Consider the following 72,089-nt stretch of genomic DNA (forward strand, 5'->3'; position numbering starts at 1 on the left):
GAGTCGGCTGTATTGCCGGCTCCATTGAATTCAATGGGCTAACATCGTTCTGCCGGGACCAGGTAAGTATATATATATTTTTTATTTTTACACATTTCTGGATGAATTGTAGGGAAGGGCTTATATATTTAAAGGGGTTGTCCCGCGGCAGCAAGTGGGTCTATACACTTCTGTATGGCCATATTAATGCACTTTGTAATGTACATTGTGCATTAATTATGAGCCGTACAGAAGTTATAAGAAGTTTTTCACTTACCTGCTCCGTTGCTAGCGTCCTCGTTTCCATGGAGCCGCCTAATTTTCGGCGTCTAATGGCCAAATTAGCCGCGCTTGCGCAGTCCGGGTCTTCTTCTTTTCTCAATGGGGCCGCTCGTGCAGGATGCCGGCTCCGTGTAGCTCCGCCCCGTCACGTGCCGATTCCAGCCAATCAGGAGGCTGGAATCGGCAATGGACCGCACAGAAGCCCTGCGGTCCACCAAGGGAGATGATCCCGGTGGCCATCTTCAACCGGTAAGTAAGAAGTCACCGGAGCGCGGGGATTAAGGTAAGCGCTGTGCGTTTTTTTTTTTAAGTCCCTGCATCGGGGTTGTCTCGCGCCGAACGGGGGGGGGGGGGGGGGGGTGAAAAAAAAAAACAGTTTCGGCGCGGGACAACCCCTTTAAGCCCTTCCCGACAATTCATCCCGCGTACGCCGGCAACCCATTGCTTTCAATAGAGCCGGCTGTATTGCCGGCTCCATTGAATTCAATGGGCTAACATCGTTCTTCTCTGCCACAGCTGTTACAGCTGTGGCAGAGGAGAACGATCTTTACGCTGACAGTGGGGGGGGGGGGGTCTTACTCTTGCCGCTATTGTGGCTTAATAGTGGGACCTGGGAACTTGAGATGCAGCCCAAAATGTAGCTCCTCGCCTGCCCTATTCGTTTCTGTGTCGTTTCCATCACTTTCTTGTGTTTTGCAGATTTTCACAAATGAAAACCTTAGCGAGCATCGGCGATATACAAAAATGCTCGAGTCACCCATTCACTTCAATGGGGTTCGTTACTCGAAACGAACTCTCGAGCATCACTGAAAGTTCGACTCGAGTAACGAGCACCCGAGCATTTTGGTGCTCGCTCATCTCTAATAATTACACATGTACAGTAATTATTTTGTATGCTAATGATATATATATATATATTTTTTTTTTTTTACATTTGTAGATAAATTGGTGATTATTTGAATCAAGTATGGCATCAAGAGGTTGTAAATATCCTGAAGATGATTTCTGTTATGTATGCAAAGAGTTCATCAAAACACAGGCAAAGAAGCGCTCTTTGGCAACAACAGCAAAACTGAATGCAGCCTATAAAGCATATTTTGGGATGGCAGCTGGTGATCAAGATAAGTCATGGGCACTTCACTTCAGCTGCGATAATTGCAAGAAAACTCTTGAAAGTTGGTTCAGAGGTGAAAATAGAGCCATGAAGTTTGCGATACCAAGAATTTGGCAGGAGCCAACTGATTATTTCACCAACTGATATTTCTGCATGGTAGAGCCCTCCAAACATTGAAGTGGAAAAAATGCAGTTGCTGTGACACATCCAAACATTCCTTCATCAATGGCCCTGGGATTACATTGCTGTGATCTCCCCATTCCAACACCTCCAAAGAGCATACATAGCGTGCAGACATGTTCAGAAAACATCAGCTCAGACAGATGCAACTGATACTTCCCATGCCAGCAAAGATGACAGAAGACCAAACTACCCAAATCAGAGGCATGTTAATGATTTTGTAAGAGATCTTAGTCTTACAGAGGCCAAAGCAGAAATTCTGACATCCAGGCTGAAACAGTGGACCTTGCTGGATGATAGCGTGCAAGTTAAAAGTAAAAGAAAACGTCATTACCCTTCGAGATGGACTCTGTTACTGCCATGACGTGACAGGTCTATTCAGTGAAATGCACAGGATTAGCGCCTTTCCAGTTCTTCAAAGAGCCTGAAAGCAGTTCTGCTCTACAATGGAAATCAACTTCCATCCCTTCCAGTGGCTCACTCTGCACATCTCAAGGAGGAGTACAGTAGTGTAAATTTCTTGTTGCAAGTTCTGAAGTATGATCAGTATGGTTGGGAGGTAATAGGAAAGCCACCATCTTGAAGTCTCCAAATGGGTCTTCAAGGTGGTTTCACAATGTTTCCTTGCTATCTTTGTCTTTGGGATAGCAGAGCCAAAACTAAACACTACCATCGATGAGATTGGCCTGAAAGTATTGACTTCACTGTCGGATGAAGCAACATCAAGTGGGAACTCCTAGTAAACCCTAAGATGATTCTGATGCCACCTCTTCACATAAAACACGGGCTTATGAAACAGTTTGTCACAGCTCTAGATAAAGAATCTACAGTAATGAAGCATCTACTAAACCTCTGCTGACTGAGGCCAAAGTAAAACCTGGCATCTTTGTGGGACCACAAATCAAGAGGATCACAGAATATCTGAAATTTCCTGATTTGCTCCAGAAGTACAGAAAGCAGCTTGGAACAGTTTTGTTGCGGTTGTTATGGGGTGCTTGGAAAATCACAAAGCAGACAACAATGTGGAGTTGGTGGAAACGATGGTGAAGAAATACCATGCTATGGGCTACAGGATGTCGCTGAAGGTGCATATCCCGGATTCTCATCTACATAAATTCTAGCAGAACATGAGAGCATACTCTGAGGAACAAGGAGAAAGGTTCCACCAAGATATGCAGCTGCTTGAGCGTCGCTATCAAGGACAATACAGCGAGAATATGATGGGCGACTACATCTCTGAGCTGGTACGTGAAAGTGACCAAGTTCACAATCCTCAATCGAAAAGAACCAGACATTTTCATTAATTTTGAACTGTATGGACAGAAATTTCTTTTTTCACTGTGTATGTTCTTGAAACATTCAAAATTCAAAACCATATATTTTTAATTATTGATCTCCTGACCACATAAACAAACTATTTTCGAAATGAAAGTTATTTTCTATTATATTTTACAATTAGCTAACAGGAACAAATAAACTTTTCCTAGACACAAAAATCATGTGGCCTATAAGCGTTCAGTCTAAATGAAAGCCAATGACTGAACGACAAACGAGAATCATTCGCTTTTCGTTCGTCGCTCGTTTTATGACTCATTTATCTATTCAGTTTAAATCACTGCCATTTAGTCCTTCTATTAGCTTAAACAGGGACTAAGCAATTCTCATTTGAATGATCCAATGATGCATTTTCAAGTTCAAACAGGCTGCCTGAGTACGGACAAGTTAGCGGTGACATTACTTGCTCATTCAAATGGGAATTGGCTCATCCAAAAGGACCCTAAGCAAAGAGAATTTTTAACATTTTCACATTATCACTGGAACAGATATCTATCACATAGCATTAGTCTTAGAAAAAAATTTTTAAACCTCGAAAAAGTAACATTAAATGCACATCTCTGTTTGCCTGGGGTGATTTTTCATTCTTTAGACATAAAACATTAGCAAGTTGAATGCAATCTTAAAATAGAGTATAAATAACTAGGCTTCTGTTTGTTTCTGTAGTCATTGTACAGTAGGCATTTATTAGGCTTTTGTAAAAGTAATGTGAATCTTTATGAACTTGTTCCTATCTTTTGATATGTCATAAGAAAAGGCAGCGAATAGCATTGACGATACAGCAGGAGAAATCCTGCTGATCATAACAACTCAAAAGACAGAAGAGGATATAATTGATAGTGTGCTGTCAAATGAATAAAAATGCTTCAATTCTCACAAACCTTTCCTCATCCATTGTCAACATAGAAAATCAAGTTAGTGCACATTTTATGTATAGTTGCAGGATTCCAAAAACACATTCCCTACTCTCACAAGTTGGGGCGTATCTAGAGGCTCAGGGGCCCGGGTGCAAAAGCTCAGCTCTGGGTTCCTGGAGAACTGGGCTGACTTTGCTGTCGGCTACAGGCTCTACTGTAGGGATGGGCTGCATCTCAATGGAGAGGGTGCAACTGTGCTGGGGGAAAAGATGGCTAGTAGGTTGGAGAAGTGTTTAAACTAGGGACTCAGGGGAGGGCAAAAAGAGCAACATGGGGGGATAGACAGTGTAGATAGTGACCTGGAACCAAGAAATGGAAATGGGGGTGAAGCAAGTGGTGTGGTTAGTGCAGGTAGAACTGACAGAATAGCTAATAGTACCATCAGTAGCAAAATGAATATAAAGAACAACAACCATATAAATTGTATGGCAACAAATGCAAGAAATCTGATCGGTAAAGTGGGTGAGCTTAAAGCAAGAATGTCTGATGAAAATTACGATATAGTAGGAATTATGGAATTTATAGGGTTATAATCTCTTCAGAAGAAACAGTGGAAACCAGAAGGGAGGAGGAGTATGTATGTATGTTAAATCATACTTAATGCCGAAGCTACGAGAAGATATAGGTGCAGGAGTTGAATGCCTGGAATCTCTGTGGGTAGAAATACAGGGAGAAAAAAATAACATCCTGATAGGGATTTTCTATGGGCCACCAAAAGCAACAGAAGAAACTGAAACCTTATTATTAAGGCAAATAGAAGAGGTGTCAATCCACAATGAAGTAATTATTATGAGGGTCTTTAATTATTCGGATATAATATGGGAAGATAAAACCTGCAAATCTCACAAGGGTGATACGCTCTTGTGAACAATTAAAGATAACTACCTTACCCAACTTGTTAACTAACAAACCAGACAGAATCACGGGGGTCCAGGTGCAGGGACACTTGGGAAATAGTGACTATAATATAGTTAATTTCCAGCTGTCATTTAACAAGAAGCCTTATCATGGAGTGACAAAAAAACTAAACTTTAGCAAAGTAAAATTTGATCAGCTCAGGACTACTATTGGTAAAATTAATTGGGACAATGTCCTCATAAATAACAGTACAGATGTCAAATGGGAGAAGTTAAAAAACTTCTTAATTACCTCATCTGAGCTGTTCATACCCTTGAAAAATAAAAGAACTACAAGCAGAAGGAAACCAATGTGGCTCGACAAGACTGTAAGGGAGGCAATAAATGAAAAAAAGAAAGCGTTTAAACTACTAAAAGAAGAAGGCAGCAAAGAAGCTCTGAAATCATACAGGGAAAAAATCATGTAAAGAAAAGATCAAAATTGCTAAGGAGGAGGCAGAGAGACTGATTGCCGAAGAAAGCAGAAATAATCCTAGCCTATTCTTCAATTATATAAACAGTGAAAGCATTTGCACTGAAAGCAGTGGCCCGCTAACAAATAATGCAAGAGAAACCAAAGAAGACGATAGGGGGAAGGCAAGTCTATTAAATAGTTTTTTTCTAGTGTATTCACGAAAGAAAATGAAATGCCACACGAGATGCAGGGGAATAAAATGAACCCCCCACCAAATATTTGGAAAAATTTCTCAACTCCTTTAAGCCGAAAGAAAGAAGGATTGAGTGCAAGATATTGGAGGAGGCATACGTTTTCTCATAATGTTTATGCATGTTTAATTGTACAAGTCATGTTGTGGCCCTGACAAGGGATAAGAGAATTTCTTCTTTGATTCTTAAGTCATGTCTTTAAAAAAATTTTGAAAGTACCAATAAATCTTGATTTAAAAAAAAAACAAAAAACTGGAAAAGAAAAATAATTGGAAAAATATTCAAGGTGTTTCTGAGAGAGGCCATCCTAGAATACCTCAAGGAAAATAACAGCATAACTCCTATACAGAGATATAGTATAACTCCTCATGAGCATGGGTTCATGAGAGGTTGATCATGTCAGACCAATCTGATCAGCTTCTAAGTTCTAAGCTTAACCTGGGAGAGTCTATTGATCTCATATATCTGGATTTCTGTAAAGAATTTGACACCGTGCCGCATAATAGGTTGATATGTAAAATGAGACAGCTCAGTCTGGGCAAAAACGTGCATATCTGGGTAAGGAACTGGCTCAAAGATAGAAAGCAGAGGGCAGTAATAAATGGTTTGTACTCTGATTGGGCCACAGTTGCTAGTGGGGACAATATGCGACACTCGTCACCGCACATGCATGCTCCCGTGCTCCTGCACGGGAGCTTGTATTGCTGGCTAACAGCAGGGCAGCAGGAGCAGATTTCGTTTCTCGCTATCCCCCGCACCTCTCCATTCAGTTAACATAGTGGCCGTTCAATACTGAACGGCTGCTATTTACACTGCACTGTCATAATTAAACTAATTGCTCATCGTTTATGCAGCATTGAGATCCTCAAATCACAATCGTTAACAATCCCTGAAAGAAGGAAGAATGGGAAGCATTTAAAGAGACCAGGATGGATGAACACAGAACTTGCACTAATCTTAAAAAGGAAGAAAAATATGTTTATCAAATGGAAAGAGGGGGGGGGGGGGATATCTAAACAAGAATGTAATGCGGTCTGCAGAAACTGTAGGGTGTCAGAAAAGCTAACGCTAATAATGAATTGAGGCTTGCAACAGAGGCCAAGAGCAATAAAAAAAACATTTTGGGGGTATGTCAAAAGCAAAAGAAAAGTGTTGAAATAAAGTCTTGACAAATATTTGGCTGGGATTATTTAGCAAATCCTGCGCTGAGTAGAGGGTTGTATCAGATGACCCTGGAGGTCCTTTCCAACTCTAGCATTCTATGAATAAAATTTCCTTTGGACAATGATAGAGAAATTTAGTTTTCTAGAATTCTTCCTCCTCTCAGCTAAACTGTTGTATACAAACCCTGCTCTAACATTTTAGTAAATTAATCCTTATCATGTTCCTTTCCATTGTCTTGTAACAGGGGTGTGGTGCTGTTTACCCGACATCTCGGTGTTGACCCTTCATTGTTGAAAGCATGTTGAGTTTGCTGTTTTTATTATTATCATTGTATTGATCTGTACATAATGCTGATCACTAGTGACTTGCAGTGGTAACAATGTTACATATTTGGTCACCTCTCCTTTATAAAACAGTTATTGTCTGGTCTGGTCACATGTTCCAGGGGAAGTTCCTGCAGTAAGAGAGGAAGAGGTTCTGTTTGGGTTTTGGGTGTGTGTGAGAGAGAAGCTGTGACATAGCCAATTGAGATGAGCAGAGCAATAGACATAAGTGAAAAGTGATAGCTTGTGACTGAGAGCACCGTTTGATGCTATCTTTATGACCGCAGTGTCAAGAATCTTTGCTGAGAGAAATAGACCACAGGAAGTAATAATACGGACTCACAAGGGCTGCAGCTAAAGATACTATGGCTGGGGATGCTATAGAGAGAGACATGATCCTGCAAAGCTTCACATTAATCAAGTCCTTTGGACTTCGAGAGACTTCTTACTGAGTACACCTGGAGAACTGTAAGTTGAGGGTGGTACTTGATAAAAACCCACTTGTGTGCACACCACCAGAATTCAGGGAATAAACAGACCTGCCAATCACAACACATGTGCTCAAGCAAACACTAAAATTACATAAGCATGACTGTAGATGAGCCAGGAACTTATAGACTGTTATTGCAGGAATACACATCTGATAGTTGTTAACTAGTAAGCAGTTAATATTTACTAGTTATTAGTGTTATTATTAGTACTAGTGTTTCTGGTGACGCAATGCACCAATAGTATGGTGAATGACATCATCACATGTAACTCACTGAAGGACCTGTGATGACAGTTGGAGTTGGTCAAAATATTGCATGACCTGTGATGACATCACCATCATGTGATCAGGGGTGGAGCTCAGAGCTCCGGTGATTCAATTGCTCGCTGATGTGAAATTGTAGCTGGAATGAAGGACCCTCTTAAACTCCTCTATCAAATTTTTCCCATCATCACGTCCTCAGGCAGAGAGTTCCACAGTCTCACTGCTCTTACACTAAAGAACCCCCTTCTGTGTTGGTGATTAAATCTTCTTTCTTCTAGACATAGAGGATGCCCTCTTGTTACCATTGCAGTCCTGGATATAAACAGATCATGGGAGAGATCCTGGTATTGTCCCCTGATGTATTTATGCATAGTTGTTTGGTCGCCCCTTAACCGCCTTTTTCCAAGTTGAATAATTCCAATTTGGATAGCCGCTCTGGGTATTCCAGTCCTCTCATTCCATTTATTAATTTAGTTGCCCTTCTTTGTACCCCCTCAAGCACTGTAACATCTTTCCTGAGTACTGAAGTCCAGAACTGTACACAGTATTCCATTTGAGGCCTTAAGGCATTAAGGCACTTGGTCTCTAGACATTCACTTAGGACCAAAGCCTCTTATATAATCTGGTTTGCTCCACCCCTCTTCCTTCCTACTCATCATTTTTATTAGAACCATTTTGTGGTATCTATAACTTATTGATTAACTTTTATTAACTTTTTTGGAAGAGGAAATAGAAAAATAACAGCAATTCCGCCATTGTATTTTGTACTTTCAATTTATTTTGATTCCAAAGATTTATACTTTGCTGCTTTTTAACGGAAATAGAGTTTGACTTGTCTTATTTATTAATGTAATCCAAAGCAGGCATGCCTGTGTGTTTGGGGGGTCCAGCACACGTTTCTTCTGGATTAAAATCTAATCTTTTTCATGTGCTTTTAAAATATACATACTGTTTTGGAACAGGGAAAACTGCACTTAAAAGAGTGAAAAGTGTCATGACTGTGAAAGGGTTAATATTGGTGTCTTAGGTTTACATCATAAAACTCTAGAAGTTTATAAAGCATGTAACTAGACTTTCAGTCGAGCCAAAGAAGGATAGGCCGCTGGCTGATCAAAGTGGCCTGTGATATGATTTGCAGTACAAATTAACCATTACTAAAAAGCCTCTTGCTGGCTCACCACCAAATGTACATATGTGTTCAATTATTTCCATTTCCCAAACTGCTAATCGTCAGTAAGACACATAGTATCAAACTTGGATGAAGAGTAAATACCACTAAATCCAGGTCAAAATTTAATAAAGAATTTATAAATAAAAGCTGACACTATATATCTATAATATGGTAGCTACAGTATACAGCATGTCTTTCTGAAGAAATTGAGCAAGGTTAGAACCATTGTAAAGGGCATACTGTATGTTTTATTTTTAATAAACAGTCCAGATAAACTCATGATTTATTAAATAACCTTTATTTTGTAGGCCAGTTACTAAAATTAAACAGCAGACCTTTATGCATTAAAAATAATGGCTGCAAAACAAAGATCTCAAAAATCATCCAGGTCCGGATAGATAAAGTTGTTCTTGTAGAGTTGATAAGCCAGAATTTGTCCTCCACAAATCATTGAGATCAACCCAATACCTGAATATAGTCAAGAAAAGAAGCATTTGTTTAGGAACAATGGAGACTGCTGTTGGTCAACGTACTAAAGAACATACAGTATAGGCAGAGGCATATGCAAGGGAGGAACTACATGGTTAAAACCGCCCCTTGCAGGCTCTGCTCAACAGTGCTACTGAGTGTGAGAGAACAACCTAGCTGATGGAGCAGAGCTTAAGAGAAAAATGAAAATTAGAGCTGGAGCCTGCAGAGAAGGAAAACTGATTTAAAAAAAAACATACAATATATAGAAGCACATCAGTGAGGCTCTGTTCACATCTTGTTTTTTCCTTGCTTTCAATGGAAAGCTCCAGGTGCATACACCAAATACATCCATGATGCCCAATACACCCAGTATATGCCAAAAAAGTGGCCATTTGACATATACTGGGCTGCTGTGCATTTGTATTCCTTTTTTTCTACTGGTTCATAGTTTCCTATACAGAGATTTAGTATAAAAAAACTAATATTGGAATATTGCAATATGTACCACTCACTCAATGTGCAGGTATACAACCTTCAGTTGGGAATGTTTGCAAGGGAACACACCCAACATCTATTTCCGATGGAGGGATAAAACCAGCTGTGAACAAATCCTGTCATTATCTAAAATACTGTTATTACTGAAGTAAATATACAACAGCTTGTTTTCAAAATGCACCTGGAATGATAGGTATATCTCCTAGACTCTCTTAATTTACTTCTGGAGGATACAAATACAATAAATTCAAGAATGCTGGGATAGTAAAATCATGTACTTACCTATAGCGGTCCACCAGTGTGCCGTAACAGGGAATTCCATATTAACTGCAGGAAAAATAGAAAAATAACGGTTCAGTTTTGGTTTGAATTTATGGTTCAGGCTTTTAATTATCGGGTGCATTCAAGTGTAAAGCCAGCTGTAATGTGGAAATTGGAATTTTAACTTGTGTAAGGCTCTGTTGGCTTGTAGTTAAAACTATCAACTAGAGCATGAAATGTGTTCCCTAGGAACATCTCACCGGTAATATTCAATGAACCTCTGAGCTTCGGCAGATATCATTACAATGTATGTTAGGTTTTCCCTATAGTAATAAATCATTTTGCAATTGTCTTCTGCACTACATATCTGTAATCGCTGCTCATGTTTTAAGGGTATGTTCACATAGGCTGCCTTCACACAGATCATAAATGCTGTGGAATTTCCGCCAGCAAAAATCACTGCAGAAATTCCTCCGCATTTACAGTACTAGGCAAGTGAATGAGATTTCCTTAAAGTATCATTTTCCACTGTGGAAAATCATGAAAATTTTTAAAAAGCTATGGCTTAGAAATCCCCAGCTTGTCTATTTATGTTGAAGAAACTATGCATATCTGCTGCAGATTTCCTCCAATGAGAAACCTAAAAATCGGCACCAAAATTCGCAAAGAGAGTTTTGTTGTGGATAAGAAATCACACTGAATCTGTTTGAAAATCAGAGATTTTTTGATGTTTGAAAATAAGGTTTGCCACTGTGAAATCTGCATATTAAAGCACAAGTACATATACAAATTCTGCTACAAAAACCGTAGCAAATTCTGCATAGCTTGTTAACTCTGGTCATCTGCAGAAATGCAACAAAATTCCGTAAGTAGAATTTTTGCAGCTCAGGCGTTGTGTGTGAAGGTCCCCTTTCCGTACAATTGAATAGTGTGGTTTTTTTGTAGCACATGCATGGAATTCACACAAGCGTGGATGCCTAAGTAATTAGTCTCTTTAGCCATTGTGACAAAGCCCCTGTTAGAACCAGAAAACACAACTGACTCCTGCTTCACTTTTTTGATTGACCATAGTATTCTGTAAATTCCAGTACAATTTACCCAGTGATGCCACTGTGATATGAATCACAGTTACAGTGGTGCCGTAGTCCCAAATCCATTCCTCCACAACCAAAACAAATAGGATGCTGCAAACCAGAAATGTACTTTCCAGGGAGATTACATTTGCTACAGATAAAAAGAAAAACGAGTATATTATATTTGCAATTTTACGATACAGGTCATTATATTAATAAGTGTTCACTGAAGTAATATAACTCACCACATATTGCTAAATCATCTAGCCAGTAGGGCATGTCTGTATTGTTAGGGCACCTAGGGGTAGTGACAGCATCCCATTTACTCTGATTTGTCCTAAATGTCCCTAATCCCCTGTTGCTTTACTTGATGAGATGATAATTCTTCAGTACATCAGATGACAAACTCTTTAACCCTTTATTTTGTATTGATTTCATTTTTTATGTAGATTAACTTTGTTGGTTTTACTGATCCACGATTCAAGGATATGTGATTCAGGTTCCATGGAGTGATTGTTCTCAGTAAGGCCTCCCTCACACAGGCGTTTGCAAAAACGCTGCGTTTACTGCGTTTTCAGCAACGTTGGCATGCGTTTTGACAGTGTTTTAGCTGCGTTTTCAAAACAGCTGACACCGTAGCCAAGGAAGCTGGAAACTTTTTTTTTCAGACTCGCTGGCATAGCAACTTATGTTTAACACTATAAAAACGCAGTACAAAGTTGTGCCGTGTTTTTAGTAGTGCTGAAGACGCAGCCCGTGCATTTCAATGGGAGACTCACAGCTGAAAACGGCCAAGAATAGAACATGCAACGCTTTCAAAACGCAGCACTGCGTTTTCAGCATTGTGTGAGCAGCCCCATTGAAATGAATGGGAGCCTAGTACAGCTTTTTCAGCACTGCTGAAAACGCAGCACAAAACGCTTTCCAAAAACACCTGTGTGAGGGAGGCCTAAGAGAAACCAAGTAATCTTGTAGATATGATACCTTTTACTGGCTAACAAAATTTCAGAAGATGTTTTGGTTCCATCTGTGTACGGTACATTCTAGTGTCCTCTATTAGGTTAAATGAAAAAAAATTTCGGTACCGAGTTAGCCAGTAGAGCAAAATCTGATTGTTCTCAGTAAGAGAAACCAAGTAATGTTGTAGATATGATTATTTTTTGTTAACCATTAAAAGGTATCATATCTACAAGATTACTTGGTTTCTCTTGCTGGGAACAATCACATTTTACTCTACTGGCTAACACAGTACTAAACTTTTTTCAGATTCCATGGGTAGCGCTATGGCATTATGTATTATGATTCAGCTCTAGTGCTAGTACTGTTGCTTGCAGTGCTGAAGTCCTGGGTTCATATTCTGGCCAGGGGCAACATCTGTATCGAGTGTAAGTTCACATGTTTGCACAAGGTTCCTCCAGGGAACTCTCTAAGTTTTCTACCACATGTCAAAAACACACTGACATAATGTATTTGGAATTTAGATTGGCAGCCCCAATGGGAGAAGATACTCTATGAGGGAGTTCAATCTCTGACTAGCATTGCAGTATATGTTTGAGCTATATATGGAAAGAGCATATATATGTATGTGTATATATATATATAAACCATTTGTTAACTTGTAAACCGTACAGTCAGCAAAAGCACCAATTTGACAAGATCTAATACTACATAACTAGACATGATTCGGCTCTCTGTGGCTATAACTGCAGTTTTATAGGACATTTACAATTTTTAAGCAAATCTGGAAAATGGATAAACTAAAAATGATAAAAATACTACCCAGGTACTTTTTATTTGACCATGAAGGGGATGTTTTAAAATCGAAAGGTCCAAGTTCATCAAAACTATCCAATCTGTAAATCGGAAAAAAAACTATACATTAGAATATACCAATTTAAAGGGGTTGTCTCACAGCAAACATCAAAATTTTACATTACCCTATTCCCCCTGTCACCCCCTGGCATAAAATAGCAATTTAAAGCGGTTTTTAAACCGCTTGCTACTCACTGATCCGACGAAATATGGAGTTATAAAAATCTTCTCCCTAAGATGGCCGCCGGTCCTTTCCCAGGGATGCACTGCTGATTTCTCCCATGGAGCACCGCGGGTCTTCTCCCATGGTGCACCATGGGCTCTGTGCGTTCCATTGCCGATTCCAGCCTCCTGATTGGCTGGAATCGGCACACGTGATGGGGCGGAGCTACGATGACGACGCGGTGACCAGCTCTCCGGCACGAGCGGTCCCATTCACCAGCCAGAAGCACGGACTGCGCAAGCACGTCTAAAAACGCCAGAAGACATCAGAATTAAACGGATCCATGGCGACGGGGACGCCAGCAACAGAGCAGGTAAGTGAATAACTTCTGTATGGCTCATATTTAATGCACGATGTACATTACAAAGTGCATTAATATGGCCATACAGAAGTGTATAACCCCACTTGCTGCCGCGAGACAAGTACATTTCCATTTTATTATAAAACAGGCTTTAAAGCAATAGTTTTCTTTTTAATGATGCAATTTTGAGAATAGTGGGTTAGGACAGTGAGATTATGTTTAATTCATACATTTAAAAAGAGAATGCTTCAGGAGGATTATTTATAAGCTAGCCTTTGTTATTTAAAGATGAGGAAAGGAGGAAAATTTAAATGGACCCCGTCATCACTTTTGAGCCTCTCTAACCACTACTTTAGGGTGCAATTACGCAGGTGAGTGCAATACCAGTCCAAGAAACTCGGATCGATATCATATTTGCAGATCTGCAATTTTAATGCACTCATACAGTAGAATGGACGATTCTTCAACAGATTCAGCCAAAACTAGGATATAATGCAATTATCTTTGCAATTGTCATATTGCTTGCGTATCTGTCCTTATTTTTGCACATACATTTTTTGCGTGCGCAAAACGCACAGAAGATAACCCAATGATTTCAGTGGATTCATTAACGTTACCTTTTTTGAGTATACATTTCTTGCGTGCGCAAAGAAATAGAACCTGCTCTCTTTTGTGTACTTTTAAATCAGGGCATGGGATTTGCATGTAAAAAAAAAGTACCGTAAAATGCACAGACATGCGCACAAAAGTGCCCTGTTCATAGTGCAAATACGTAAATCATGAGGGTTCATTTACACCTGATGCTTTGTCGTTTTAACAGGCGAACGATGGCAGAGTTTGCTCTGAAGGCCTGTTTATACAGGCAGATACATTGTTCGCTCGTTCAAACAAGAAATTGCTCAGTTATTCACATTCACTGTATAACGACTGAATGATCGATATCTAAACTGAACAATTAGTGAATGAGCCAACAATGATTTTTATGACTGCATAAAATGAATAATGAAGGAAAAGTGAAGAATGTATTGTTCGGCATTCAATCGTTGGCTGTGTTTACACTGAACAATTATCATTCATTTTTGCTCATTTGAACGATTTTTTTTTAACAAAAATCTTTCCATGTAAAAGGACCTTAAGGCATGTTAGACACGCAGATGTTAGTGCGAATTTCTGCTAAAAATTCCGGTACATGTGGTGGAATCCCTAGGAGATGTATAAAATGTTGCTGTGTTCTATTCAAAGAAGATCACATAGGGTCTAGAGATGAGCGAACACGTTCGGCTCCGCCCCTTTTTCGCCCGAACACCGAACTTTGCGAACACTTCAGTGTTCGGGCGAAAAAGTTCGGGGGCCGCCGTGGCAGCGCGGGGGGGTGCGGCGGGGAGTGGGGGGGAGAGGGAGAGAGAGAGGGCTCCCCCCTGTTCCCCGCTACTGCCGCCCGCGCCGCCGCGCATCTCCCCGCCCCCCGGCGGCACCCGGACACTTACGCGCGAACACTGCAGTGTTCGGCAAAGCCGGTGTCCGGGTGCGGATGTGTCCGTAACGGACACGTTCGCTCATCCCTAATAGGGTCCCTTTAATTTAGTATACATAATAATGTTAAGTGGCTATGTCATCTTAATAGAATGTAGAATTATGAGTTGTTTGATTCTATTTTTTTTATTTTTTTCTAACACACAGACTTTGCTGAATTCAGACTTTCTTTACTTTGTAAAATATTTATTAAGTAGGTTATCTCATAGATTGGTGGGGGTCCAGAAAGTTCATTTTCTCTTTGGCTTTTATCAGCCGTGCTTGGCTTCTCTCTTTAGAGAAGTCAAATGAGCCATCCATTATAGTCAAGGGCTGACCATCAGCATCCAAATATAGCTGATCATAGCTAACATAGGCTGAAGTGGCGGAGTGCTTTCCTAGTGCCACTAGGCTGACTTTGTACTAGATCAGCAAATGTAGAAGTCAGACTCCCACTGATCAGACATTAATGGATATCCTGAGATAACCCCTTGTATGTAGTCATTTCATCATTTAGTCTAATTTTATTTGCTTTCCATTTTTACAAAAAATTAACATATTCCTGCCAAATATAAAGCCATACCACTATCCCTATCAAACCTGATATACTCAATACCATCTATGAACAATACCAAGTGCAAGTGAATTATTATTATTATATTCTTTATTATTATTTTTGTAACCTATGTCTTTTGAAATCCCAACCATGACTCAATTTAAAAAACACAGATAATATATAACAGCAGATAATAGAATTTGATGTTGCATATCTGTGTAGGTGCTGAACTATGCCAGACTGTATTGCGCCTGTCATGCCTTTGCTTAGCAGAAAAGGGTCAGAAACCTTTTGTAAATATGCAGTATGGTGTGTAGAGGCCCATTTACACCAGATGATGATCACTAAAAAATCGCTAATCAGTATTAGTTTGAGTGATAATCGGTGCATCTAAATTGTGCGCCCAGTGTCCGCTTTTCGTGCACTGCTAGCTGATCGTTAAATTCAGTCCGACCTAAAAACCGTCCTTAAGCCTTATCAGCAGTTCTCCACAGGTAGTGATTAACTGCCTTCAGCTAAGGATACGTTCACATGAACGTATATCGGCTCGATTTTCACGCCGAGCCGATATACGTTGTCCTCGTGTGCAGGGGGGGGGGGGGATGGAAGAGCCAGGAGAAGGAACTGAGCTCCCGCCCCCTCTCTGCCTCCTCTCCACCTCTCTGCACTATTTTCAATGGGGAGAGGCGGGGCTAATTCGCAGACCTTAGCCCCTCCCCCGTCCCACCTTTTCTCATTGAAAATAGTGCAGAGGGGTGGAGAGGAGGCAGAGAGGGGGCGGGAGCTCAGTTTCTGCTTCTGGCTCTTCCAGGCTTCCCCCGCTGCAGATGAGGAGGACGTATATCGGCTCGGCGTGAAAACCGAGCCGATATACGTTCGTGTGAATGCACCCTCAGGCTTCATTTAAACACGTAATTGCTGAGTAGCTACTTATTAGTTTATGCAAAATCATTGCTCAAAGCTGTCACTCATACTGTCGTTTGAGCGATCTTTGAGCGATCATCTGCTGGTGTAAATGGGTCTTTACTTCCAACAGTAATCCTTTTTCCTATAACATGTAAAAGGATTATCTGAGACAGAGCATCAGCATTAGGATGCTTTTGGATAGAATGATTAAAAGAAAATTGTCAAATGAGCGAAAGTGAACGATAGTTGATTTGTCTAAATATGAGCCAATGATTGAATGATGAATGCGAATCGCTTACTTTTTGTTCGTCCATTTTATGCAGCCTTAAAAAATCGTTGTTCGCTCATTCGCTTATCGATCTATTTAAACAGCAATTATTCAGACCCTTTATTCGCTTATGCAGGGAATGAATGTTTCTAAACGATTCTGGTTTGAACAAGCCGACGATGCATCTGCCTGTCTAAACAGGCTGCACAAGAACAAAGGAGTTAGCAGTGAAGTCATTCACTCATTGAAATGATAATTTGCTTGTCTAGAAGGACCCTTATGGGTCTTTCCCACAAGCGTAGGCGTTTTTAGGTGTGCCCACCGGCGCCGTAAAAGCATGTGAATGGGTGCACAAATCTACCGTTTGTGCGCCCACACAAACAAACGGGCCCGGCGCATATGCGCCAAGGCTGCAATGCCGTTGCCTCCCCTTCCTGGCTCACCTCCTCTCTCTTTCCCTCCAGCTGTTTGCAATTGGATTGGGTGAGACAGGGAAGGAGCTAAGCACCCACCCCTCCCCGCCCTTTTGTCTCCAATTAAACTCCCTCCCACCTTCCTTCTCCATCCACTGTCATTGGCTCCCATAGGAGTCTATGCAGCAGCCGACGTATTCTGGGCATAAAGATAGTTCCAGGACTATCTTTGCTGCCCGGCGTAAAAGCGCCCGGTGCTATATTTGCCAGATGGGCGCTTTAATGCTGCAGAAATGTGCCCGTGTGATCTGATGCATTGGAATGCATCAGACCGTAGCAGATATTGACTGGCCGTGAAAACTGCGGCCGATATACGCTCATGTGAATAAGCCCTTAGATTGATGGATTTCAAATTCTAAGTGACCCCTGCTGATGAGCTGACTGAAGGGGCCATAGTGCTCCAGTACTGCATTCCTCTTATTATTTGTCATACTTTTGGTTGTTGCTGTACCTGATACTGCAGCTCTATTCCATTCAAGTGAACAAGACTAAGCTGTAATACTAGGCACAACTGCTACTAAATGTATGGAGCTGTCCTTGGTAAATAATTAAAGATCACCCAATTTATGACCTGTAAAGCAGTGCCAACACTAGATATGCATATAAAGGCATACTGAATTATACCATATTTTCCCTTTAAAGTGCAGCCATGATGGAGATATTAGCGTTTTTATGCACCACATGCTGCATGCAAATGAGCTACAAACCATCCAATAAGTAGTCTTCAGCTCATTCTGGTCCTGGCTTTCTCTGTTTAGTTCTCCACAGCCCCTCTGCTTGCCTGTTTAAAGTTAAAGGGAGTAACAGACTTAGGGGTCATTCACATGGACATCTTTTTGATGCAAAGTAGATGCATCACAAAAATCGCATCTAAAGGAACCTATGATGTCCTATTGGCTCTTTCAGGTGAACAATTTTTTGACGCGCCGAAAAAAATTGTCTGTCAAAAAATAGGAGATAGGCCTGACTTTTTGATGCCGAGATTTCTCTCCATCAAAAGATAGGATAAGTCCTATCTTTTCCCGACACAGCATCCTATGGCAAAGAGAGGGGGTGGGAATTTAGCAGTGCCAAACAATGACAGCTGCCCCCGCTGATAAACTCTCTCCCGCTGGCAGAAATGCCCCAATAGCCGCGGAGCATTAAATCGACGCCCGTGTGAAAGAGGCCTTAATTTAGGAAACCTGACACTCACTGAAAATGATTGACTATCCAAAGGAGAGGCCGTTAGTTTTGTAGTCCCGGATAGTCCATTTAAAGTTTGATAAATATGTCATTTAACCAAGGCATTTCAATGCATTTACATTTTGGGATATTTGTGCATATGGTTCAAACTACTTTACAACTAATGCAATCAGCTACTTCAAGCAGTCACATAGAGAAGAAAATTCTTTTCATTTGTATTTAATCTTCAAATCCCGGTCTCCTACGGCTTTCTCATATTATTATTGTTAGTTATACACAGGCACAGCATTTCTTCTTACGATTTTAGAATATATACCAGTATTAAATGATATAGAGGTCATGAATAGTTTAGGTCGTGATCTACATTTTTCAGATGGGAAAGCATTTAGTGAATAAAACCCATTATCCTAATTAATGAAAGATTATCAGCATAATGTCATGCATGCATGACTAATTTATTATTTGTGAACTCAGACCAAACTCATCCACATTTACTAATTACATTTCGCAACCTACTGCGTATGTGACATTTAGAAAATTTATGTTCAAAAGGCCATTCTAATAAAATTCATGCTGCTAATAGCATTAGCAACGTAACTGATAGAAAGAGGTGTTCTTAGTACCTAATGTGTCTAAATAACTTTGTTGAATATTGCAAACTGCTGCTTAAAGGGGTTGTCCAGTTCTAAACTATTGATTGCCTATTCTTAGGGTAGGCCATCAATAGTAGCATTTTTTAGGTTCACAATTGGTTTGTGGGGCACAGATGGGCTACTACTACTTGAAGTGCTCAGAGGGGGCACTATTGGTCTTCGGGCTTAACAATTAAGCATTATTTGGATGCACAGAGGTACTTTTTAGGAGCACAAAGTGGGCATTATTGCCTTCTGAGGGGGCACAAAGGGGAATTACTGTGTGAAGGAGGGCATTTACTGTGGGGCACAAAGGAGGGATTTTTTTCTGTAATGCACAGTGAGGAAATTACTGCTATGTGGAGGCACTATTATGTGGTGGAGCACAAAAGAGGGGCACTATTACTATAGCGAAACACTGAAAGGAGGGAGTAACAGCAGGATGGAAAGAGTGTGCAGAAACAAGCTGTAGCTGAAAGAAATAGTCAAGGCTATCTGGGCCCAATCAGAGAAGGCAAAGCATTACCAGTTACTACTGGTCATAACTGCACTGTAGTTACCGTGTTTCCCCGAAAATAAGACAGTGTCTTATATTAATTTTTGTTCAAAAAGGTTTAACTTTGTTACATGTACAGCTGCCTGTACATGTAAATGAATGATTGAATGATTTAGACACATATTATCAGATATAAGGCTGAACCCTTCTATCTGAGCCACTGGGTTATAAATGTTGTCTTATAGATATTCTATGTATATGATTTTTTCTTTTGGGGTGAAGGGATGGGCTGGGACAGCAAAGCATGCAGATGTAGCAGATGTTAACGTTTCTGTGTAACTTGTCACAGAAAGTTATATTAAGACATGACAAAGCTATTGTTCTCTTATCTTAACACAACAAAACATTTTTATCATAACTTGTTATAAGTCACTTTAAACTTTGCTTCTTCTACATGTCTTGGGGCTTGTGCTCCTAATCTATTAAAAAACACAACACTCCTGATTGCTAGTGGTATAGCAGTAGTTCACTGGTATTTGATCCCAGGTTGTATGGCTAAATTGGTCCCTGGTTATTCTTCTAACGGCTTTTGGGGATGTCAGGTGCCCAGGGATATTCAACACATCTGATGGCTCTGTCCTAAGGTGCGGAGACTGTGGATATGAGCATATTTTTTCATTCTTAGTTATAAATTAAAAACCCACAGGAAGCCCTTCTTAAAGAAAAAAAAATTCTTCTGTGCCCCATCACACTTGTGTCCTAATTAGAGATGAGCGAACGTACTCATCCGAGCTTAATGCTCGTTCGAGTATTAGCGTGTTCGAGATGCTCGTTACTCGAGACGAGTACCACGCGGTGTTCGGGTTACTTTCACTTTCATCTCTGAGACGTTAGCGCGCTTTTCTGGCCAATAGAAAGACAGGGTAGGCATTACAACTTCCCCCTGCGACGTTCAAGCCCTATACCACCCCCCTGCAGTAAGTGGCTGGCGAGATCAGGTGTCACCCGAGTATTTAAATCGGCCCCTCCCGCGGCTCGCCACAGATGCATTCTGACATAGATTAGGAAAAGTGCTGCTGATGCTGGAGCTGCTATAGGGAGAGCGTTAGGAGTTATTTTAGGCTTCAAGAACCCCAGCGGTCCTTCTTAGGGCCACATCTGACCGTGTGCAGTACTGTTGAGGCTGCTGGGAGCTGTGTTGCACTTTTTTTTTTTTGTATATCGGCCGTGCAGAGCATTGCGTCCTCAGTCTGCAGTCATTGTACATAGTATAGGGCCAGTACTGGTGAGGCAGGGACAGTGAAAAAGGTGAAAGAGATATACTGTCTATATAGGCAGTGGGCTTTTTCAAACAAATTTTGGGAAAAAAACTATATTTGGGCTGCCTGTGACGGTCCTCAGTGTACTGCGTGTCTGCTGGGGGTAGTAGTCCTAATTAATACGCAGCTAAGCGTTAGAGCAGGCTTACGCGAAAGTGTTTCCTGGCTCTGCGGTGCCCGTTACATCACCGCCGTCATCCTGTCCACATTGAAACAGTATACATATATACACTGCCTACAGTATCTGTCTACTGTCTCAGCTCTGCCGCTCAAAAAATAGAAGCAAAATACTTTAGGCCTACTAGTGGCGTCTGGCCACTTGACTGCTTCTGCGCTGTGAATTCCACTATCTCAGTCATACGCACCTACGTCTCACTGCAGGCGTGCGCAAAAGTGTTTCCTGGCTCTGCGGTGCCCATTACATCACCGTCGTCATCCTGTCCACATTGGAACAGTATACATATATACGCTGCCTACAGTATCTGTCTACTGTCTCAGCTCTGCCGTTAAAAAAATAGAAGCAAAATACTTTAGGCCTACTAGTGGCGTCTGGCCACTTGACTGCTTCTGCGCTGTGAATTCCACTATCTCAGTCATACGCACCTACGTCTCACTACAGGCGTGCGCAAAATTCTTTCCTGGCTCTGCTGTGCGTTCCGTAAGCGAAGTCAGCCTCCAACCACAGGCCAATAAGCGGCATATTTTATTACAGCGTTCTGTTTCTGCTCTACTGGTAATAGCTGAGGGGTAGGGGTAGGCCTAGAGGATGTGGACGCGGGCGAGGACGTGGACCCGTGGACGCGGGCGAGGACGTGGAGGCCCAAGTCAGGGTGTGGGCACAGGCCGAGCTCCTGATCCAGGTGTTTTGCAGCCGACTGCTGCGGGATTACGAGAGAGGCACGTTTCTGGCGTCCCCAGATTAATCTCACAATTAATGGGTCCACGCGGTAGACCTTTACTAGAAAATGAGCAGTGTGAGCAGGTCCTGTCATGGATGGCAGAAAGTGCATCCAGCAATCTATCGACCACCCAGAGTTCTACGCCGTCCACTGCTGCAACTCTGAATTCTCTGGCTGCTGCTCCTCCTTCCTCCCAGCCTCCTCACTCCATTACAATGACACATTCTGAGGAGCAGGCAGACTCCCAGGAACTGTTCTCGGGCCCCTGCCCAGAATGGGCAGCAATGGTTCCTCTCCCACCGGAAGAGTTTGTCGTGACCGATGCCCAACCTTTGGAAAGTTCCCGGGGTCCGGGGGATGAGGCTGGGGACTTCCAGCAACTGTCTCAAGAGCTTTTAGTGGGTGAGGAGGACGATGACGATGAGACACAGTTGTCTATCACTCAGGTAGTAGTCATTGGAGTAAGTCCAAGGGAGGAGCGCACAGAGGATTCGGAGGAAGAGCAGCTGGACGATGAGGTGACTGACCCCACCTGGTTTGCTAAGCCTACTGAGGACAGGTCTTCAGAGGGGGAGGCAAGTGCAGCAGCAGGGCAGGTTGGAAGAGGCAGTGCGGTGGCCAGGGGTAGAGGCAGGGCCAGACCAAATAATCCACCAACTGTTTCCCAAAGCGCCCCCTCGCGCCATGCCACCCTGCAGAGGCCGAGGTGCTCAAAGGTCTGGCAGTTTTTCACTGAGAGTGCAGACGACCGACGAACAGTGGTGTGCAACCTTTGTCGTGCCAAGATCAGCCGGGGAGCCACCACCACCAGCCTCACCACCACCAGCATGCGCAGACATATGATGGCCAAGCACCCCACAAGGTGGGACGAAGGCCGTTCAGCATGTCCAGTTTGCACCACTGCCTCTCCCCCTGTGCCCCAACCTGCCACTCAGACCCAACACCCCTCTCAGGACACAGGCACTACCGTCTCCTGGCCTGCACCCACACCCTCACCTCCGCTGTCCTCGGCCCCATCCACCAATGTCTCTCAGCACACCGTCCAGCCGTCGCTAGCGCAAGTCTTTCAGCGCAAGCGCAAGTACACCGCCACGCACCCGCACGTTCAAGCGTTAAACGTGCACATAGCCAAATTTATCAGCCTGGAGATGCTGCCATTATAGGCTTGTGGAAATGGAGGCTTTCAAAAGCATGATGGCGGCGGCCCCGCGCTACTTGGTTCCCAGTCGCCACTACTTTTCCCGATGTGCCGTCCCAGCCCTGCACGACCACGTCTCCCGCAACATTGTACGCGCCCTCACCAACGCGGTTACTGCCAAGGTCCACTTAACAACGGACACGTGGACAAGCACAGGCGGGCAGGGCCACTATATCTCCCTGACGGCACATTGGGTGAATTTAGTGGAGGCTGGGACCGAGTCAGAGCCTGGGACCGCTCACGTCCTACTCACCCCCAGAATTGCGGGCCCCAGCTCGGTGGTGGTATCTGCGGCGGTGTATGCTTCCTCCACTAAACCACCCTCCTCCTCCTACGCAACCTCTGTCTCGCAATCAAGATGCGTCAGCAGCAGCAGCACGTCGCCAGCAGTCGGTGTCGCGCGGCATGGCAGCACAGCGGTGGGCAAGCGTCAGCAGACCGTGCTGAAACTACTCAACTTAGGAGAGAAGAGGCCCACGGCCCACGAACTGCTGCAGGGTCTGACAGAGCAGACCGACCGCTGGCTTGCACCGCTGAGCCTCCAACCGGGCATGGTCGTGTGTGACAACGGCCGTAACCTGGTGGCGGCTCTGCAGCTCGGCAGCCTCACGCACGTGCCATGCCTGGCCCACGTCTTTAATTTGGTGGTTCAGCGCTTTCTGAAAAGCTACCCACGCTTGTCAGACCTGCTCAGAAAGGTGCGCCGGCTCAGCGCACATTTCCGCAAGTCCCACACGGACGCTGCCACCCTGCGCACCCTGCAACATCGGTTTAATCTGCCAGTGCACTGACTGCTGTGCGACGTGCCCACATGGTGGAACTCTACGCTCCACATGTTGGCCAGGCTCTATGAGCAGCGTAGAGCTATAGTGGAATACCAACTCCAACATGGGCGGTGTAGTGGGAGTCAGCCTCCTCAATTCTTTACAGAAGAGTGGGCCTGGTTGGCAGACATCTGCCAGGTCCTTGGAAACTTTGAGGAGTCTACCCAGATGGTGAGCAGCGATGCTGCAATCATTAGTGTCACCATTCCTCTGCTATGCCTCTTGAGAAGTTCCTTGCAAAGCATAAAGGCAGATGCTTTGCACTCGGAAACGGAGGCGGGGGAAGACAGTATGTTGCCGGATAGTCAGAGCACCCTCATGTCTATATCTCAGCGCGTTGAGGAGGAGGAGCAGGAAGAGGATGATGAGGAGGGGGAAGAGACAGCTTGGCCCACTGCTGAGGGTACCCATGCTGCTTGCCTGTCATCCTTTCAGCGTGTATGGCCTGAGGAGGAGGAGGAGGAGGATCCTGAAAGTGATCTTCCTAGTGAGGACAGCCATGTGTTGCGTACAGGTACTCTGGCACACATGGCTGACTTCATGTTAGGATGCCTTTCTCGTGACCCTCGCGTTACACGCATTCTGGCCACTACGGATTACTGGGTGTACACACTGCTCGACCCACGGTATAAGGAGAACCTTTCCACTCTCATACCCAAAGAGGAAAGGGGTTCGAGAGTGATGCTATACCACAGGACCCTGGCGGACAAGTTGATGGTAAAATTCCCATCCGACAGCGCTAGTGGCAGAAGGCGCAGTTCCGAGGGCCAGGTAGCAGGGGAGGCGCGGAGATCAGGCAGCATGTACAGCACAGGCAGTGCAACACTCTCTAAGGCCTTTAACAGCTTTCTGGCTCGCTAGCAAGACTGTGTCACCGCTCCCCAGTCAAGGCTGAGTCGGCGGGAGCACTGTAAACGGATGGTGAGGGAGTACGTAGCCGATCGCACGACCGTCCTCCGTGACGCCTCTGCCCCCTACAGCTACTGGGTGTCGAAGCTGGACACGTGGCCTGAACTCGCGCTGTATGCCCAGGAGGTGCTTGCTTGTCCTGCGGCTAGCGTCTTGTCAGAGAGGGTGTTTAGTGCGGCTGGGGGAATCATTACGGATAAGCGTACCCGCCTGTCAACCGACAGTGCCGACAGGCTTACACTCATCAAGATGAACAAAGCCTGGATTTCCCCAGACTTCTCTTCTCCACCAGCGGACATCAGCGATACCTAAGCAATACGTAGGCTGCACCCGCGGATGGAAGCATCGTTCTCTATCACCATCAAAAACGGGGACCTTTTAGCTTCATCAATCTGTGTATTATATTCATCCTTCTCCTCCTGCTCCTCCTCCTGAAACCTCATGTAATCACGCCGAACGGGCAATTTTTCTTAGGCCCACAAGGCTCAGTCAAATAATTTTTGTAAACAATTTTTATACGTTTCAATGCTCATTAAAGCGTTGAAACTTGCACCTGAACCAATTTTTATTTTAACTGGGCTGCCTCCAGGCCTAGTTACAAATTAAGCCACATTAACCAAAGCGATTAATGGATTTCACCTGCCCTCTTGGTTGGGCATGGGCAATTTTTCTGAGGTACATTAGTACTGTTGGTATACCAATTTTTTTGGGCCCTCGCCTACAGTGTAATCCTCTTAATTTTTAGCCCACCTGCATTAAACCTGACATTACCTCAGCTGTGCTGGTCACTGCAATGGGATTTATTTATGTACCGCCGGTGGGTTCCAGGGAGCCACCCATGCTGTCGGTCCACACGGAGTTGTAACTGCATGTGTCCACTTCTAAAGAACCCCAGTCTGACTGGGGCATGCAGTGTGGGCCGAAGCCCACCTGCATTAAACCTGACGTTAGCTTTGATGTCCAGGGCACTGCAATGGGATATATTTATGTACCGCCGGTGGCTTCCTGAGACCCCCCCATGCTGTCGGTCCACAGGGAGTTGTAACTGCATGTGTCCACTTCTAAAGCACCCCAGTCTGACTGGGGCATGCAGTGTGGGCCGAAGCCCACCTCCATTAAACATGACTTTAGCTTTGCTGTCCAGGGCACTGCAATGGGATATATTTATGTACCGCCAGTGGCTTCCTGGGACCCACCCATGCTGTCGGTCCACACGGAGTTGTAACTGCATGTGTCCACTTCTAAAGAACCCCAGTCTGACTGGGGCATGCAGTGTGGGCCCAAGCCCACCTGCATTTAATCAGACGTTACCTCAGCTGTGATGGGCACTGCAATGGGATACATTTATGTACAGCCGGTGGGTTCCAGGGAGCCACCCATGCTGTGGGTCCACACGGACTTCACAATAGGGAGTTGTACCTGTCTGTGTCTATGAATTAAAAACCCCGGTCAGGTTGGGGCATGCAGTGTGGGCCGAAGCCCACCTGCATTTAATCTGATGTTAGCTCTGCTGTCTAGGGCACTTCAATGGGATACATTTATGTACAGCCGGTGGGTTCCAGGGAGCCACCCATGCTGTGGGTGCACACGGAATTCCCATTGCGGAGTTGTACCTGCCTGTGACTATTTATAAAAAAAAACACGGTCTGACTGGGGCATGCAGACACCTTGACAGAATGAATAGTGTGTGGCACATAGGTTCCCCATTGCTATGCCGACGTGTGCAGCTCCTGATGGCGGTGGCACAGGATTATATTTCTCATTGCTTCTGTGCAGCATTGTGGGCTATCGCCCCACCCCTTTTAAATAGGGTCGCTGCCTAGCCGTGCCAACCCTCTGCAGTGTGTGCCTGCGGTTCCTCCTCATGGGAGACGCACTTCTAAATAGACATGAGGGTGGTGTGGCATGAGAGCAGCTGAAGGCTGCGCAGGGACACTTTGGTGTGCGCTGTGGACACTGGGTCGTGCGGGGGGGTTGGGCAGCATGTAACCCAGGAGAAGTGGCAGCGGAGTGTCATGCAGGCAGTGATTGTGCTTTGTTGGAGGTAGTGTAGTGCTTAGCTAAGGTATGCATTGCTAATGAGGGCTTTTCAGAAGTAAAAATTGTTGGGAGGGGGGTGCCCACTCTTGCCGCTATTGTGGCTTAATAGTGGGACCTGGGAACTTGAGATGCAGCCCAACATGTAGCCCCTCGCCTGCCCTATCCGTTGCTGTGTCGTTCCCATCACTTTCTTGAGTTGCCCAGATTTTCACAAATGGAAACCTTAGCGAGCATCGGCGAAATACAAAAATGCTCGAGTCGCCCATTGACTTCAATGGGGTTCGTTACTCGAAACGAACCCTCGAGCATCGCGAAATTTTCGTCCCGAGTAACGAGCACCCGAGCATTTTGGTGCTCGCTCATCTCTAGTCCTAATTTAATTAGATTTTTTTTTTAGAAAACATATAGTTGACTTTTCTGAAATCAAATGGCATAAGTCATGGTACATGATTAATGAAAAGCTGACAGCCATACTATCAGACAAAATGGGGAGATTTCTGAAAAATTGGTCTCCATAGGCTGACTAACCAGTCACAGGTGGTTCTCCTAAGTGGTGGCTCTATTCTCAGTCTGACTCCTAGAGAGTTGCCTGGCACACTACCTGGTGCAAGTCTCATGGGGTACGCCTTCTTTCCCTCTTTCTATGCCTCTTTCGTCTCCTTTTTTTCAATATTCTTTACCTCTATTTCTCTTACGTTTTCTTAATTTTTCTTGATGCGGGAGGGACCTTTCTGCAAGATGGGAATGCGGACATTGTTCGTAAGGCATTCAGATGCCACTGTGTGGATTTTGATGGCTTGTCCTTTGCAGATGCCCTTTGTCCACTGGTGTTGTGTGAGTGGGCCCATTGTTTTTGCTAGTTTTTTTTTTTTTTTGTGTATTATGGGTTATTATTACCTTGGTAAGTTGAGTCTGCTTATGTGTGAACTTCTCGCCACCGTCAAGAATTATATTTGTATGTGGGCATCTCTTTAGGCTTGTTATGGCAATGTCTTCTACTGCTTTCTATTAATCTGTTGCTTTTATACATGGGCTCATTGTAGGGAGTGTTGTATGTTGGTAAAACTTGTGAAAGCCTAATAAAACTTATAAGAAACTTGGCGATGCACAGAAAGGTCGAGGAAGACCATAGCCAACCGCCATAAAGAATAGTTTGGCAAGGTAAGTGGTTCTGTAGAGCTGGTGACATGAATAGCAGTAAAATGGAGAAAAATGTGAAAAAAATAGCTCTAAAGGGTCAGAAAATAAATTTCAGATTTTGTAATTCTGCAGGGTAACTATTCTATTAGTCTGGGAAAGACATACACCAGTTACCAAAGTATTCCCTTAATATCACAGAAAAGCACAAGGGCAACTAAACAGCTCATCAGTGAGAAAACAGTATGAATAACTATCCATATTTCAGCTTCCTAGACCACTGTAGATATAACTTATAAGGGGAATGGGATATTGAGGTTAATTTCCAGGTTTTGAATGTAGTCCTATAATATATTCCAACATTTAAAGGGGGCAACCTGTTTTGGTAATAATATCTTAACAGACAGGGCCTCTGACAATAAATTAATTACACGTGCTTTTGCAGTTGAAAGTCCTGGCAATTAACGGTTATTGCTCAAAGAATGCTATGTGTCAAATAAAGCATTTTATTTTGCCCAATGATGTCAATGGGGGATTCCACTCCTACATAGTGAGTCCTTATCTGGCTAATAAGTAGGAAGCTCCCCATAAGGCCATGTTCAAATGAGCGCTGTTTTAACGCAGTATAGGTGGGTGAAAAGATTGTGGATGTCCTATCTTAGATTGTTGTGAGTATTTATCGCATCTGAAATTCCTTCATGTGAACGCTTCTATAGGAAACCATTGTTTCTAATAGACAAAATCTTTTCACGCGCCTTTAATGCGCTAAAACAGCGCTGGTGTGAACGAGGCCTAAAAGAGAGAGGTGCAACAAACCATTAAATAGTTCAGTTGCTCTGACTTCCTGTTTTGGTCTGTCTATATGGCATTGGAGTTAAACTAAATAAGTGTCATTTCTGCAGCATTTATGGGATGAAACTTACCTTAGTGTTATGAAACAAATAATGTAGGCTAAGTACAACACTGCATAGAAGATGAGAGTGCAAATGAGCAAATTCTGTAGGACAATCTGTGAAAATGAAATATTTTAATTAAAGACACACACAGAATGTTTGACTGCATTTGTAAAAATGTATGTATTGACCATATTGATCAATCTGAGTCCATTTGTCCAGTGTATTTGAAAAAAAAAATCAATCTTAAATCTGATTGGTTGCAATAGTCAACAAGGATACTTTCTCACAGATGCTTTTGACCTATGAGAACCACAGTTGATTACGCAAGAGTGAAATTCAATATGTACAAAGCATTTTCCATTTTACAACTTTATGTCAGTATTCTTCTATACCAACTGAATCCTTTTCATTTGAATAACAGTGATCTGATCTTCGGCCATGTGACTGAGGAACTTGACATCACCGCCTTATGCTCATCTGAGTACCACCTCCAAACAACTCATTGACAGGGGTCCTATGCAGTAAACCTTCGCGGATCTGATATTAATGACCTATCCTTGAAGAGGTTCTGTCATAAAAAAAAAAAAAATTCAATACTTACCTATTGCTCCCCAGGCCCTCTTCTTACCGCATCTTCTTTCCACTGATCTTCGCCTGTCTTCTGCAGTTCCATCGGGTCACCTCACCTCCAGCCGGCCGATTCTTCTTCTTCCGGTGACGAAGCGTCGATTCTGTGCTGGATCCTTCTTGCAGGGCAATGTACTCTGTGTCACTAGTGATGTAGCATTCACAGCCTAGCAGGGAGTGCCGAGCTATTGGCGAGACTGCGCATTCGTGCTGTCTCTCTGCAATAGTGTAGGAACACTCGTGCCAAGACAGCGCATGCACAATCTTAGTAATAGCTCGGCATTCCTTGCTAGACAGTGAATGTTACGTCTCTAGTGACATAGTGTACATTACCCAGCAGGAAGAAGAATGTCGAGGATGGACGCTCCAGCACAAGAAGAGGAGGATCCAGGCGGCTTGCGGTGAGGTGACCCGGGGAACTGGAGAAGATCAACGAGGAGAAGATGCAATAAGAAGACTAACGGGGAAGGAATAGGTAAGTATTGATTTTTCTTTTTTAATGGCAAACCCCTTTACGATGCTCAGACAGCTCCGCCTATAGTATAGTACGTAGATCGCTGATTTATAATTTTTTTTTGATCCATTTAACATTCTATCATCCATAGACACCTATGACTTACATGGATCATGCCCACATGCTCAGAATGCCATACTACACCCAAATAGTGATACAGTGCCCATATAGACGTATATTGTGTACTTGATACCTCCACGTAGAGTCATACAGTGCCAAGACAGCCCAAAATAGCCCAATTGTCATAACCTTCCCATACAAAGCCACACAATGCCAACATTATTGTGGCTGAACAGAGCTAAACAGTTCCAGTAAAGAGCTACTCACATAGCGCTAAGCTAAGTTTAGAGAGTGCTATAACTCATTGACATTGCTAACTTTACTATGAAATAGCTTTCTGAGCTGTAAAGATCTTCCCTATTGTCTGGACCTTTGGAGTCAGTAGGATAGGGGGGCAAGACTGCACCAAAAAGCTTGGACTTTTCTAATTAATATGGGACACATAGTAGTCTGATATTAGAAATGGCAGATATACAATGAGTGAATAGTTAAAAATTAAGATGCCCATACACATTCAACAACTGTTGGATGAATAATCATTCATCCGACATCTGTTTTCCCTGGCTATCCCATACATATAAACATTTGGTTTGGCTCCAGCTTACCTACCAGACAACAAAAGAATTGGGTGTTAAAATTCAATGTCCCCAATCCTTCTTTCTCCAAAATCATTTATCAAGGGAAAGTTGAGCATCCCCAAACACGTTAGACAGTTTCCCAGCCATTATTGTTAGGCTTGTAGAACTAAAGTCTTATGTGTAAAGAGGCCTTTAAAGTTCAACACAGGTAACAGTAAGGGAGAAAACAAGTGATGGAAAGGCAAACAATATATGAACATTTTTTAAACAGCTGAACCGTAACTGAAGATTGCAGCATACATAAAACACAAAGTAACATGCTGAACATAAAGTTGAGCACATATACGCAGATTACCTTGCAATCTTATAAAAACGGAATGAGTGGCAAAAGTGAATAGCACCACAGAGTGAATATTATGACCATAAAATAGAAATAAAAAGGGTCAAGAACTTATATAGTTTCACATGAATGAAAGAACATAATTTGATCCATGCAGTAATTTTCAATTTTGTGATGCTGCACACATCATGCGGACTACAGAATTATCATACATACTCATTAACATGCAAATGACATGCTCTATGCTAGATATAGAATCAGCTTCATAATCACAAAGCCCATATTCAAAATACCGATCAAGACATAGTTTGTCTTTATCTGCTACATTATTAACATGCATCAATATAAGTAACTCTTCATGCTGTATAAATGCATTATACTACATATTATCGTTGTTTGTACCTGACATTCATTTTACCTTGGTCTCGGATATTTTGATCTTGAGTGCCATGAGAACATACTACATTGTAAAGGATTATTTTGAAAGCGGACATCTAAACTCTTGAACACCATGTTAGTCGATGTGATACAGAATAATATGTATCTTGGCAGCTTAGTAGGATTGAACTCAGTAAAGACTCAGACCATCTGGAAGGATAATCTGTTAAGCAATGACCTGTGAGTTTTCCAAGTAACTCCTGTCCGCAGAAATATTCCCTACAATGAGTAAAATAAAGATAAATGATTACTTAGAGTTTTAGGTATATAGATCAGATCATCATTACTAGATTTCAGACCAATATAAGGCATAATCATAACTATAACCAGTGAGGGCTACTGTATTGAAAAGCTGACCCCCAAATCCATAATATTATTCTTATTTGTTGTATGCTGTTTGCTTATATAAATTCAGCATAGGTGCATTACTGGAATTTGCTAATGGGAAGAATGAATACCGCTGCATCGCCACCTATTGGAGGGCAGCTTCCTGCAAGTCAATGGCAGATTTTTTAAACAAGTGTTAGAGACCAAGTGCCTAAACTGCAAACCCAAAGCCACTTTTTTATCGCAAAGTGCCAATACGTCAGGAGGCGGGGCTTATCATGATGTGTGATTTTACCTCCTTTGTTATAAAAAGGACAGGGCCATTTCAAAATTAACAAACAGGGATGCTCTGTGCTTGTTTGCTAGCTGGAGCACTTTAGTACCATTGGTGCAGATTTTGATTGGAAAGCAGACGCTGATTTCATACTATGCGGCGCTCCCCCTCACCTCCTCCTTTGTAGGCTTCCCGCTGTCAGTGCTCCCTATCTTCTGGTTCCCAGTGGCCGTTAGTGGCCTCACCTGACCAGGATGCTGGGAACTGGAAGCCGGGAAGCACTGGCAGCAGGAAGCCTATGGAGGTAGTGAGGGGGAGTGCCACATAATATGAAATCAGCTGTAGATAGGTGGCTGATTTTCAGTCAAAATCCACACCGATGATATGGATTTTGACTGTTTTTTTAATGCAAAAATACTACGTAATTTGCCACAGAAATTTCCGCTGTGGACATCCAATAGCATTTATGCCACGTGTAAAAATACCCTAAGTCAACTAAAAGTATGCTGCCACATGCATAGTGGTCTTAGTAGTAATAGTGTCCCCCAAAGTGGTCCAGTAGTAATAGTGTCCCCTATAATGGCTCCAGTAGTAACAGTGTTCCCCAAAGTGGTCCCAGGAGTAATTCTGTCTCATATATCGGACCCAATAGTAATAATGACCCCCAAAGTGGCCTCAGTAGTAATAGTCACCACCACAGTGGCCTCAGTAGTAATAGTGACCCCTGTATTGGCCCCAGTAGTAATAGTGACCCCCACAGTGGCCTCAGTAGTTGAAGTGACCGCTGTATTGACCCCAGTAGTAATAGTGATCCCCACAGGGGCCTCAGTACTAGTAATATTACTACTGGGGCTCATATAGTTGACACTATTACTAATAGTGTCCCCTATATCTGCCCCAACAGTAATAGTTTCCCCCCCCCAACACCGGCACCCTGGCCAGTAATCACTACAGTGGTAAGCAGCCGTCGGCATACGTGCCAGCAGAGGGGGCTCTACGTGACCCCTCCAGCACGCATGCCATAGGTCCGCTACCCCGGCCTTATATAAATGACTGGGAATTGGGAGGCAAAGCCAGAATAATCATGCATATACAGCTGTTTCGGAGGGATTGCCCCTCATCAATGTGGAATTTGCTGATATTTGGAGTACCAATCAGGCACTGGCGGAAAGGAAAACAGCATGTATAGTTACAAAGTAAAGCTATTTTCACACTGCATCTGCAGTGTATGTTTGGCATATGTGGTGAGAAAAGTCCTGTGCGCATATGTCAAATTTATACATAAGGACCCATTCACTGAAGAGTATCCTTTTAGCCTTTGTCAGCCTGGTACAGTGTATATATATATATATATATATATATATATATATATATATATATATATGTATATATATATATATATAAATTAGATGCTTGTGGCAATGTACTGTCTGTCACTGTACTGTATGCCTATACAGTGTCAGACAATATGTCCTCATAAGCATCCATTTCAGGGTTGAATATACAGTTGAATATACAGTATCTAAAGTGACTTGCCACAAGTCAGTTGCTTTAAGACCCATAAATGCTGTAAAGTATAATAGTATAGTATAAAAGTTGTAGCCGATAGTAAATAGCCGAGTCATCAAAATATATGGGATTGATTGTAATTAGAAACATTTGCTGAATTTATATAGTTTGTTTTACAATCTCTTTCATATTATTATTATACATTGAAGAATAGAAATCCAAACAACAAAGAACTGCAACTTGTTACTCATTTCATCCCTCTGGTCCATCTTTTATATAATCAAAGGACTGTTGATATTCTTCTAAGGGTGCATTCAAGGGTGCGTATTCACGCCGGCCGATATACGGCGTTTCTCTCTGCAGGGGCAGGAGGCTGAAAGAGCCGGGATCAGTGCTCTGAGCTCCCGCCCCCTCTCTGCCTCCTCTCCACCCCCCTGCACTAGTATGAAAACCCAGCCGATATACGGTCGTCTGAATGCAGGGTTCTCACGAGCGTGTAGTCACAGCGCATTACACACACGGGTTTTGCACACATAATACGCTGTACCAATCTCTCATTAGCTGCTATGTTGCCACTCATACGAATTGCGGGAATTACATGCTCAACAAAAAGCAGGATGTTCTATCTTGGCGCATATTACAAATACATTCATGTCATGATAGTGCATGGTGATTGGCGGCATGCAGCAAGTACACAATGTCACGTGAGCCCACCCTAAGGAGTGGGTGTTTCTTGTGTAGTTAGTTTTATACCTGTAACACCAAAACATTTCCATGTAACAGTCGGTTTTATTAATGTCCATTTGCCATATTATTGTGCACTTTAGTAATTGCACTTCCACCCACACTGACATTCTGTTTTGTGGTCTATGTGTCACATAAATTGTTGGTCAAAATAATTAACTGAGCTTGCCAATAAACACTTGATGTGGTAATGCGTAATTCTTTTACATGAAATATAATGAGGTAATGTCAGTGGAACTCTAATATTAACAGTGTGAAAGAAGCAATCCATTACTAACTACCCAATACAAGATACAAAGTAAAATTTCATTATAGACACTCAAAGCCATTTCATATAACAAATGTGATAGCGGTTATAATGTACTATGCTGCCATTAACTTTAAAAATGGGATTTGCTGTACTTTATATGGTCACTGTTATTTCAACAAACTTTGTATGAATTAACAGTAGAGATGAAAATTTTCAGAAACTTTTCTTGCAAAACTGTTCACTCACTCTGGAAACCTACTAAAATATGTGCTGAATACCAATGGCATAGCATTGGACTGGAATATAACAGTAACACTAAATTGCATCTATCCATTTCAGTGTTCATTCCAGCTGTCTGAAAAAAAAAAAGCATATGACCTCGAAAGGCGCCACTGGCAGGTTATCAATAAAGATATCCATCACCATTTAATACATCCATATCCCTCTTTCATTTGCTGCTTGCTCCCAGGTCCTAGTTTTTCCATTTCTTCTGTTATAGAGAGGTAAGGGAAGTACAGCAGAGAAAAACATTCAGGCATTCTCCGCATAGTCTCCCTAAATTCAGAGGGTTAACTTTTCTGCCCCACATGTATAGCAGTTCTATTTAGACATTGCACTACACTGCTATTAGATTAATGTAAGTATAAAGTTGTTATTTTGTCACTGCAAGTCTATTACTTGAGCACAAGATGATTATATCTGCTTAAGCATTTCAGCATGTTTTTATGCAGTGTATGGTGATAGCAGCATTGTCTAGATTGTTATTTAGATAAATGGAGCTATTATTTGGCCAACGTATGGCTAAATCAGCCACCATAGTATTTGACACTTATATTTAGACATAGTATGTAATGGTTATTTTATATTGCATGGCTGTATACCATATGGGAATGCAAAGAGAAACTACCAAGGGGCATAACAATTAACCATAGGGTCCTATATCAAAACCTGCAGTGGGGTTCAACTCTATCACGACCACCTTCAGTAGCAAGTTCAGAACATGGAAGGCTTACAATTATTTTCTTTTCCCTTATGCACCAGGATAATGTACATAGCAAGGTTACAGTACAGAAATAATGCACACAAAAAGGTCACCATGTACTTGTGATCTCACAGCATAAGGAAAATAAATACACAATGATGCCATATATACACTACCGTTCAAAAGTTTGGGGTCACCCAAACAATTTTGTGTTTTCCATGAAAAGTCACACCTATTCACCACCATGCGTTGTGAAATGAATAGAAAATAGAGTCAAGACATTGACAAGGTTAGAAATAATGATTTGTATTTGAAATAACATTGTTTTTACATCAAACTTTGCTTTCGTCAAAGAATCCTCCTTTTGCAGCAATTACAGCATTGCACACCTTTGACATTCTAGCTGTTAATTTGTTGAGGTAAGCTTGTGAAATTGCACCCCACGCTTCTAGAAGCATCTCCCACAAGTTGGATTGGTTGGATGGGCACTTCTGGCGTACCATACGGTCAAGCTGCTCCCACAACAGCTCAATGGGGTTCAGATCTGGTGACTGCGCTGGCCACTCCATTACCGATAGAATACCAGCTGCCTGCTTCTGCTGTAAATAGTTCTTGCACAATTTGGAGGTGTGTTTAGGGTCATTGTCCTGTTGTAGGATGAAATTGGTTCCAATCAAGCGCTGTCCACTGGGTATGGCATGGCGTTGCAAAATGGAGTGATAGCCTTCCTTATTCAGAAATCAGAATCCCTTTTACCCTGTACAAATCTCCCACCTTACCAGCACCAAAGCAACCCCAGACCATCACATTACCTCCACCATGCTTAACAGATGGCGTCAGGCATTCTTCCAGCATCTTTTCATTTGTTCTGCGTCTCACAAACGTTCTTCTTTGTGATCCAAACACCTCAAACTTGGATTCATCCGTCCACAACACTTCTTTCCAGTCTTCCTCTGTCCAATGTCTGTGTTCTTTTGCCCATCTTAATCTTTTTCTTTTATTGGCCAGTCTCAGATATGGCTTTTTCTTTGCCACTCTGCCCTGAAGCCTAAAATCCCGCAGCCGCCTCTTCACTGTAGATGTTGACACTGGTGTTTTGCGGGTACTATTTAATGAAGATGCCAGTTGGGTACCTGTGAGGTGTCTGTTTCTCAAACTAGAGACTCTAATGTGCTTATCTTCTTGCTTAGTTGTGCAACGCGGCCTCCCACTTCTTTTTCTACTCTGGTTAGAGCCTGTTTGTGCTGTCCTCTGAAGGGAGTAGTACACACCGTTGTAGGAAATCTTCAATTTCTTAGCAATTTCTCGCATGGAATAGCCTTCATTTCTAAGAACAAGAATAGACTGTCGAGTTTCAGATGAAAGTTCTCTTTTTCTGGCCATTTTGAGCGTTTAATTGACCCCACAAATGTGATGCTCCAGAAACTCAATCTGCTCACAGGAAGGTCAGTTTTGTAGCTTCTGTAACGAGCTAGACTGTTTTCAGATGTGTGAACATGATTGCACAAGGGTTTTCTAATCATCAATTAGCCTTCTGAGCCAATGAGCAAACACATTGTACCATTTGAACACTGGAGTGATAGTTGCTGGAAATGGGCCTCTATTCACCTTTGTAGATTTTGCACAAAAAACCAGGCATTTGCAGCTAGAATAGTCATTTACCACATTAGCAATGTATAGAGTGCATTTGTTTAAAGTTAGGACTAGTTTAAAGTTATCTTCATTGAAAAGTACAGTGCTTTTCCTTCAAAAATAAGGACATTTCAATGTGACCCCAAACTTTTGAACGGTAGTGTAGGTATAATGCACACATGAAGTCACAGTACAGGGATCATACAGTAATGACACAGCACAGGAATAATGCAAAAAGTAATGCTGCAGAGAAGGGATAATACTCTCAGCAGGGGTAACCACAGTGTATCCCCCCTTCCATAGTCATCACTACCTAGCTGCTCCTATTGTCTGATTGACAATTGCCCCCCTTATTATTGGGCTTCACAGCTAATGCTATGCCTCCTAGATACCCTGGTAATTACGCCCATGAAGCTTTCACACAGGGCACCTTCTAACATAAGACCCCAATAGAGTATGCGGCGGCTGGGTAGAGGAGCAATAGAACTGGAAAGAAAGGCAGATATGACAAAAGAGACAAATCAAAATAAACCAAAACCTCACAGCATAGGCAACTGTCAACACGAGAAATAAAGAGTGGAGTAGTTGGGTGAACTGCATAAGATGCACAGAAAAGAAGAAATATGAAGTTATGAGTAGCAACATGCCAAGTAACCTGGTTGATGAGTCCAAAAAAGACATGTGCCTGAGATATTGCCTTCTCATGAAATGGGAATTCATGACTTCTACTGCACTTTAATCACTGATGGATTTGGGGATTTTGCAATATTTACAAGCACTTCTGTATAAAACTTTATGAACTGTTAAATATGATTGCACTTCAACTTCAGCTCCCTTTCTATGTCCTCATGTTTTGCTGCTTCTGGCATTCCATGATTTACTACAGTCAGTTAGCGTCTAACCAGTGAAATCTCCTGCTGCAGACTAGAGGTTCAATCTTCAATGCTTCATCTTTGGACAGCCTGCATTTAAAAGAGTCACTACAATGTTGGATCAGTTCTTTGCCTGAAGAATCAATAAAAACACAGAGGCAGCTTGTCATTGCTTTTTATCTTTTAATAAAGCATGAAAAGCACTGCTCCGATTAAAGGAAAAATCATTGACACCACAGTAAGAATCTTTAAAATGTAAACATTAGAGATGAGCGAGCACCAAAATGCTCGGGTGCTCGTTACTCGGGACGAAATTTTCGCGATGCTCGAGGGTTCGTTTCGAGTAACAAACCCCATTGAAGTCAATGGGCGACCGGAGCATTTTTGTATATCGCCGATGCTCGCTAAGGTTTTCATTTGTGAAAATCTGGGCAATTCAAGAAAGTGATGGGAACGACACAGCAACGGATAGCGCAGGCGAGGGGCTACATGTTGGGCTGCATCTCAAGTTCCCAGGTCCCACTATTAAGCCACAATAGCGGCAAGAGTGCCCACCCCCCCGCCAACAACTTTTACTTCTGAAAAGCCCTCATTAGCAATGCATACCTTAGCTACGCACCACACTACCTCCAACAAAGCACAATCACTGCCTGCATGACACTCCGCTGCCACTTCTCCTGGGTTACATGCTGCCCAACCCCCCCCCCCCCCCGCACGATGCAGTGTCCACAGCGCACACCAAAGTGTCCCTGCGCAGCCTTCAGCTGCACTCATGCCACACCACCCTCATGTCTATAAGTGCGTCTGCCATGAGGAGGAACCGCAGGCACACACTGCAGAGGGTTGGCACGGCTAGGCAGCGACCCTCTTTAAAAGGGGCAGGGCGATAGCACACAATGCTGTACAGAAGCAATGAGAAATATAATCCTGTGCCACCGCCATCAGGAGCTGCACACGTGGGCATAGCAATGGGGAACCTATGTGCCACGCACTATTCATTCTGTCAAGGTGTCTGCATGCCCCAGTCAGACCGCGTTTTTTTATAAATAGTCACAGGCAGGTACAACTCCGCAATGGGAATTCTGTGTGCACCCACAGCATGGGTGGCTCCCTGGAACACACCGGCTGTACATAAATGTATCCCATTGCAGTGCCCATCACAGCTGAGGTAACGTCCGATTAAATGCAGGTGGGCTTCGGCCCACACTGCATGCCCCAGTCAGACTGGGTTTTTTTAGAAGTAGACACATGCAGTTACAACTCCCTGTGGACCCACAGCATGGGTGGCTCCCTGGAACCCACCAGCGGTACATAAATATATCCCATTGCAGTGCCCAACACAGCTGATGTAACGTCAGCTTTAATGCAGGTGGGCAAAAAATTAATTGGATTACACTGTAGGTGAGGGCCCCAAAAAATTGGTGTACCAACAGTACTAATGTACGTCAGAAAAATTGCCCATGCCCAACCAAGAGGGCAGGTGAAACCCATTAATCGCTTTGGTTAATGTGGCTTAATTTGTAACTAGGCTTGGAGGCAGCCCAGTTAAAATAAAAATTGGTTCAGGTGAAAGTTTCAATGCTTTAATGAGCATTGAAACGTATAAAAATTGTTTACAAAAATTATATGACTGAGCCTTGTGGGCCTAAGAAAAATTGCCCGTTCGGCGTGATTACGTCAGGTTTCAGGAGGAGGAGCAGGAGGAGGAGGATGAATATTATACACAGATTGATGAAGCTAAAAGGTCCCCGTTTTTGATGGTGATAGAGAACGATGCTTCCATCCGCGGGTGCAGCCTACGTATTGTTTATGTATCGCTGCTGTCCGCTGGTGGAGAAGAGAAGTCTGGGGAAATCCAGGCTTTGTTCATCTTGATGAGTGTTAGCCTGTCGGCACTGTCGGTTGACAGGCGGGTACGCTTATCTGTGATGATTCCCCCAGCCGCACTAAACACCCTCTCTGAGAAGACGCTAGCCGCAGGACAAGCAAACACCTCCAGGGCATACAGCGCGAGTTCAGGCCACGTGTCCAGCTTCGACACCCAGTAGTTGTAGGTGGCAGAGGCGTCACGGAGGACGGTCGTGCGATCGGCTACGTACTCCCTCACCATCCTTTTACAGTGCTCCCGCCGACTCAGCCTTGACTGGGGACCGGTGACACAGTCTTGCTGGGGAGCCAGAAAGCTGGCAAAGGCCTTGGAGAATGGTCCCCTGCCTGCGCTGTACATGCTGCCTGATCTCTGCGCCTCCCCTGCTACCTGGCCCTCTGAGTTGCGCCTTCGGCCACTAGCGCTGTCGGATGGGAATTTTACCATCAGTTTGTTCGCCAGGATCCTGTGGTATAGCATCACTCTTGAACCCCTTTCCTCTTCGGGTATGAGAGTGGAAAGGTTCTCCTTATACCGTGGGTCGAGCAGTGTGTACACCCAGTAATCCGTAGTGGCCAGAATGCGTGTAACGCGAGGGTCACGAGAAAGGCATCCTAACATGAAGTCAGCCATGTGTGCCAGGGTACCTGTACGCAACACATGGCTGTCCTCACTAGGAAGATCACTTTCAGGATCCTCCTCCTCCTCAGGCCTCCTCATACACGCTGAAAGGATGACAGGCAAGCAGCATGGGTACCCTCAGCAGTGGGCCAAGCTGTCTCTTCCCCCTCCTTCTCATCCTCCTCATGCTCCTCCTCCTCCTCAACGCACTGAGATATAGACAGGAGGGTGCTCTGACTATCCAGCGACATACTGTCTTCCCCCGCCTCTGTTTCCGAGCGCAAAGCGTCTGCCTTTATGCTTTGCAGGGAACTTCTCAAGAGGCATAGCAGAGGAATGGTGACGCTAATGATTGCAGCATCGCCGCTCACCATCTGGGTAGACTCCTCAAAGTTTCCAAGGACCTGGCAGATGTCTGCCAACCAGGCCCACTCTTCTGTAAAGAATTGAGAAGGCTGACTCCCACTGCGCCGCCCATGTTGGAGTTGGTATTCCACTATAGCTCTACGCTGCTCATAGAGCCTGGCCAACATGTGGAGCATAGAGTGCCACCGAGTGGGCACGTCGCACAGCAGTCGGTGCACTGGCAGATTAAACCGATGTTGCAGGGTGCGCAGGGTGGCAGCGTCCGTGTGGGACTTGCGAAAATGTGCGCAGAGCCGGCGCAACTTTCCGAGCAGGTCTGACAAGCGTGGGTAGCTTTTCAGAAAGCGCTGAACCACCAAATTAAAGATGTGGGCCAGGCATGGCACATGCGTGAGGCTGCCGAGCTGCAGAGCCGCCACCAGGTTACGGCCGTTGTCACACACGACCATGCCCGGTTGGAGGCTAAGCGGCGAAAGCCAGCGGTCGGTCTGCTCTGTCAGACCCTGCAGCAGTTCGTGGGCCATGTGCCTCTTCTCTCCTAAGCTGAGTAGTTTCAGCACGGCCTGCTGACGCTTGCCCACCGCTGTGCTGCCACGCTGCGCGACACCGACTGCTGGCGACGTGCTGCTGACACATCTTGATTGCGAGACAGAGGTTGCGGAGTAGGAGGAGGAGGGTGGTTTAGTGGAGGAAGCATACACCGCCGCAGATACCACCACCGAGCTGGGGCCCGCAATTCTGGGGGTGGGTAGGACGTGAGCGGTCCCAGGCTCTGACTCTGTCCCAGCCTCCACTAAATTCACCCAATGTGCCGTCAGGGAGATATAGTGGCCCTGCCCGCCTGTGCTTGTCCACATGTCTGTTGTTAAGTGGACCTTGGCAGTAACCGCGTTGGTGAGGGCGCGTACAATGTTGCGGGAGACGTGGTCGTGCAGGGCTGGGACGGCACATCGGGAAAAGTAGTGGCGACTGGGAACTGAGTAGTGCGGGGCCGCCGCTGCCATCATACTTTTGAAAGCCTCCGTTTCCACAACCCTATACGGCAGCATCTCCAGGCTGATAAATTTGGCTATGTGCACGTTTAACGCTTGAGCGTGCGGGTGCGTGGCGGCGTACTTGCGCTTGCGCTACAACACTTGCGCTAGCGACGGCTGGACGGTGCGCTGACAGACATTGGTGGATGGGGCCGAGGACAGCGGAGGTGAGGGTGTGGGTGCAGGCCAGGAGACGGTAGTGCCTGTGCCCTGATAGGGGGGTTGGATCTCAGTGGCAGGTTGGGGCACAGGGGGAGAGGCAGCGGTGCAAACCGGAGGCGGTGAACGGCCTTCGTCCCACCTTGTGGGGTGCTTGGTCATCATATGTCTGCGCATGCTGGTGGTGGTGAGGCTGGTGGTGGTGGCTCCCCGGCTGATCTTGGCGCGACACAGGTTGCACACCACTGTTCGTCGGTCGTCTGCATTCTCAGTGAGAAACTGCCAGACCTTTGAGCACCTCGACCTCTGCAGGGTGGCATGGCGCGAGGGGGCGCTTTGGGAAACAGTTGGTGGATTATTCGGTCTGGCCCTGCCTCTACCCCTGGACACCGCACTGCCTCTTGCAACCTGCCCTGCTGCTGCCCTTGCCTCCCCCTCTGAAGACCTGTCCTCAGTAGGCGTAGCAAACCAGGTGTGGTCAGTCACCTCATCGTCCTGCTGCTCTTCCTCCGAATCCTCTGTGCGCTCCTCCCTCGGACTTACTGCCCTTACTACTACCTCACTGATAGACAACTGTGTCTCATCGTCATCGTCCTCCTCCCGGGAACTTTCAAAAGGTTGGGCATCGGTCACGACAAACTCCTCCAGTGGGAGAGGATTCGGAACCCTTGCTTCCCATTCTGGGCAGGGGCCCGGGAACAGTTCCTGGGAGTCTGCCTGCTCCTCAGAATGTGTCATTGTAATGGAGTGAGGAGGCTGGGAGGAAGGAGGAGCAGCAGCCAGAGGATTCAGAGTTGCAGCAGTGGACGGCGCAGAACTCTGGGTGTTCGATAGATTGCTGGATGCACTTTCTGCCATCCATGACAGGACCTGCTCACACTGCTCATTTTCTAATAAAGGTCTACCGCGTGGACCCATTAATTGTGAGATGAATGTGGGGACGCCAGAAACGTGCCTCTCTCCTAATCGCGCAGCAGTCGGCTGCGATACACCTGGATCAGGAGCTCGGCCTGTGCCCACACGCTGACTTGGGCCTCCGTGTCCTCGCCCGCGTCTACGTCCTCTAGGTCTACCCCTACCCCTCAGCATGGTGTATTACCAGTAGTGCAGAAACAGAATGCTGTAATTAAATGTGCCGCTTATTGGCCTATGGTTGGAGGCTGACTTCGCTTACGGAACGCACAGCAGAGCAAGGAAATAATTTTGCGCAAGCCTGCTGTAACACTTAGCTGGCTGCGTGTGAATTAGGAGGACAACTACCCCCAGCACAGACCCAGTACACTGAGGACAGTCACAGGCAGCCCAAATAGATTTTTTTTCCCAAATGTTTTTGGAAAGACCCACTGCCTATATTCAATAAATATGTCTTCTGTCCCTGCCTTACCACTTCTGGCCCTGGAGTATGTAAAATAACTGCAGACTGTTGCACTGTGGACTGGAATACAGCGGTGATGTAACAGCCAACAGAGAGCCAGGAAATAATTTTGCGCAAGCCTGCTGTAACACTTAGCTGGCTGCGTATGAATTAGGAGGACAACTACCCCCAGCACAGACCCAGTACACTGAGGACAGTCACAGGCAGCCCAAATAGATTTTTTTTTTCCCAAATGTTTTTGGAAAGGCCCACTGCCTATATTCAATAAATGTCTTCTGTCCCTGCCTCACCACTTCTGGCCCTGGAGTATGTAAAATAACTACAGACTGTTGCACTGTGGACTGGAATACAGCGGTGATGTAACAGCCAACACAGAGCCAGGAAAGAATTTTGCGCAAGCCTGCTGTAACACTTAGCTGGCTGCGTATGAATTAGGAGGACAACTACCCCCAGCACAGACCCAGTACACTGAGGACAGTCACAGGCAGCCCAAATAGATTTTTTTTCCCAAATGTTTTTGGAAAGGCCCACTGCCTATATTCAATAAATATGTCTTCTGTCCCTGCCTCACCATCACTACTGGCCCTGGACTATGTATAATTACTGCAGGGCGCAATGCTCTGCACGGCCGATATACAAAAAAAAAAAAAAAGTGCAACACTGCAAAAAGCAGCCTCCACACTACTGCACATGGTTAGATGTGGCCCTAAGAAGGACCGTTGGGGTTCTTGAAGCCTAAAATACTCCTAACACTCTCCCTATAGCAGCTCCGGCACCAGCAGCACTGTCCCTGATCTCTGTCAGAATGCATCTGTGGCGAGCCGCGGGAGGGGCCGATTTATATACTCGGGTGACACCTGATGTCGCCAGCCACTCACTGCAGGGGGGTGGTATAGGGCTTGAACATCGCAGGGGGAAGTTGTAAGGCCTTCCCTGTCTTTCTATTGGCCAGAAAAGCGCGCTAACGTCTCAGAGATGAAAGTGAAAGTAACTCGAACATCGCGTGGTACTCGTCACGAGTAACGAGCATCTCGAGCACGCTAATACTCGAACGAGTATCAAGCTCGGACGAGTACGTTCGCTCATCTCTAGTAAACATTAATAACAAGTTGTAATCTTGAGTATATTTTTATGCAGGTAAATAGCTTAAAGGTGTATTCCAGTGAAGGGATGTTTTTTTCACGTTTTCACCTCTCCACCGGATAGGTGCAAACTGATAGATCCGTGGGACCCCTACCAATTACCAGGACTAAGGTCCTGAAGCTTATCAAATTAATGGAATGGCCATCAAGCAAGTGTGTATCCTATATTAAAAACATATACATTATTGGCATATATATATATATTTTAAAACATAGTAGCCTATGGGTGGGTTCACTGTATAGCATTCATCATGGGCATCCATTAAGTGTATACTGTACATCATGAGCTTTTCAATAGCTTTTTATGATGTACCAGTTCAATGGATGCTATTATAGCCTATGGGTGATGGCTGTGTTTAGTGGATGCCTAACAGTGGCACCTGAAGCAGGTGGATGGTATGTGATGCATGGCGGTGGTCAAGAACAAAAACTGTAATTATATTATTTCACTTTATAGGAGGGTTTGCATACTTAAACATTGTTATAACTCTTGCCATTATTCTATTAAAGCGAAACACCATTTTCATTACCCGTTGTAAAGTCACAGGCCTGAGAAGATGCCATGGGACTCAACTAAGCACCGTGGCCTCTTCGAACAGCTGATCAGTGTGGTTACTCAGTGGCAAATCTATACCAATCTAATATTGATGGCCTATCCTGAAGATAGGTCGGCAATATATCCATCCTGGAAAAACACTTTAACCTCTTAACAACACAGGATGTAAATTTACGTCCTGTGCAATTGGGATTTCTGTGGAGCATGATAGGGAACCAATCCTGCTTTATAGAATGTGTTTGTCGGCTGTTTCTCACATCTGACACCCACTGGAAACATTCTCGATCAGTGTTAACCCTGTAAATAGTGCTGTCAATTCTGACAGTGGCATTTTAATCCACTGAGTGGTTTTGCAGGGTGAGATTGCGGGGTGCCGTTTGGTTGCCACGGCAGCCTGGGGCCTTCTGAAGGCCACCAATGCTGCCATAACTGATTGCCTATTAAGAATGCGGTACCTATCAGAATGCGATATATTGTAATATTGTGGTATTACATTATACTGCAGGAGCGATCAAATGACCACAAGTTTAAGTGCAAGTCAAGAAAAAATTTAAAAATTATTTGAAAAATAAAAGTTATTAGGGCTTTAACCCCAGCCTTTACCTATATCTGTAATACAAAACTCAAAAGAAAAAAAAACATATTTGATATCACTGCATCCTTAGAAGTCTGGTTTATCAAAGGAATGCACTCTTCAAAAAAAATACGTCTGATGGCCTGGCTGTAAATGATACAACCAGATCTGCTCCAACCCAATGGACAGAGAGGAACATTTATACCATCTTAAAAGGACATTTTTGAACCAGGGCTACCACCCCACCTCAATTGATGACCAAATCACCAGAGCCACCAAGATACCCAGAAATCAACTACTCCAATACACAAAGAAGGAAGGAAACAATCGTGTACCTCTACTAGTGACCTACAATTCACAGCTAGAGGTACTAAAAAAAAAAAACACAAAGAAACTCCATCATACCCTACACAAGGATGACCGTCTGAAATCATATTCCCAGACCCTCTGCTTCTGTGTTACAGGCAAGCTCCAAATTTGAGGAACTTTATAGTCAGGAGTGCATTGCCCTCTGACACACAAAAGAAACTTATTCCTGTAATGTAAGGAGCTGCAAGACCTGCTCACATGTACTGACTGCGGACAGGATAAATATCCCCCACACACAATGGGACTATAAGATCCTGGTGACATTCACATGTTCCACATCTGATATTATGTACCTGATCCTGTGCAATAAATGTCCTGTTGGGGGTCTTTATGTTGGAGAAACAGGACAAAAACTTAAAGTAAGGATGAGATCTCATCGTCACACGATTAAACAGAGAAAGACATAATTACCTATGGCAGAGCATTTCTCTAGTCATGGACACAACATAGAAGATATGACGATTATGATATGGAAAAGCAATTTTAAGTCAAAGCCATAGAAGAATTTGGGAATATAAATTCATACCAACTTTTGACACTTAACATAGGGTTAAATTCTTCATGAGGATGTATGCGTGAGTGGGCAGTATGAGAAATCTATAGCAAAGATAACACTGCTGGCCTGGTGAAATCCACCCCTCCCCCCCAACACAAATTCAGGGACCAGAAAACTTTCACTCCCTTATCAGTGACTTCTTACATTCCCTAAGTTAGTGAATCCTTATCTGTGCTAGGATTCACTAACTTAGGGATCATAAAACCTTCACTCCCTTACCAGTGACTATTTTTCTAAGTGCAAATTATTCACATCGATGTCTGTGCCCTGTTATTTATAAGTGTGTGTATATAAATATGCATGTCTCTTCAGATACATTTCATTATGCCTTGATGAAAGACTGAGAGTAAAAGTCTGAAAGCTAGCATTACCATCATGAATTTTTGTTAGCCATTAAAAGGTATCATATCTACAAGATTACTTGGTTTCCCTTGCTGGGAACAATCACATTTTGCTCTACTGGCTAACACAGTACCAAACTTTTTAAATGTCAAAATAAATACGTTATTACTGCCAGACAGCTTTGTGGATGGATAAATAAAAGTCATGATTTTTTTGAAGGTGGGAAGAAAAAACTGAAAAAAAAAATGAAAACCAAGGCCACGTCCTCAGGGCTCAGTCAGGCGGGCATTTATTCATGCGTAAAAAAGATCGCACTGTGTGTATAAAATAAAAACCACGTGACCACATCCATTGCCATCCATATGTTCTATCTTTTGTAGGTGCGAATTTTATGCACATGTAAGATTCAGATATGTGACCGCTGCCATTGAAAAGCATTGGTTCTATATAGATGCGGATCGCAAATGCACAAAACATGCGCACATAAAAACGCCCATCTCAATGAGGCCTTATAGGGAATTGGTCACCTACTTTTAACTCTGTAAGCTCATGAGCTGAAAGTAGGTGACCTGTGGAGTCCAGGGATGTAAGTGTTATATTTACCTCCCCATCCTACGTTAGATGTGAGTGCTGAAAGCCCCCACTCAATGCATTCAGAGGTGGCTTTCTGCACTTACACCAGGAAAACGATGGGAGAGGCAAGTATAAAACTTCCACCTGTACAGGTCGTTAGAACAACGACCTACATGGACACAACCCAAACAAGCACTGGGGGGAAAGGATTGGGACAGTGCAGAACAGCAGAACAAAGTGAACTGCAAATGGGACTTGCAAGTAGACATCCAACAACTGACAAACACCAAAACTCTTACCAATATTATCAACACACATAAGCAGATGGAATAGCTAAAGTTCATACGAGGTATGGGTTCATATTTTAGCCATATTTTAGAGTCCATACTCTAACAAAACAACTTAACCCTAGGAGTCCTGCCTGCAAATGGGGCGATCATCCCAATAGAGATAGCCCCGCACGTGTACCTAGGGGCCTGGCTCGCTCTAGATGGTATACAACATATACACTGAACTGGACACAGTTCACACACACAAACAGACAAGAGACATATATCCCGAACAGATAGCCGACCACACCAATTGTCTGATCACCTACACAAACACCAACAGAACCTCATGGACGCAAGCAGCACCATAGCAGAACACGTATGACTCAAAATCAGGGATCTGAGAGGGATAGCCGAAAAAAGGAAAAAGGAATAAATGACTAGCAAACTCTAGAAAGTGGGACTGGTATTTATATTCAGCAGACCGGTGGCGATTGGCTGTCTGGAGAACTCCACACCATCAGTCAGCTCAATCATCCCACACCTGTGGAAATGTGCTCCCATTGAACTACAGGTCTCAGAAGCGCAACATGACACGGGGACTCCGTGGGTCTCCAACTTTTAGCCCATAAGCTTAGCGTATAGGGCTAAAAGTAGGTGACAGATTCTCTTTTAACATGTTAATATTACTTGCCAGTATTTTTCATCAGCAGTTAGAAGCTAAGACCCGGACTGGGCCCAATATATTGAAGAGGAGCAAATCTTTCCATTATACTTTTTCTCTATAGACTTTTAATTTTAGCTTACAAATAGTGATGTAAAATACTCACCAAAATTCTGCTTTGTAAAAATGCCTACTTACAAATTGGACACTAGAATGCTTGATTCAATTTCGTTATATTGAACTTGGGCAATTATTGTAAATTGCTTGGCACAAACACATATTTATCTCTGTAAAAGATACTGTAGATCATTTGCAGTATCATTTTAGATATTATCTACTTATTCACAGTAGTACTTTTATTTTGCCAGCCAAAGAATGCATACATATGTCTTGTTGCCCTAGCAACATCTATTGTTGCTTAGTTACCATTAGAAACATCCCCATACTATGTGCAATTCAGCTGATCAATCTAAATTTGATCAGTAAATAAAAAAGTGACATTTCTCTAAGGCCTCCGGCACACTAGCAGCCGTATACTGTCTGTGTAATTCCAAAAACAGCACATGGCCCCATTATAGCCTAGGGGAATCTACACGTTCTTTCACGTGGACCGATGGTCCAGAGAACTCATGATATGTCCTATTCCTGTCTTGCTCACGGATGAGAAATAGTACATGCCAATGCATATCAATGTACTGTGTCCGCATATATTTGAGGGCACATGGATAAGTGTCAGTGTGTTGTCCCATGCGAGTTTTGCCCAAGTGTTATGTTAGTATGCACCTGTAGAATTCTTTTTAGAATTTTTGTTTTTGCCATTAACTAATCATCAGTTATTTGCTGTTTCTTACACACTGTAGGACCAAGATATTCTGTTGTGCTTTGCATATTATTATATGCATTATTGTGAATATAAGAATACCAAATATATGTGAAATATATCACATTGTCCTATCACTAAAACAATAAAACCTAGTCAAAACCATGACAAAAAAATCTGCAAAAATGCTATGTAAGTACAGCTCACACAAACAGAAATGGAGAGGAAAATATTACTTTATAGTGAGAATGTATTATATATACTATAAAAGAGTTGCAAATGTAGTTACAAGCCATATTTGAAACAATTTTCATTTAACCACTGCTTTTCAATACTTTTCCAAACACATCAGTGTATTTGTTTGTCCACCCGCATTTTGAGGATTGACCATGGGTTCTCAATGAGTTTGATATCTAGGAAGTTTCCTGGCCATGGGCCCAAAATTTTCAAGGTTGTGTTCACCGTGCCACTTACTTATCAACACTGCCTTATAACATGGTCCTCCATTGTGCTAGGAAAAGCATTGTTCGCTACTAGAGATGAGCGAACACGTTCGGCTCCGCCCCTTTTTCGCCCGAACACCGAACTTTGCGAACACTTCAGTGTTCGGGCGAAAAAGTTCGGGGGCCGCCGTGGCAGCGCGGGGGGGTGTGGCGGGGAGTGGGGGGGAGAGGGAGAGAGAGAGGGCTCCCCCCTGTTCCCCGCTACTGCCGCCCGCGCCGCCGCGCATCTCCCCGCCCCCCGGCGGCACCCGGACACTTACGCGCGAACACTGCAGTGTTCGGCAAAGCCGGTGTCCGGGTGCGGATGTGTCCGTAACGGACACGTTCGCTCATCCCTATTCGCTACCAAATTGTTCCTGTAGCATTGGGAGAAGTTGCTCTTGGAGGATGTTTAGATACCATTCTTCATTCATTAATTTATTCATGGCAGTGTTCTTAAGCAAAATTGTGAGTGTGTCCACTCTCGAAGATGAAAAGCTACCTCACACATAAATCATCTCAGGATGCTTTTCTGTTCGCATTTTACTGGATTCATGGTAGCGCTCATCTTTTTCTTCTTTGGGCAGCTATTTTTCCAGCTGTCCCAAATAGTCTCAAGGGGGCTTCATCTGAGAAAATACTGTACAGGAATTGGACTGCAAAGGAATAGGTTAAAGTTATTTTTTCTGATGAAACCCCCTTCGGATTGTTTGGAACATCTGGAAGAATGATTATCCAATGAAGAAATGTAAGTGCTACCATGAGTCCTGAGTCATTCCAACAGTAAAGCATCCTGAGACCATTCATGGGTGGGTTTGCTTTTCATCCAAGGTTGTGGGCTCAGTCATAATTTTGCTTAAGAATACTGCCATGAATGAAAAATGGTAGCTAAACATCCTCCAAGAGCCACTTCTCCCAACAACCCAGGAACAATTTGGCAATGAACAATGCTTTCCCCAGCATAATGGGGCTGTATGCAACAAGGCAAAAATGACAAAACAGTTGAAATTTTGAGTCCATGGCCTAGAATCTCTTCAGATTTCAATCCCATTGAGAATCTCTGGTCAATCCTCATAAAGTGGATGGACAAACAAAAACACAGAAACTATTATAAACTCAAAGCACTGATTAGGCAAGAATGGGTTATAACAGTCATGATTTGGCCCAGAAGCTGATATCCGTCATACCAGGATGAACTGCAGAAGTCTTAATAAAAAAAGGGTCAACACTATAAATATTGAGTCTTTGCCTAAACTTGATATATTTGTCACTAAAAGATTAAAAACCTTTGAAATGCTTATAATTGTACTTTCACATACAAGAGGAACATCTGACTAAAACACTGAAGCAGCGAACTTTAAAAAACAAAATTTGTGTCAATCTCAAAACTTTTGGCCACAATTGTACACATTGGGGGATATGCATAAAGCTTTTTACGCCATTTTCTGGTTTAAAAAGTCACAGATTTTTGTGCAAGCAGGGATTTAAGAAATTTTCTGCTTTTTGCACCAACCTTGCCACTTTTGAAAAAAGTGGGTGGGGTTTTTGGGAAGAGGCATGACTACCCCAGACTGATAGATTTATGTTAAATTTATGCAAGAAGTTATACCGCAGGTGTATGCCAGGTCAGACTTGGTGTATATTTCTGTATATTTCTGTAGACGCCGAGATACGCCTATTACATGAAGGTGCATCGTGTACCAGGGGAAATTATACTAAGACTAGCATTGGAAATTCCGGCTTTAGTACATTTTCCTCATAGACTTCATCTAGTCGCTGATTTTACCTGTTACCATTTTTTCCCTCTGCTGTTCTCATCCCTTCACTGAAGTGAGGCATTGTTGGAGAGAGAATCTCAGTCTTCAGTCTGAGATCTACAGCATAGCCTCCATGTGACAGCCTTGCTGGTAAGGGGATGGACTATTTTGTGATTCTTCATAGTAACACCTGTAGCCAGCTACAAAGATTACACAGGTCTGCGATGAAAAAAGTGTAGCATATTTAATTAGTAGGTTTAACAGTATTTTTTGTGCTGATTACGGTAAAAATAGTGAAAAAATTCCATCAACCCTAGATAAGTCACAAATTTCACCTGAAATTTTCTTATTTTCAGGGTTTTTCAGGTTCGGTACGCGTACGACAACGAATCTAAACTGTCTGCTAGGCGTGACCTTGACTGCAGTCAGTGACTCAGTGTGGAGCCAGCCACTGTGGTGTACGCATCAAACAGTTTTGTGATATGGTATTTAGAAGAAATGGCTACTAGAAGATGTGTCAACTCTCCTAACTGTTTCTGTTATATTTGTGGGTCTTATACCGTCAAGAAGCAACAAAGGAACATTTCTAATTTTGTTCAGAAGGTGTATTTTGCATACTAGGGGACCAAGATAAATCTTGGGCTCCCCATATAGTGTGTTCTCTGTGTGTGTTGAAGAACTGAGACAATGGTTTCAAGGTAAGAAGAAATCATTTCGTTTTGGAGTACCCATGGTTTGGAGAGAGCCTAAAAATCACAGTGATGACTGTTATTTTTGTTCTTGTTCAGTGCAAGGTTTCAATTTAAAAAACAGGAAGGACATTTCATACCCAACCAACATACGTTCGGCTATTCGCCCTGTTCCTCATGGACCTGACTTGCCTATTCCTTCACCTCCGGATACCCTGGACAATATTTTAGCGATTTAGACCAAATGTCACATAGTAGCAGCGATAATGATGACAGCTATGATCCAGGTACAAATGACCCTGAACTTTTCTCTCAATCAGACTTGAACGATTTAGTACGAGATCTGGGCCTACCAAAGGATTCAGCGGAAGTGTTAGGGTCTAGACTTAAAGAAAGACATATGTTAGCCTCCGGTGTTTCATTTTCATGGTAGCGACTTAGAGAAAAGGAATTTGTCCCTTTTTTTACACAAGAGGGTGAACTAGTTTTCTGCAACAATGTACCTGGAATCATGGAAATGTTCAACACAACGTATGACCCAGAGGAACGGAGACTTTTCATAGATTCGTCAAAAAGGAGATTGAAAGCCGAACTTCTTCACAATGGTAACCAATATGCTTCTGTGCCTGTTGGACACTTAGTCCATTTGAAAGAATGCTACGAAAATCTTGGGTTTGTTCCTAATAAGCTCAGCTACTCTGACCATAAATGGACCATTTCTGGGGATTTGAAAGTTATTTCCATGTTACTAGGTCAACAAAGTGGTTACACAAAGTTTCCATGCTTCCTCTGTGAATGAGATAGCCGTGACAGGAAACAACACTATGTCAAGCAGACCTGGCCAATCAGAAAAGCTCTTATTCCTGGAGTTAAAAATGTTGAAAGACAAAGTTTAGTGGATCCTAAAAAGATCTTACTTCCAACACGTCATATCAAATTGGGACTAATGAAACAGTTTATGAAAGCATTACACAAAGAAGGAGAGTGTTTCAAGTATCTTTGTGAACAGTTTCCTGGTCTATCAGATGCTAAGCTGAAAGAGGGAGTCTTTGTTGGGCCTGACATGAGAAAACTTTTAAAAGATGAAATCTTTGTCACTAAAATGGAAATGGAAGAAAAAAAATGCATGGAATTCATTTAAACTTGTTGTAACAGGCTTTCTTGGAAATAAAAAAGACCCAAACTACAAAACTTTGGTTGCTGAATTGTTACAAAACTACAAAATCTTGGGCTGCAACATGAGTGTCAAAGTCCATTTCCTTCACTCCCATCTGGACTACTTTCCAGAAAATCTTGGGGCTGTAAGTGAGGAACAAGGAGAACGTTTCCATCAAGATCTAAAAGAAATGGAGCGCAGATACCAAGGTCGATGGAATGTCAACATGATGGCAGACTACTGTTGGATGTTAAAAAGGGAAAATTCACAAGAACACAGCCGAAAAAGTACCAAAAGAAGCTTTGATGGAAAAAGAAAACGTTTTTACAAAGACTTTTAATAACTTCGCAACACATGTGTATCACTATTATGCTTATTTTAGCTAGGTATTGTTTTTTTTTTTTTTTGCTTTTACTTCATGTTAAAATAATAAAAACAAATAAAAAATGTTCTGTTTTTTGTATTTTTTCCAAATATTTCACCTTTATTTTGTAGGCAAGCCTTACGTGATAGAAAAAAACCCATGTCATTTTTGAAATCTGTGCAAAAAACTACATAAAGATGATTTAACAAAATCAAAACAATTTTTAAAATTTGCAGACCTGTGTTATTGTAACATAGTATATATTCAGCCCATTATTCCCCAATGCTGATGTTGTCTATTGGACTCTTACTGTCAATACAATATACAGGGAATATTCAGAAAAAGTATATGCTGCCAAACCCTGCTGCATGAGAAACCTTGACCCAAAATACCCATTCCATAACATTCCATGTGCCGGAAAACAACGCCTTTGCAAAAGTCAAATGTCTTTAGAAAAAAATGTCAAGTGTTGGGAACTGAAGGTGATGCAGCTTCTGGCATCACTGTTGTCCCACTGCAAACTCCTTTGCCACAATATGTAACTACAGTTGCATACAAATAAGGGCTGTCCTTTGTATAAATTCTGGCTTGGCTTTTAATTCCCAGTCATTGTTACAAGGCTTGTATAAAGAGTCTAAAATTGACTTGCAGCAATGCTGCCTTCCAATAGGTGGCACTGCAGGTATTTTGTCATCTCCCTTAGGCCTCTATCACACAGGCTATGAAATCTTGCTACAAAGTCATTACTACACAACACATGTATGTAAAGCCCATGGTTTCCAATGGGTTCTTTCAGGCTACAAAACATCTCTCATGTGAAAGAACCCATTGGAAACCATGGGCTTCACATACATGCGTTTTGTAGCGATGATTTTGTAGTGAGATTTTCTAGCCCGTGTAAAAGAGGCCCTTATTTGCATATTACCCAGAGGAGCATGAATAACCTTATAAGTCTACTCACTCACCTTCTAGGTGCTCTCCCTACAGTTACATATACATCCATAGAATGGCATTGTATAAGAAATGCAACTGTAATTGTACCCCCACATAAAGCCAGAAGATGCCATGCCAAAATGACACTCTTCTGGCATTTGTCTGACCATAGAATCCAATGGACACATTTGGAGAATTTCCCAATGCATATATCGGACATCCACCACAAAGGGAGTGTTTAGCTGGGTCTCTGAAAATGTAATTATCTATAAGCTTTGTAACACAAATGGGGCATTGACCCATCTTTACTGATGTCACCTATTCAGTCATGATTTTCAGCTCACTTTTATTATTTCTTCTACAGTGGTTGTCCGAAAACATTTAGAAATTGTTAGCGTTGTCATGCATATCCAGCACTTATGTCTTCTGTAGGTCACCACTCTAATTTCAGTGCTACTTTCACCTTAGCATAAAGTTTCACTGTAGAATTCGAGAAGTGATTTACAGCTGAATATACAGAACAATGTTTCTGAACTGAAACACTTCTAGGATGAGTTAGTGGGGAATAAGAACCTCTTGTTCGTGAGACCAAGGGGCTCCATACTGCTAGACTCCTACTGATCCAACCTAATTGAAATACTATAAAAGAGTTTTCATTTGAGATGAGCGAGCACCAAAATGCTCGGGTGCTCGTTACTCAGGACGAAATTATCGCGATGCTCGAGGGTTCGTTTCGAGTAACGAACCCCATTGAAGTCAATGGGCGACCCGAGCATTTTTGTATATCGCTGATGCTCGCTAAGGTTTTCATTTGTGAAAAAATTAATTGGATTACACTGTAGGCGAGGGCCCCAAAAAATTGGTGTACCAACAGTACTAATGTACGTCAGAAAATTGCCAATGCCCAACCAAGAGGGCAGGTGAAACCCATTAATCGCTTTGGTTAATGTGGCTTAATTTGTAACTAGGCCTGGAGGCAGCCCAGTTAAAATAAAAATTGGTTCAGGTGAAAGTTTCAACGCTTTAATGATCATTGAAACGTATAAAAATTGTTTACAAAAATTATATAACTGAGCCTTGTGGGCCTAAGAAAAATTGCCCGTTCAGCGTTATTATGTCAGGTTTCAGGAGGAGGAGGATGAATATTATACACAGATTGATGAAGCTAAAAGGTCCACGTTTTTGATGGTGATAGAGAACGATGCTTCCATCCGCAGGTGCAGCCTACGTATTGCTTAGGTATCGCTGCTGTCCGCTGGTGGAGAAGAGAAGTCTGGTGAAATCCAGGTTTTGTTCATCTTGATGAGTGTAAGCCTGTCGGCACTGTCGGTTGACAGGCGGGTACGCTTATCTGTGATGATTCCCCCAGCCGCACTAAACACCCTCTCTGACAAGACGCTAGCCGCAGGACAAGCAGGCACCTCCAGGGCATACAGCGCGAGTTCAGGCCACGTGTCCAGCTTCGACACCCAGTAGTTGTAGGGGACAGGGGCGTCACGGAGGACAGTCGTGCGATCGGCTACGTACTCCCTCACCATCCTTTTACAGTGCTCCCGCCTACTCAGCCTTGACTGGGGACCGGTGACACAGTCTTGCTGGGGAGCCAGAAAGCTGTCAAAGGCCTTAGAGAGTGTTCCCCTGCCTGTGCTGTACATGCTGCCTGATCTCTGCGCCTCCCCTGCTACCTCACCCTCGGAACTGCGCCTTCGGCCACTAGCGCTGTCGGATGGGAATTTTACCATCAGTTTGTCCGCCTGGGTCCTGTGGTATAGCATCACTCTCAAACCCCTTTCCTCTTCGGGTATGAGAGTGGAAAGGTTCTCCTTATACCGTGGGTCGAGCAGTGTGTACACCCAGTAATCCGTAGTGGCCAGAATGCGTGTAACGCGAGGGTCACGAGAAAGGCATCCTAACATGAAGTCAGCCATGTGTGCCAGGGTACCTGTACGCAACACATGGCTGTCCTCACTAGGAAGATCACTTTCAGGATCCTCCTCCTCCTCAGGCCATACACGCTGAAAGGATGACAGGCAAGCAGCATGGGTACCCTCAGCAATGGGCCAAGCTGTCTCTTCCCCCTCCTCCTCATCCTCCTCATGCTCCTCCTCCTCCTCCTCAACGCGCTGAGATATAGACAGGAGGGTGCTCTGACTATCCAGCGACATACTGTCTTCCTCCGCCTCTGTTTCCGAGCGCAAAGCGTCTGCCTTTATGGTTTGCAGGGAACTTCTCAAGAGGCATAGCAGAGGAATGGTGACGCTAATGATTGCAGCATCGCCGCTCACCATCTGGGTAGACTCCTCAAAGTTTCCAAGGACCTGGCAGATGTCTGCCAACCAGGCCCACTCTTCTGTAAAGAATTGAGGAGGCTGACTCCCACTGCGCCGCCCATGTTGGAGTTGGTATTCCACTATAGCTCTACGCTGCTCATAGAGCCTGGCCAACGTGTGGAGCGTAGAGTTCCACCGTGTGGGCACGTCGCACAGCAGTCGGTGCACTGGCAGATGAAACCAATGTTGCAGGGTGTGCAGGGTGGCAGCGTCCGTGTGGGACTTGCGGAAATGTGCGCAGAGCCGGCGCACCTTTCCGAGCAGGTCTGAGAAGCGTGGGTAGCTTTTCAGAAAGTGCTGAACCACCAAATTAAAGACGTGGGCCAGGCATGGCACGTGCGTAAGGCTGCCAAGCTGCAGAGCCGACACCAGGTTACGGCCGTTGTCACACACGACCATGCCTGGTTGGAGGCTCAGCGGCGCAAGCCAGCGGTCGGTCTGCTCTGTCAGACCCTGCAGCAGTTCGTGGGCCATGTGCCTCTTCTCTCCTAAGCTGAGTAGTTTCAGCACGGCCTGCTGACGCTTGCCCACTGCTGTGCTGCCACGCGCGCGACACCGACTGCTGGCGACGTGCTGCTGCTGACACATCTTGATTGCGAGACAGAGGTTGCGTAGGAGGAGGAGGGTGCTTTAGTGGAGGAAGCATACACCGCCGCAGATACCACCACCGAGCTGGGGCCCGCAATTCTGGGGGTGGGTAGGACGTGAGCGGTCCCAGGCTCTGACTCTGTCCCAGCCTCCACTAAATTCACCCAATGTGCCGTCAGGGAGATGTAGTGGCCCTGCCCGCCTGTGCTTGTCCACGTGTCCGTTGTTAAGTGGACCGTGGCAGTAATCGCGTTGGTGAGGGCGCGTACAATGTTGCGGGAGACGTGGTCGTGCAGGGCTGGGACGGCACAGCGGGAAAAGTAGTGGCGACTGGGAACTGAGTAGCGCGGGGCCGCCGCCGCCATCATACCTTTGAAATCCTCCGTTTCCACGATCCTATACGGCAGCATCTCCAGGCTGATAAATTTGGCTATGTGCACATTTAAAGGGGTTGTCCCGCGCCGAAACGTTTTTTTTTTTTTTCAACCCCCCCCCCCCCCCCGTTCGGCACGAGACAACCCCAATGCAGGGGTTAAACAAGAACACCGGACAGCGCTTACCTGAATCCCCGTGCTCCGGTGACTTCTTACTTACCTGCTGAAGATGGCCGCCGGGATCTTCTCCCTCGGTGGACCGCAGGGCTTCTGTGCGGTCCATTGCCGATTCCAGCCTCCTGATTGGTTGGAATCGGCACGTGACGGTGCGGAGCTACACGGAGCCGCTCTCCGGCACGAGCAACCCCATTCATAAAAGAAAAAGACCCGGACTGCGCAAGCGCGTCTAATCTGGCTATTAGACGCTGAAAATTAGACGGCTCCATGGAAACGAGGACGCTAGCAACGGAACAGGTAAGTGAAAAATTTCTTATAACTTCTGTATGGCTCATAATTAATGCACAATGTACATTACAAAGTGCATTAATATGGCCATACAGAAGTGTATAGACCCACTTGCTTTCGCGGGACAACCCCTTTAACGCTTGAGCATGCGGGTGCGTGGTGGCGTACTTGCGTTTGCGCTCCAACACTTGCGCTAGCGACGGCTGGACTGTGCGGTGCGAGACATTGGTGGATGGGGCCGAGGACAGCGGAGGTGAGGGTGTGGGTGCAGGCCAGGAGACGGTAGTGCCTGTGTCCTGAGAGGGGGGTTGGATCTCAGTGGCAGATTGGGGCACAGGGGGAGAGGCAGCGGTGCAAACCGGAGGCGGTGAACGGCCTTCGTCCCACCTTGTGGGGTGCTTGGCCATCATATGTCTGCGCATGCTGGTGGTGGTGAGGCTGGTGGTGGTGGCTCCCCGGCTGATCTTGGCACGACAAAGGTTGCACACCACTGTTTGTCGGTCGTCTGCACTCTCAGTGAAAAACTGCCAGACCTTTGAGCACCTCGGCCTCTGCAGGGTGGCATGGCACGAGGGGGCGCTTTGGGAAACAGTTGGTGGATTATTCGGTCTGGCCCTGCCTCTACCCCTGGCCACCGCACTGCCTCTTCCAACCTGCCCTGCTGCTGCACTTGCCTCTCCCTCTGAAGACCTGTCCTCAGTAGGCGTAGCAAACCAGGTGGGGTCAGTCACCTCATCGTCCTGCTGCTCTTCCTCCAAATCCTCTGTGCGCTCCTCCCTCAGACTTACTCCAATTACTACTACCTGAGTGATAGACAACTGTGTCTCATCGTCATCGTCCTCCTCACCCACTGAAAGCTCTTGAGACAGTTGCCGGAAGTCCCCAGCCTCATCCCCTGGACCCCGGGAACTTTCCAAAGGTTGGGCATCGGTCACGACAAACTCCTCCGGTGGGAGAGGAACCACTGCTGGCCATTCTGGGCAGGGGCCCGGGAACAGTTCCTGGGAGTCTGCCTGCTCCTCAGAATGTGTCATTGTAATGGAGTGAGGAGGCTGGGAGGAAGGAGAAGCAGCAGCCAGAGGATTCAGAGTTGCAGCAGTGGACGGCGCAGAACTCTGGGTGGTCGATAGATTGCTGGATGCACTTTCTGCCATCCACGACAGGACCTGCTCACACTGCTCATTTTCTAATAAAGGTCTACCGCGTGGACCCATTAATTGTGAGATGAATGTGGGGACGCCAGAAACGTGCCTCTCTCCTAATCGCGCAGCAGTCGGCTGCGATACACCTGGATCAGGAGCTCGGCCTGTGTCCACACCCTGACTTGGGCCTCCGCGTCCTCGGCCGCGTCCACGTCCTCTAGGCCTACCCCTACCCCTCAGCATGGTGTATTACCAGTAGTGCAGAAACAGAACGCTGTAATTAAATGTGCCGCTTATTGGCCTGTGGTTGGAGGCTGACTTCGCTTACGGAACGCACAGCAGAGGCAGTAAAGAATTTTGCGCAAGCCTGCTGTAACACTTAGCTGGCTGCGTATGAATTAGGACAACTACCCCCAGCAGAGACCCAGTACACTTGTGGACGGGAATACAGCGGTGATGTAAGAGGCAACACAGAGGCAGGAAAGAATTCTGCGCAAGCCTGCTGTAACACTTAGCTGGCTGCGTATGAATTAGGACAACTACCCCCAGCAGAGACCCAGTACACTTGTGGACAGGAATACAGCGGTGATGTAAGAGGCAACACAGAGGCAGGAAAGAATTGTGCGCAAGCCTGCTGTAACACTTAGCTGGCTGCGTATGAATTAGGACAACTACCCCCAGCAGAGACCCAGTACACTTGTGGACAGGAATACAGCGGTGATGTAAGAGGCAACACAGAGGCAGGAAAGAATTTTGCGCAAGCCTGCTGTAACACTTAGCTGGCTGCGTATGAATTAGGACAACTACCCCCAGCAGAGACCCAGTACACTTGTGGACAGGAATACAGCGGTGATGTAAGAGGCAACACAGAGGCAGGAAAGAATTTTGTGCAAGCCTGCTGTAACACTTAGCTGGCTGCGTATGAATTAGGACAACTACCCCCAGCAGAGACCCAGTACACTGAGGACGGTCACAGGCAGCCCAAATAGATTTTTTTTCCCAAATGTTTTTGGAAAGGCCCACTGCCTATATACACTAAATATGTCTTCTGTCCCTGCCTCACCACTACTGGCCCTGGACAATGTAAAATTACTGCAGGACGCAATGCTCTGCATGGCCGATATACAAAAAAAAATAAATATATGCAACACTGCAAAAAGCAGCCTCCACACTACTGCACACGGTTAGATGTGGCCTTAAGAAGGACCGTTGGGGTTCTTGAAGCCTAAAATAACTCCTAACGCTCTCCCTATAGCAGCTCTGGCCCCAGCAGCACTGTCCCTGAACTATGTCAGAATGCATCTGTGGCGAGCTGCGGGAGGGGCCGATTTATATACTCGGGTGACACCTGATCTCGCCAGCCACTCACTGCAGAGGGGTGGTATAGGGCTTGAACGTCACAGGGGGAAGTTGTAATGCCTTCCCTGTCTTTCTATTGGCCAGAAAAGCGCGCTAACGTCTCAGAGATGAAAGTGAAAGTAACTCGAACATCGCATGGTACTCGTCACGAGTAATGAGCATCTCGATCACGCTAATACTCGAACGAGTATCAAGCTCGGACGAGTACATTCGCTCATCTCTAGTTTTCAAGGAAAAGTCTAATATATTATTTTATATAACGAATCACATATCTCATGGTGGTCTGTATAGTCTTGCATAAATGCAGCGTCCAAACGAGGCACGCCAAAGTGGGAGAGACCACAGGGATTGCAAGAGGGATGCAAGACGGGTGGCTCTGCAATCTCTCCCAACAATGGCACCAAAGGTGCCCTATTCAGTTGCTGCACAGTGGCACAAATAATAGATATATTCTTAGAATGAACAGTGGTTGGTCACATGATGCCAGCACTTCATTTGGGACTTCAAGGGTCAATGGAGAAAATCATTTGACACAAGTCCTTATAGCTTTTTATTTAGTAAACTGGAAGTGCACAGTTTTACTTAAGCTTGGGTTTTGGTAATACAATACAACAGAACAATGGCAGTCTTGTGGAAGCTTGACAGAGCAAATGATTATGCAGCAGAATAACACGTTGTAGTTGAACTTGGATGAAATACAGAATTCTCTTCAATGCTCTCTCTATTTTCTATTTAGAGGCTACACAGTAGAAATTCCCACAAGCTTATTTATCTGTTGGAGCTTACTGGAAGTTGATTTGGCAGTTATTGGAGTTGAAATTAAGATGGACCTATTTACTATCCCTAGCTTTGACTTCACCAGGTTTTATGTATCTCACTGTTTTAGTGAAATGGGTCCCAGCTCCCTATAGGTAAACTAGGGAGCTGTGGAATCTTGGCTTCCCTGCTAAAAAGCGTGTTGTAGCTGCAGACCTCCTCCTTACGATCTCCGATGACAACTTCCTCTGCAAATTCACCTATTGCTACTCCTTCTCTTCCTGTCTTGTTCCCACACTTTCTCTCTATTCCTCCCCCTCAGCATACTAGCTCACTTTGTAGTTTCCTGCTCTGAAATCTACCCATCCCCCTCTACCAATCAATGAGGGCATAACATACAGCCAATAAGCAGCCAGCTGTTGTCAAGCTTTAAGCTTGAAAAGAAGGGGGAAAAAAGGTTTCTCTGATATACGACACCCTCTATGCCTCCTGGGAGCCCATAGAAAGGTTTGGCAGGACTAATAAATGTGTGGCTATTCTGGAGGACCATCTGGGCCACTATATAAACTCAGTTGATTAAAACGTAGTGTATAATTTTCTTTGCTTTCTGAGGATTAAAAGGGTCTGAAATCTAAGACCCATGCTGTCCAGCTTTAGGGCACTCACTGCCCTCCCCACTGAAATAATCTTTTAACCCACTAATCACTATTTTCTGCCTTCAGGAAGGAAAATGTCTTAAATACTCACCTGTCCTTAGCCTCCTAGGAAACTGCTGAATAGCTCCAGCTGCCTGTATTTATGTATGACATTAGACAGGTGACCACTGCAGCCAATCAGAGGCCACAGCATCACTGTCTGAACTCCTGGCATCAGCGCTCACACTGTGGGTCGCCTATCATTCGCTGCATCGATCACCTGACTTCCGCCAGACATATATACCGCCAGCTGGAGCTGCTGAAGCTACTTAACAGTTTCATGGTAAGGCTGAAGACAGGTGAGCATAGTCTCTTTTTTTATTTTATGCCATGCCCAGCCATTACTTTTTTTTTCATAGTGGAAATACCCCTTTGACGCTATATCACATAGGTTTATGTCCTGGCAGGGTGGTACTTAATGCACCAGGAAATAAACTTACTTCATGTGGATGGCACGGGATCAGAAGCAGAGCCTGTGCCATCGTGCAGCAGTAAGAGCCGGCTGTGACTAATAGCCAGCCTCCGGCTGCACCACCAGAGATCGATTAGTAGATCGCTCTTCACCTTTAACCTAATACATGTCGCAATCCATGTAGATCACACAATGTAAAGGGTTCACAGAGGGAGCGTGCTCCCTCTTTCACGTCATCGGACCTTCGCGATGTAATCGTGGAGGGCTGATGGTTTGCTATGGCAACAGAATGCCAGATACTGGCTTCCCATTGCCTATGATTGCTATTGTAAGTGATAAAGCATTCTAGTACTGAGCCACCCTAACCTAGGCATCCCTTCAGTCTAAGTCAATTTGCAGGTTGTCGGATACTATGGTGGGTTCAATTAATGCCTGAGTTTTTAAGATGTAGTACAGAATTTAGACCTCCCATAGTTCTAGTACTTCATGTTGGAGGTAATGATTTAGGTAAGGTTAAATAGATATTCTCCATAATTAAAGCAGATTTGGGCCACATGAAAAACATCCACTGGGTGGACAAAAATATGGAAACACCATACAAAATGCATGCCGTTAGTTAAATGGGATTATAAATCATATTTCACAATAATATCAGTAAATTTTAACTATCAAAAGGGCAGCTCAGTGCTAATGATTAAAATCTAGAGATGAGCGAGCACCAAAATGCTCGGGTGCTCGTTACTTGGGACGAAATTTTCGCGATGCTCGAGGGTTCGTTTCGAGTAACGAACCCCATTGAAGTCAATTGGCGACTCGAGCATTTTTGTATATCGCCGATGCTCGCTAAGGTTTCCATTTGTGAAAATCGGGGCAATTCAAGAAAGTGATGGGAACGACACAGCAACGGATAGGGCAGGCGAGGGGCTACATGTTGGGCTGCATCTCAAGTTCCCAGGTCCCACTATTAAGCCACAATAGCGGCAAGAGTGGGCCCACCCCCCAACAACTTTTACTTCTGAAAAGCCCTCATTAGCAATGCATACCTTAGCTAAGCACCACACTACCTCCAACAAAGCACAATCACTGCCTGCAAGACACTCCGCTGCCACTCCTCCTGGGTTACATGCTGCCCAACCCCCCCCCCCCTGCACGACCCAGTGTCCACAGCGCACACCAAGTTGTCCCTGCGCAGCCTTCAGCTGCACTCATGCCACGCCACACTCATGTCTATTTATAAGTGCGTCTGCCATGAGGAGGAACCGCACACACTGCAGAGGGTTGGCACGGCTAGGCAGCGACTCTCTTTAAAAGGGGCGGGGCGATAGCCCACAATGCTGTACAGAAGCAATGAGAAATATAATCCTGTGCCACCGCCATCAGGAGCTGCACACGTGGGCATAGCAATGGGGAAACTATGTGCCACACACTATTCATTCTGTCAAGGTGTCTGCATGCCCCAGTCAGACTGCGGTTTTTTATAAATAGTCACAGGAAGGTACAACTCCGCAATGGAAATTCCGTGTGCACCCACAGCATGGGTGGCTCCCTGGAACCCACCGGCTGTACATTAATGTATCCCATTGCAGTGCCCATCACAGCTGAGGTAATGTCATGTTTAATGCAAGTGGGCTTTGGCTCACACTGCATGCCCCAGTCAGACTGGGGTTCTTTAGAAGTGGACACATGCAGTTACAACTCCGTATGGACCCACGGCATGGGTGGCTCCCTGGAACCCACCGGCGGTACATAAATATATCCCATTGCAGTGCCCAACACAACTGATGTAACGTCAGCTGTAATGCAGGTGGGCTAAAAATTAATTGGATTACACTGTAGGCGAGGGCCCCCAAAAATTGGTGTACCATCAGCACTAATGTACCTGAGAAAAATTGCCCATGCCCAACCAAGAGGGCAGGTGAAACCCATTAATCGCTTTGGTTAATGTGGCTTAATTGGTAACTAGGCCTGGAGGCAGCCCAGTTAAGATAAAAATTGGTTCAGGTGAAAGTTTCAAAGCTTTAATGAGCATTGAAACGTAAAAAGATTGTTTAGAAAAATATGACTGAGCCTTGTGGGCCTAAGAAAAATTGCCCGTTCGGCGTGATTATGTGAGGTTTCAGGAGGAGCAGGAGGAGGAATATTATACACAGATTGATGAAGCAAAAATGTCCCCGTTTTTGATGGTGATAGAGAACGATGCTTCCATCCGCGGGTGCAGCCTACGTATTGCTTAGGTATCGCTGCTGTCCGCTGGTGAAGAAGAGAAGTCTGGGGAAATCCAGGCTTTGTTCATCTTGATGAGTGTAAGCCTGTCGGCACTGTCGGTTGACAGGCGGGTACGCTTATCCGTGATGATTCCCCCAGCCGCACTAAACACCCTCTCTGACAAGACGCTAGCCGCAGGACAAGCAAGCACCTCCAGGGCATACAGCGCGAGTTCAGGCCACGTGTCCAGCTTCGACACCCAGTAGTTGTAGGGGGCAGAGGCGTCACCGAGGACGGTCGTGCGATCGGCTACGTACTCCCTCACCATCCTTTTACAGTGCTCCCGCCTACTCAGCCTTGACTGGGGAGCGGTGACACAGTCTTGCTGGGGAGCCATAAAGCTGGCAAAGGCCTTGGAGAATGTTCCCCTGCCTGCGCTGTACATGCTGCCTGATCTCTGCGCCTCCCCTGCTACCTGGCCCTTGGAACTGCGCCTTCTGCCACTAGCGCTGTCGGATGGGAAGTTTACCATCAGTTTGTCCACCAGCGCCCTGTGGTATAGCATCATTCTGGAACCCCTTTCCTCTTCGGGAATGAGAGTGGAAAGGTTCTCCTTATACCGTGGGTCGAGCAGTGTGTACACCCAGTAATCCGTAGTGGCCAGAATGCGTGTAACGCGAGGGTCACGAGAAAGACATCCTAACATGAAGTCAGCCATGTGTGCCAGGGTACCTGTACGCAACACATGGCTGTCCTCACTAGGAAGATCACTTTCAGGATCCTCCTCCTCCTCCTCCTCCTCCTCTGGCCATACACGCTGAAAGGATGACAGGCAAGCAGCATGTGTACCCTCAGCAGTGGGCCAAGCTGTCTCTTCCCCCTCCTCCTCATGCTCCTCCCCCTCCTCAACGCGCTGAGATATAGACAGGAGGGTGCTCTGACTATCCAGCGACATACTGTCTTCCCACGCCTCCGTTTCCGAGTGCAAAGTGTCTGGCTTTATGCTTTGCAGGGAACTTCTCAAGTGGCATAGCAGAGGAATGGTGACGCTAATGATTGCAGCATCCCCGCTCACCATCTGGGTAGACTCCTCAAAGTTTCCAAGGACCTGGCAGATGTCTGCCAACCAGGCCCACTCTTCTGTAAAGAATTGAGGAGGCTGACTCCCACTACGCCGCCCATGTTGGAGTTGGTATTCCACAATAGCTCTACGCTGCTCATAGAGCCTGGCCAACATGTGGAGCGTAGAGTTCCAACGTTTGGGGAAATCGCACAGCAATCGCTGCACTGGCAGATTAAACCGATGTTGCAGGTTCCGCAGGGTGGCAGCGTCCGTCTTGGAGTTGCGGAAATGTGCGCTGACCCGGCGCACCTTTCCGAGCAGGTATGACAAGTGTGGGTAGCTTTTCAGAAAGCGCTGAACCACCAAATTAAAGACATGGACCAGGCATGGCACGTGCGTGAGGCTACCGAGCTGCAGAGCCGCCACCAGGTTACGGCCGTTGTCACACACGACCATGCCCGGTTGGAGGCTCAGCGGCGCAAGCCAGCGGTCGGTCTGCTCTATCAGACCCTGCAGCAGTTCGTGGGCTGTGTGCCTCTTCTCTCCTAAGCTGAGTAGTTTCAGCATGGCCTGCTGACGCTTGCCCACTGCTGTGCTGCCACGCCGCCCGACACCGACTGCTGGCGACGTGCTGCTGCTGACACATCTTGATTGCGAGACAGAGGTTGCGTAGGAGGAGGAGGAGGGTGGTTTAGTGGAGGAAGCATACACCGCCGCAGATACCACCACCGAGCTGGGGCCCGCAATTCTGGGGGTGGGTAGGACGTGAGCGGTCCCAGGCTCTGACTCTGTCCCAGCCTCCACTAAATTCACCCAATGTGCCGTCAGGGAGATATAGTGGCCCTGCCCGCCTGTGCTTGTCCACGTGTCTGTTGTTAAGTGGACCTTGGCAGTAACCGCGTTGGTGAGGGCGCGTACAATGTTGCGGGAGACGTGGTCGTGCAGGGCTGGGATGGCACATCGGGAAAAGTAGTTGCAACTGGGAACCGAGTAGCGCGGGGCCGCCGCCGCCATCATGCTTTTGAAAGCCTCCGTTTCCACAAGCCTATACGGCAGCATCTCCAGGCTGATCAATTTGGCAATGTGCACGTTTAACGCTTGAGCGTGCAGGTGCGTGGCGGCGTACTTGCGCTTGCGCTCAAACAGTGGCGCTAGTGACGGCTGGACGCTGCGCTGAGAGACATTGCTGGATGGGGCCGAGGACAGCGGAGGTGAGGGTGTGGGTGCAGGCCAGGAGACGGTAGTGCCTGTGTCCTCAGAGGGGGGTTGGATCTCAGTGGCAGGTTGGGGCACAGGGGGAGAGGCAGTGGTGCAAACCGGAGGCGGTGAACGGCCTTCGTCCCACCTTGTGGGGTGCTTGGCCATCATATGCCTGCGCATGCTGGTGGTGGTGGCTCCCCAGCTGATCTTGGCGCGACAAAGGTTGCACACCACTGTTCGTCGGTCGTCAGGCGTCTCTGTGAAAAACTGCCACACCGTAGAGCACCTTGACCTCTGCAGGGTGGCATGGCGCAAGGGGGCGCTTTGGGAAACAGTTGGTGGATTATTCGGTCTGGCCCTGCCTCTACCCCTGGCCACCGCATTGGCTCGGCCTGTGCCCACACCCTGACTTGGGCCTCCGCGTCCTTTCCTGCGTCCACGTCCTCTAGGCCTACCCCTACCCCTCAGCATGGTGTATTACCAGTAGTGCAGAAACAGAACGCTGTAATTAAATGTGCCGCTTATTGGCCTGTGGTTGGGGCTGACTTTGCTTACAGAACGCCAGGAAATAATTTTGCGCAAGCCTGCTGTAACACATAGCTGGCTGCGTATGAATTAGGAGGACAACTACACCCAGCACAGACCCAGAACACTGAGGACAGTCACAGGCAGCCCAAATAGATTTTTTTCCCCAAATGTTTTTGCAAAGGCCCTCTGCCTATATTTAATAAATATGTCTTCTGTCCCTGCGTCACCACTACTGGCCCTGGAGTATGTAAAATAACTGCAGACTGTTGCACTGTGGACTGGAATGTGATGTAACAGCCAACACAGAGCCAGGAAATAATTTTGCGCAAGCCTGCTGTAACACTTAGCTGGCTGCGTATGAATTAGGAGGACAACTACACTCAGCACAGACCCAGAACACTGAGGACAGTCACAGGCAGCCCAAATAGATTTTTTTCCCCAAATGTTTTTGCAAAGGCCCACTGCCTATATTCAATAAATATGTCTTCTGTCCCTGCGTCACCACTACTGGCCCTGGAGTATGTAAAATAACTGCAGACTGTTGCATTGTGGACTGGAATGTGATGTAACAGCCAACACAGAGCCAGGAAATAATTTTGCGCAAGCCTGCTGTAACACTTAGCTGGCTGCGTATGAATTAGGAGGACAACTACACCCAGCACAGACCCAGAACACTGAGGACAGTCACAGGCAGCCCAAATAGATTTTTTTCCCCAAATGTTTTTGCAAAGGCCCACTGCCTATATTCAATAAATATATGTCTTCTGTCCCTGCCTCACAATATATGTCTTCTGTCCCTGCCTCACCACCACTACTGGCCCTGGAGTATGTATAATTACTGCAGGGCACAATGCTCTGCACGGCCGATATAAAAAAAAAAAAAAAAAAAAAAACACTGCAAAAAGCAGCCTCCACACTACTGCACACGGTTAGATGTGGCCCTAAGAAGGACCGTTGGGGTTCTTGAAGCCTAAAATACTCCTAACACTCTCCCTATAGCAGCTCCGGAACCAACAGCACTTTCCCTCCTCTATGTCAGAACAAATCTGTGGTGAACCGCGGGAGGGGCGATTTTTATACTCGGGTGACACCTGATCTCGCCAACCACTCACTGCAGGGGGGTGGTATAGGGCTTGAACGTCGCAGGGGGAAGTTCTAATGCCTTCCCTGTCTTTCTATTGGCCAGAAAAGCACGCTAACGTCTCAGAGATGAAAGTGAAAGTAACTCGAACATCGCGTGGTACTCGTCACGAGTAACGAGCATCTCGAACACGCTAATACTCGAACGAGTATCAAGCTCGGACGAGTACGTTCGCTCATCTCTATTAAAATCCCATGTGCATCCCTCCTAATGGTCCGGGATCCATACATGTGTACTAAAGCAGAGTTAGTAGGCAGTGCTGTAGTTGTTGCATGACTCAATGATTTGTTCAGCAGCGCCAATATGTGGTAAGCAATATGTTGTCAGCCAAAAAATCCTGCGCTCCTGGATTTGTACAACAGAAACCAGATGTGTTTTTCAAGAGATAAAGTAAAAGAGCAGCACTTACTCAGAAGGAGGGGAGTATGACCAGCAAGGGCCCCCTCCTGGAAGCGTCAACTCCTATATCATAAATTGGTATTCACATCCAGAACATTTTAAGCACGGATGTACACAGATCCTTTATTAGGTGTTGCATTGCATTTCTGCTACCAGAAGTGACGTCAGACACCAGGGAACGGGCGCCAGAAGCAGGGGAGCTAGCCAGGAGCAAGGGACACCAGAGCGGCGCAGGAGCTGGCGCCGACACCGCCAGAAGTCTGAGGGAGCAGCCTGTTCAGCGACCTGAAGCGGAGGAATAGGTCCCGAAGCGGCAGGAGGACAGAGAGCGCGTCCGCCGAGAGAGGTCCTGCCGGTGAGACAGAGGAGTTGCCGACAGAGCCAATAAGTATACTCAGCGTGTCTTAGTGTGTGTGTGCCTGTGGGTCTAGGTGTGTGTCTGTGACTAAGGGAGGGGGTATTAGAGTAGGAGTGTGTAAGTGTCTGTGTGCAAGGTGTAAGTGCAGCAGGATTAGGGGATTGAGAGAGAGTGCAAGCGTTAGTTCAAAAAACTAAAAAAAAAAGTGTGAGCGGTTGCGCAAGGGCGGCGAAGTGTGAGCGGTTGTGAAAGGGCGGCGAAGTGTGAGCGGTAGCGCAAGGGCAGCGAGGTGTGAGCAGTTGCGCAACGGCGGCGAGGTGATTGTGCATGGGTGGAGCGCGTTTGGAGTGTGAGCAAGTCTATCTTCACTTCACTACTTCCACAAGTACATTGTAGATCCCTATTAGGATGAGCTCCATGCCTGACAAAGTCATCCAGTGTGCTACTTGTGCAATGTATGCGGTCCTCAATCAGCCGATCGAGAGTGCATACTGTTGCGCAAGATGTGTGTACGTCGCACACTTAGAAGCCCAAATCCTGGATCTAAATGAGCGACTTGCAACACTGCGATCCATTGTCAACATGGAAAGGAGTTTGCTGCTCGCTGAGCAGATGTTCGCTGGGGTAGAGGTGGAGGTGGATGGTAGTATGGAAGAGCAGAGGGAGCAGGCAGCTAGCTGGGGGAGGGGTAGAGGGAAGAGAACCATGGAGGCTAGTCCTGAACTGGCACAACCCAACATGTTTGCAAAGTTAGCAGATGAGAGGGATGCCATTACAGAGCCAGCACCGCTGCAGCACAACATGCCCTCTGAACGCCAGGGAGATGACTGCCCCAGTGAGATGGGGACGGGGAGCACAGGACAGGCTAGACAGGTCCTAGTGGTGGGGGACTCAATTATAATTGGCACCAATGTGCAAATAAGAGGTCAATGGAGGGCCCTCAAAAATGATTTCAAGGACTTAGGGGCCAAGCTTAGGGCGATGACCTCCAGGGTAGTTTCCTCGGAAATACTACCTGTACCTAAAGCCACACTAGAAAGGCAACGGGAGATTAGAGAGGTAAACAAGTGGCTCCAGAGTTGGTGTAAGAAGGAGGGATTTGGGTTCCTGGAGAACTGGGCTGACTTTGCTGTCGGTTACATGCTCTACCGTAGGGACCATAAGCAGCCAAATGAATTTAAAGAACAAAAACAACCATATAAATTGTATGACCACGTATGCAAGAAGTCTGATCAGTAAAGTGGGTGAGCTTGAAGCGAGAATGACTGACGAAAACTACGATATAGTCGGAATAACGGAAACATAGCTTGATGATAAGTGCGATTGGGCGGTGAATTTACAGGGATCACATTTACAGTGCTCAGGAAAGATGTTACAGTGCTTAAGGGGGTTCAAAGAAGGGCAACTAAACTAATACATGGTATGAAGGAACTAGAATACCCAGAGAGGCTATCCAAATTAGGATTATTTACCCTGGAAAAAAGACAGCTAAGGGGTGATCAAATAACTATGTATAAATACATGAGGGGACAATACAAGGATCTCTTCCATGATCTGTTTATACCCAGGACTATGATGGTAACAAGAGGGCATACGCTATGTCTAAAAGAAAGCAGGTTTCATCGCCAACACAGAAAAGGGTTCTTAATTGTAAGAGCAGGATATTACAGGATATAAATTTTAGGTGACCAGTGGGTTGTTGATCCGGGTATACAGACAGGTAGGTACTATTAGAGGTTGATCCAGGGATTAGTCTGACTGCCATTATGGAGTCGGGAAGGAATTTTTTCCCCAAAAGGACTAATTGGCTTCTGTCTCTTGTTTTTTTTTTTTGGCCTTCCTCTGGATCAACAAGGAGGATAAACAGGCTGAACTAGATGGACATTGTCTTCATTTGGCCTTACATACTATGTTACTATGTTTATTCCAATAAATGACAGTAGATAGTACAGATGACAAGTGGCAACATGTTTCTGTGCTCTACGGCTTCTTCCTCAACCCAATGAAGCTGTTGAGAGGATGAGAAGGGTCTTCAATCTTCTGGTGGCTCGGTTTGTGCAGTCTTCAGGTGGTTTTGCCCTCTAGCATAGAAGATTGAACGGGTATAATAGTGACCTTCTGCTCCCGAGTGGAATCCTAGCATTATATAATCATAAAATTGTAGATGATCCCTCCAGGGTCCTCTGGTCCAACCCCCTGCTCAATGCTTGGATTCACTAAATCATCTCAGAGAATGTCTGTCCAGCCTCTGCTTGAAGACTTCCATTGAAGGAAAACTTACCACCTCCTGTGGCAACCTGCTCCACTCATCGATCACCCTCACTGTCAGAAAGTTTTTTCTAACATCTAATCTGTGTCTTCTGCCTTTCAGTTTCATTCCATTGCTTCTAGTCTTTCCTTGTGCAAATGAGAATAGGACTGATCCCTCTGCACTGTGACAGCTCTTCAGATATTTGTAGACAGCTATTAAGTCTCCTCTCAGCCTTCTTTTTTGCAATCTAAACACTCCCAGATCCTTTAACTGTTTCTTATAGGACATGGTTTGTAGACTGCTTACCATCTTGGTAACTCTTCTCTGAACTTGCGACAGTT

The 72,089-nt window shown here is 45.1% G+C and overlaps 1 protein-coding gene across 1 annotated transcript; it reads right to left on the bottom strand.

Annotated features, from left to right (window-relative positions):
- Positions 1 to 9,154: 9,154 nt before the first annotated feature.
- Positions 9,155 to 31,237, bottom strand: TMEM244 (transmembrane protein 244). The gene is made up of 6 exons (XM_066590871.1): positions 31,205 to 31,237; positions 28,695 to 28,780; positions 12,861 to 12,934; positions 11,107 to 11,232; positions 10,030 to 10,074; positions 9,155 to 9,249 (listed from the first exon to the last, which is right to left on the bottom strand). The coding sequence occupies exons 1-6, from the start codon at positions 31,235 to 31,237 to the stop codon at positions 9,155 to 9,157; spliced, it is 459 nt and encodes a 152-aa protein (XP_066446968.1).
- Between the last annotated feature and the right edge of the window lie 40,852 nt (positions 31,238 to 72,089).

Source organism: Eleutherodactylus coqui, chromosome 1 (genome assembly GCF_035609145.1).
Source record: "Eleutherodactylus coqui strain aEleCoq1 chromosome 1, aEleCoq1.hap1, whole genome shotgun sequence".
In the NCBI taxonomy this organism is placed as follows: domain Eukaryota; kingdom Metazoa; phylum Chordata; class Amphibia; order Anura; family Eleutherodactylidae; genus Eleutherodactylus; species Eleutherodactylus coqui.

What these genes read in the sequence shown, in the direction of transcription:
- TMEM244 (XM_066590871.1), bottom strand. Translation starts at nt 31,237, where the DNA reads ATGGCACTCAAGATCAAAATATCCGAGACCAAG. An exon ending in TCAAAATATCCGAGACCAAG is followed by an intron (nt 28,781 to 31,204) that starts GTAAAATGAATG and finishes TCATTTTCACAG; the next exon opens with ATTGTCCTACAGAATTTGCT. An exon ending in ACACTGGTGGACCGCTATAG is followed by an intron (nt 9,250 to 10,029) that starts GTAAGTACATGA and finishes GACTATATTCAG; the next exon opens with GTATTGGGTTGATCTCAATG.